The 72,089-nt window shown below is 34.3% G+C and overlaps 4 protein-coding genes across 9 annotated transcripts in view; 2 read left to right on the plus strand and 2 right to left on the minus strand.

Moving 5' to 3' along the window:
- Positions 1-1,194: 1,194 nt before the first annotated feature.
- On the minus strand, positions 1,195-13,265 carry LOC106077160 (cysteine-rich motor neuron 1 protein-like). Its single transcript, XM_013237947.2, has 8 exons — positions 13,108-13,265; positions 11,839-12,006; positions 11,428-11,515; positions 10,449-10,559; positions 9,011-9,120; positions 8,063-8,150; positions 2,669-2,845; positions 1,195-1,532 (listed from the first exon to the last, which is right to left on the minus strand). Exons 1-8 carry the CDS (start codon positions 13,162-13,164, stop codon positions 1,270-1,272), a joined length of 1,062 nt encoding a protein of 353 aa, XP_013093401.2. The 5' UTR covers positions 13,165-13,265; the 3' UTR covers positions 1,195-1,269.
- Positions 13,266-23,095: 9,830 nt separating this feature from the next.
- LOC106077155 (ribosomal biogenesis protein LAS1L-like) lies at positions 23,096-57,835 on the minus strand. Its single transcript, XM_013237933.2, has 13 exons — positions 57,708-57,835; positions 51,948-52,040; positions 47,820-47,963; positions 47,559-47,631; positions 46,809-47,042; positions 46,434-46,519; positions 45,696-45,781; positions 42,076-42,270; positions 41,347-41,491; positions 37,645-37,775; positions 37,233-37,340; positions 36,871-37,099; positions 23,096-23,218 (listed from the first exon to the last, which is right to left on the minus strand). Exons 1-13 carry the CDS (start codon positions 57,773-57,775, stop codon positions 23,167-23,169), a joined length of 1,644 nt encoding a protein of 547 aa, XP_013093387.2. The 5' UTR covers positions 57,776-57,835; the 3' UTR covers positions 23,096-23,166.
- Positions 24,252-56,901, plus strand: LOC129926778 (piggyBac transposable element-derived protein 3-like). 2 transcript variants are annotated; one of them, XM_056032629.1, is made up of 2 exons: positions 24,252-24,504; positions 55,075-56,901. In XM_056032629.1, exons 1-2 carry the CDS (start codon positions 24,500-24,502, stop codon positions 56,633-56,635), a joined length of 1,566 nt encoding a protein of 521 aa, XP_055888604.1. In that variant the 5' UTR covers positions 24,252-24,499; the 3' UTR covers positions 56,636-56,901. The 2 variants fall into 2 exon arrangements, with proteins under 2 accessions (XP_055888604.1, XP_055888603.1); XM_056032628.1 differs by lacking the exon at positions 24,252-24,504 and adding an exon at positions 54,235-54,635.
- Positions 57,836-60,987: 3,152 nt separating the features above from the next.
- The window catches only part of LOC106077134 (E3 ubiquitin-protein ligase Mdm2-like), a 21,406-nt gene continuing 10,304 nt past the window's right edge, over positions 60,988-72,089 (plus strand). The window contains exons 1-2 of one of the 5 annotated variants that reach the window (XM_056033532.1): positions 61,213-61,360; positions 69,240-69,335. In XM_056033532.1, the coding sequence (XP_055889507.1) occupies positions 69,317-69,335 (19 nt within the window). In that variant the 5' untranslated portion in view covers positions 61,213-61,360; positions 69,240-69,316. Of the gene's footprint in view, positions 61,024-61,212; positions 61,361-68,400; positions 68,556-69,239; positions 69,336-70,876; positions 70,905-72,089 lie in introns of those variants that run through there. The other 4 variants (XM_013237919.2, XM_013237913.2, XM_056033534.1 and 1 more) reach the window with 4 other exon arrangements.

A 72,089-nucleotide genomic window follows, 5' to 3' on the forward strand; every position in this document is an offset into this window, starting at 1 on the left:
TGTGGTGGCTAATTCAACTTTGTCTTTACCAAAAGGATAACACGTTCGACAAAGGAACAGAAGACACTTCCACAACGGACAAATTTATTTAAAATGAAATCGTTGAAGATATTACTTTCAAGTGATTGATACGTCTTCAAATTTTGAAATTCAGAAAAGAAAAAAAAACGTAATAATTTACTTAAGGTTGTTGCGAAATTGAACTATAGATATACTGTAACAACTCAATTTTTTTATTTAATTGACACTCGTTTTATAGTTGTTTAACAATTGATAAATATAGTTAATAATAAAGTATACGTATTATGGCTCAACAAAAAGACAAGAAACACAAAATCTTTTTTGAGGGGAGGTGGGGGTTGACACCCTGAGTTGACCACACCGGGTGACACCCACCCTAGTGACGCCACTGGCTACGTTCTTTAGAAATGTTTCTTTTGTTACATTTGCTATCGCGTTTGTTTAAAAAATAATATACATATATTGCATTTTTATAAAATGTCATTATAAAATATGTCTTGCTAACAGACAAAAAGTGAATTCAGTGTACAGGTAGACTAGAACTTGAAACGTATTTGTTAAGTAGTTCAATTCAATCGTTTCAACCAATAATGTGTCCGCAAACTATGTTCAAAGTTAATCCTATTATAAAATGCTAATTGGTACACATATTGGACTTGCTACATTTTTATTTGGAGTTTACAAGAGGTATGATAAAAGGTGTTCTGCTATGTAAGATACACACGAGTTAATACATTTAAAAATCCATTCATTAATCAGCCCTTCACACAGAAATACCATCCCTCACATTAAGAGTTTTTTGGGGTTTTTTTTAAGGTAAGAAGGAATTTTTTTCATTGATATTTTTTCCATCTCTTTTTAAAAATTAATTAGTGAGTAGAAAAGTAAACTTAAAGGTATTATGCTGCTAAAGGTGATATGCTGCTAAAGCATAATGTTACTAAACAGTAGCCTAATATGTTGCCGAAAATATTAATTCTCTAACAGTATTATATTGTTAAAGGTACAATGTTGCTAAAAGTATTATGTTGCTAAAGGTACAATGTAGCAAACGCTAATCTTCCTCAGTACTGAGCTCAATATTGAAGTCCCCATACTATTGCTAACAGTATTATGTTGATGATTTGGTTTATGAAAATTACAAACTAAATAGCATGAAATAACTAGCTTCAATAACGATTTACTTTTATTATATTATGGTAGATCAAAAATAAGGTAATCACTTTTGGACCCGAACAATGAACTTGTTTAGCAAGCGCCAATCGTCCTGAGTACTGAGCTCAATATTGTAGTCCCCGTACAGATGGTTGTCTTGTTGGATAAAATGCTATGCACTGGGGTCATACAAGCTCCTGACGATCGCAACGCGGATTGGTTTTTCGTTCTGTAGCAACACTTTTGGTCACTTGGGCACTGACCATCGACCTCACAGGGCTGAAACTGGTCATCTGCAGAAATCATGTACTCCTGCGGGCACTGCCCTGGTTTTAAAATCGTCCAGATTTGTTCTTCTGAGGAGAAATAATAAAATAATGGTAAATATTGAAATGTGAATTATATGTAGGCCTACTTATCGAAATTCTACTTAGTACAAGAGAAGATAGTGAGTAAGATAAGATCAGATCATTTCCTTAGTCCAAACAAATGGAAATTCAATTGAACTACTATTGCTCACTTCAGGATTACTGCTATAACAATAAAACTTCCTAGTTTTGCAAATTTTAAATAATATTTTCACATGAGTTTATTATGGCACAAAGGCAACTACAATCTATTTAATGGAACCCAATTAATAATGTGAACCAATTCTATGAGAACCGTGTGATTGTCAAAAGAGTTGAGCCGAAGGCTCTTCGAACTCTAGGCATGTAAGCCTGCTTGAACAAACCGTTCTGTCTGGAAGATGTCCAGTCAATGTTTATGTAAAACATTGATATTTCCTATATATCTGGCGTTCCGAGCGCATCGACTAGAAAGCATGGTCGAAGGCCGAGTACACCGTGAACCCCTGCCATTTTCCTATGTTGTACCAAGCTAACCGTGCAGGAATCGCCATTTGTGTAACGGTCCGTTGAGAAACGGCGCATGGATTATCGACAAGGACGTGGAAGCTCTCTTTTAACTCCGCACCGTGCAATGGGAAAGCTCTCGCATTCCCTTGGACACTCCCACAGGAGTTTTGTTTTGCCTAATCACTTCCTCAAGTAATCGTTTCCACCTGGGTGCCACGTTGATGCAGAACAGCATACCCGGGTAACCTGGCTCTTTACTAGTCCCATTGGATATTGCATTCGGTCATCGAACGAGAATGGCCTGTCTTGCAGCTTAGGTTCCACTTTATGAGTCTATTCTGGTGAGATGCTCATGTCTATAAAAGTCTCTTCCCTAAACTATATATCATGCAAATAAGATGAAGCTCCTTTTCAACACATTTTTTTCCGATGAAGTTTTAATAGATAAAGCGGTACATATGCTTCCGATTTAGTAAAGAAAATGACAAGAGCAGATAGTTGGTGAGGAGTTCCATATCTGTAAATGTATTACTGGCCTTAAAATAAACGTCTTCTATTTCTCTGGTATTAGTAGCTTCAACCTGAATCCCATAAGACGAAGGAATTTATCAGAGAAGATGAAGGACATTCCTTACGTGAAAATTGCAAACAGCATCTGTAGGTGACATTTCCAAACTTTGTACAAACTGTGCCGTCTAGGCATCTCTTTCGGTAGCAGTCTATTTCCTTAGCTCCGTCTTCTTCCAAAACGGGATAACCCAGAGTTGTCTTATCTTTAAGAGCACAAGAGTTGTCGAACATTGATCTTAATTCTGAAATGTAAAGTATCGCAGTGCATCAATTACATAGGTGTAATAGACACATTATAAAACAAGAGAAATTTTAAAAGAAAAAAAAAATACTTTAAAATAAAAACAAAGCTTTTATTAAGTATATCAATTAGTTTGGATTAGTCAGGTAATTAAATTTGTAAAAAGATCTAGACTAACAATAATAAATCTGTGCGATTAGAAATATTTTTACCAATAGTTTTGTTTAGCGCAATTTCATGCTTTTAGCTTTCTCAATGCGCTATGATCCTATCACTTGTCTGGACCAGTTGGAAAGTGGCGAGGGAAGAAAGAACGGGCTAGCTGGGTGATCGCTTTGTAAATGTATTTTTAAAAAACGAAGTTAACGAGTCGAATTCGATCTCGTGGGCTCAAGCCTTCTCAGGCTTCCCAAGCCAACATGGTAACCACTCTGCTAGCGAAGAGCCTATGAACATGGAAGATTATATAGTTATCTATTGTTTCTATTTCATGTTTGTGTTTGGTAAGCCTCAGACGACGACTTATAAATGAGACTAATTCAGCTTATACCACCACTTCATTTAAGTACACTTTCTTTCCCTTGTTTAAGATAATTAATTACCAATAGCTTATTAACTAATTGGTTAATTTTTTATTGATTCTTGTATTGTCAGGATAAAAGAATAATGTGCTAAATTTCAGCTTAACCCGAGGTTGAGTGTGGAATACATTATAATAATAATAATAATCATGATAATAACAATAATACTCTTTAATGTCCGTTAGGAAATTTGTCTAACAAATAGTGCACTACACCAAACAAAACACTATAACTATAAAAAAAAAAAAAAAAAAAAAAAAAAAAAAAAAAAAAAAAAAAAAAAAAATTGAACATTCACACCAGACTCACTCATAATTTACATGTGAAAAATTTATATCAATTGTTTCTATTTAATTATTTGATTGCCATGGGAACAAAAGAGATTTGTGTCTGTTTGTCTTTGCTATCGGTGTCTTGTATCTCTTTTGTGATGGTAAAATTACTAAATCCTGACCCAAAGGGTGATTTTTTATGACGTGTACAAATTATTTACCAAACAGACAGAAAATTACGATGAGTTGAGATAAGCTTTGTAAAACAAAATATTACATCTTCCATTTTTGTGACGATACGAAACTTGCATGCAAAAGTTCATTAGAGTTTTTCCCAGCAAACCGTGAGAAACTTTAATTTTTAACTTAAAACAATTATTTTCTTGTCCACCCATAACTAAATTCTTTTAGGATATATCTCCCCTCGCACTGTTTCTCACGGGACGAATCTCGACGTAAAACATTAACTAGCTTCTCTAGGGCTAACTTTTAATTATTGACCGCAGGACAGGTGACCAGCACACAATAAGTCGCTGCACCAGCGCTACACGCCGCGGCCTAATAACTTTTCGTACCTATTACCCCCCCCCCCCCCCCCGCAGGATAAACATCGCTCTAAGAATAGCATTGCACTCGGGCTGGACAGATACATATTCGCTTAAGACTTTACTCTCACGGTAGGCAACGAATATTGACCATAAATCTGACCTGACGCCTGACATCTCCGGTACATCGATACATGTGAGAAAATCAGCTAGCTTTCTTCCCCACCCGATAAACAAAATGCCCCAACTATATATAGAGAGAGACCAAAGCATTCTAAGTTAGGCCCGCTAGAATTCATACAGTCTCCCCTGTTAGGAAGTTTATTTGTGAGGTTTCATTAGGGACAAACGGGTAAGTGTAAACATTTTACTATACTTATTTTATCTTATAGGAATGTGTGAGTACACATTAGTACACAACCACGTTCCCCGTCATTACACTATGACTTTATTATGTATGTACATTGTGCTATTCTATGTCAATGCTATATCTTCATAAAGCATTATTAATGCCGCTATGGTTGTCTGCGTTTGAAGCCATATTTATTATATTTGATTTGTTATGTTTCATCCATTCCTGTATTTTAGTCATTGATGTAAACAATAACCCTTCGTGAATCTAAGTACTGTCTAAGAACTTAGATCACAGTGCTCTAAACTTACAGAGCCCATGGGAAATTAATCATTTCACATTTCTATTTTATCCCTCATACATATTATTATGTCTCACACGCTTGTGAACTTATAGTTCCTTAGAAGAGTTTCATTTTGATTAATAATATCAAACCCTTATTACTGTATCTTGATCCCTAGTATTTTATTTTCATCTTCTCCTTTAGTATATAATATGCTCATTCCCCATTGTACTATAACTGATTGCTTATCGTCGTAATCAAATTTAATGGATGAATCTTGACTAGTATCATCCTACATTGTATGATGACACATTTATTGTGGTTATCTTACTTGTATCTTTTTGTTATTGAGTTATATGCATGCTTTGAGATTTTATACTTAATTGTCTTAAATGCCTTATTGGGATTGATACCAATGCCTACATCTGATTGATTGCAAGGCATATTGGAGTCCCTATTCAATGCCTTTAGGAGGTTCCTATTTGTCTGTCTTATCCCCAGCCTGGTTGCTACCCCGATTGCTACACACGATTGCTACACACGATTGCTATAACTACCAGATCTCCACCCAAAGCTGTAACCGGAGCAGACCACACCAGATAACCACCACCCCCCCCCAATTATATACCTGTTAGCAAGAAGGCATTGCCTACTGTCCTTGGCCTTAACATATTGCCCAGTGTCCACAGTGCCCTATACTGCCCAGTATCATCTGCTCAGTACCCGGCCCAAACTGTCCACTGCCCAATAGCTATTGCCTAATGCTGACAGATTAGAGCAACCTTCGCAGCAGAAGATAAACTGGTGTTGAGTTAGCACGGCTCTCTACGAGCTAGAGATCACAGCTGAGAGATCGTCCCACTACAACTTAGTCTGCAGCACCAACCCTCTTTACTGCTAAACAGGAAGCGGCCTCACCCTAGAGCCAGCTTGCCTACAGCATAGAGAACATCCCGAGCCGACGTCCTAAGACAGAGACGGATGACTCATCCTTCTGAGTGCCAGTCCTACGACCGCCAGAAGACGACCCACGGGCTAGCAGCTAAGAAAATAAGTAGCAGACATAGGAACATTCTTCTCCTCCAATCACTCACCAATTAGCAATCCATGATGAACAGTTATGCTAGAGATTAGCACCTTCATTTCATTTCTTAATTATAATTATATTTGATCATTTATCTTTTGTAAACTTTCATTTATTAAATTATTTTATTTATAAACTTATAATATACTGGTCTGTTCTTACTGTTAGTTGCGGTGTGCCTGTACAAAATCTTATATGTGAGCGGGATAAACTAATACAATCTCCCCTAGACTAAAATAAACAAGCCCAATATTTACTAATTAAACATCTCGTCACAATTTTACAGCGCAAAATAGGTGGATTCATTTTCAATGGGATTTTCAAATTTAATGAAGTCTAAATGTGTATTTCACTAGATTATCACTTGATCATCAAATTGCAGAATTTTTTAATGTGGCTGCTGTTTTTGTGTCTGAAATGTGTTATGGGTTATTTGAAAGTAAAGTAAGCATCACACTTTGTATAATGTAGTGAGTCATGACTTATATTTGTGTGCTGTTCATGTTTGTTGTCGTGTTTTCTATTCGTATATACTACATACTGTGTGTAGAGACAAAAGATGAGCTGGTTTGGCCATAGTGTACGACACGACTCAATATCAAAAGTCTTTGTTCCAGGTACAGTGGAGGGAGCACGTCCAAAACAAAGCTGACTGGATAACGTCAAAGAAAGGGACGTCCAAAGCAAAGCTGACTGGATAACGTCAAAGAAAGGGACGTCCAAAGCAAAGCCGACTGGATAACGTCAAAGAAAGGGACGTCCAAAGCAAAGCCGACTGGATAACGTCAAAGAAAGGGACGTCCAAAGAAAAGCCGACTGGATAACGTCAAAGAAAGGGACGTCCAAAGAAAAGCTGGCTGGATAACGTCAAAGAAAGGACCGGCCTCTCTCTTGAGATCCTGATAAGAACAGCTGCTGATAGGGAAAAACTGGAGAAATATGGTTATGCAACCGAAAAATCCTGGAATGAGTCCGATACTGCCAGGGGAGTCTGGCAGCACACGCATCGCCCCAACCGAAACGACCCGTGGTGGGGGCTAAAACGGTCGGAACAGTCGATAATAGCGCAGTGGAGTGGGGGAAACTGCCCCATTAGTTGATACTTTGTCCGTTGCTAACACTGCGGGGAGTCAGAGGAAACGGTGGTGCAAGTTTTGCATGAGAGTCCGCAGCTACTCAGATGCGGGGAAACGTACAAAATGGTCCAATAGAATTGTATGGAAGCTATGAGGCCCTACGCCGCACAGCAGAGTTTCTTACCAGGGCTCTACGCCTCGCCACCAATCGGAGTTCATTTCGGGTTACTCAAACTGTCACAGCACCCCTATGACGAAAGTCAAGGGACAGATGAGAGAGATTCGTATATTGGACATCGATGTTGTCTTCTGGAGAGTCCTAGCCCTATACCACACTATGTGAAGAGGATGACAAAGAAATTTATTGACAATGAAAATGTATTGGCCTCAGCTCTGGAAGAAAAGTAAAAAGCTAAACAAAATAAATGCTAGTTTCTAGTTTCTCTACCACAAAAGCAAATGCAATCTTTACTGTGTATCTTTCCAAAGAAGTGCTCTACAGTCACATGACAAAGTACTGTACAGTCACGTGACTGTAGGACGTAATCATCTTCTTTTTTGAAGTAACGTCTGTATTATATAAGATAAGAAGATAAGACAAAGTACTTAACGAGATGAGCCGTAGTCGTTCTACAACTGAAAGATGTCAGCAATTGGTCTGGTGTCACACGTAGCAATGTGCTACCGTTTTATTTTTTTTCATTGAAATAAAGCGTCATCTGGCCAGGTTTTACTTCAATTCAATATATAAAAAGTTGCATCAAGGGTAAACTAATATTACATCATGCTAAAGAACACAAGTGAAGTGAAGAATGCGTTATCACACTAATCCAACCAACATTTTATGCATTGATTAGACTATAAGTAAAGATTCACGCTGATAAGAGAAGAGAGGATAAATCTTCAAATCAAATCCTCCACAATAGTGGTTCTCAGCCCAAAAGTGCTATACCGTTTGTCTAACAAAAATTCATAAATTTTAGATCAAATCTATTGTAATATAGGAAGTACATATGAAAACTTACTAGAGACACACTTTGCTTCTGGCTTACAAATTGCTGTATTGCAAGACTGGGGCGTCACTAGCCTGCACTCCTCGCCTACAGGACACACCTGTTAACATAGAATAAAGTAGCATTGCATTTTCTTGTAAACCTAGAAACTGCTTTTATAGCCACGACCGTCTGTTTACGTAACCAAAAATGAAGAGAGTAATTTAAGGTCCAATTGTATCATAAGTATTATACACAGTAGAGACTTGTGTGAACTAGATCTCTAGATCTAAAAGCAAAGTATAAGAAAAATACGTTTTTTTAAAAATAAAGCTAATGTTGACAGAAGGGAACGCATCGTTCACTTGCTACCATTTCTGTCTTAATATTGCTAGATTTATTACCAATAATTAATTAAATCATTGGTTAATATTTTTTATTGTTTCTTGTGATGTAATCGACAATGAATAATTGGGTGAAATTTCAACTTGATCCGAGAATGCGAAGTGGGAACAAAATTGCACAAATTGCCATACTGACAAATGGATATACGGTGATAAAAGCTTTGTAAGTAGATCTATTGTCTTCTGGGGAAAAATGTTTGTAGCACTTCTGCATGTCCTACATCCACTTGTGAATTGTCTCCAGCTTCCTGAACTGAAACATTTAAAGTTACCTTCAAAACGGAGCTCAAACAATTTGTGTTCTAGTTCAATTGTGTGTTTATGTCACCTTGGGGTCCAGTCCTCTACTGGCACCTTGCCAACATTTACACCGCACCAAACAAAATGTTACGTTTTAAGGCGCTTAAAACTAGTTTTAATACAAGAGTAGCTCAGAGCAGTAACACACACACACACACAAATTTGATCAAAATGAGAAGCAACTTAGCCGGAGCTCTAAAAACTATAATTAATTATGAACTGTAGGCTACATCGGACTAGTACTGAAAGAAATATATATATAGATATAAATATTTACTTTGTTTGTACAGGGATTCCCTGGTTCTGCTCGGCATTTGCACACTGGGCAGCCGTCTTCAGTAGTCAGTAGTCCGTAGGCACAGAATAATGAACACGATTGAGGACAGACTAAAAAAAAAAAAACATTTTAAAAATTCAAACTCGTGGTTCACGCCTCCGCGGGCCGACGTGCTAACCACTCTGCTAAACGGAAACCGTTGGCTAGAGAACATTGTATAGTTATATATTGCCTGTTTCAATTTAGAGCGGCGACCTATAAAGGGGATTAATTCAGCTTTTACACCACTTCAGTCAAGTACAATTTCTTTTCCTTCTTAAAGATACCAAACAAAATAATTAATTACAACTAGATAACAAGGTAATTGGTTAATTTTTGTTAATGTTTCATTTGTTGTCAGGTAAAAGAAATAATTGCGCAAAATTTTATCTTGATCCGAGATTGGGTGTGGGAGTAATAAGGCGTACAAATTTTTTACCAGAGTGAGCTAATATAAGCTTTGTGAGAATAAAAAAGGTAGAGAATGCAGGCTTAAATTAAAGGAAAAAAAAGTTAGAGCTAATGGCCTAAAGTAAGAGTTCTTTTGTCTTTAAAAAAAAAAGGGGGGGGGGGGATTTAGAGACTCGAGATAATTATTTCGTAATTCTTGATTCCAAAGTCTGAACTGATCAAAGAAATGTTTAAGAAATGATTTATATTTTTCTAATGAAATAAAGAGCATTTTAGGGAAAACAGCAATAGATTTCGTTCCTTCATTAAAATCAAATTACCTCCCCCTACAGTTATTTTAACTAAAGATGGATTCATTTGACTCCATAATTTACATAACCAAAATATAGAAAAAACTTTTTTAAAAAAATAGCTTAAATTGATTGAATATCTTTCAATATTGCAAGGTTTGTTTACCCTTTTTTTCTATATAAAAAATTTTATTACTTACCATTTATTGATAAACTAATTAGTTAATTTTATATTGAATTGTCAACGACAAATGATAATGGTACAAAACTTCAACTCTTGGAGTAATTAAAGAGATAAACAAAGTCTAAAATAATCTACCCAGACACATAACAAGTTAATAGAAACTCTGTAAGAAGAGGCCTATCCTGGGGAACTAATTTAGACCAAATAATAGTGACACTTAAATAGTTTGAATCCCATTAGTGCTGCGTCCTTGATGCCTTTTATTAATTTATTTATGATTAAGTTTAATCACTACAGGTATATTTCTTGTATAAGATCATGGGCAAACCATGAGATGGCGCAGCCAGTACAATGATCTATTAGAATTAGTTGTGAACTGAACGACTTCCAAGAATTCCAGTCCCATGTTAAGCCTCTCTCTCTCTCTATATATATATATATGATTAATGGAACTATGTTTCATCCCTTTGATCAAAACTTGCCTAACTTGGAATGATTTAGTTGTTGGACTCACCTTTCTTGCGTTTACACTCACACGTTGGACAGCCTGTAGGGTCAACAACTCTTTCTTGTCCAGCTGGGCAGAACTCTGTAGGGCACCGGAGGGCAGGACACCTAACTTGAGCTGATGAGGGAGAAATTTACGCAACACTATTTTTCTTTGTTCAGATTTATTTTCTTTGATTTTTATTTGCTTACAAAACCACAAGTCAAAACCACAAAACTACTAGTCAGAAAGTCAGAGTCAAAATTCAAAAACTCAAAACTACTAGTCAGAAAGTCAGAGCCGAAATACAAAAACTCAAAATAAATGTCACCAGTCAAAAATTCAAAACTACTCAGAAAGTCAGAGCCGAAATTCAAAAACTTAAAACCTAAAGTCACGAGACACAAAACCGTTAAGTCAGGAAATTTGAATCGCTGAATTGCACATTGTTGTGTAACTAGCTAAACTGTAAGAGCATCATTTGAATAACGTGGGTTCAATTCCCGTAGTGGCATATATTTTGTTTTCTTTATCTTTCCATGATTAATACAATCTGAATGTTTGTTTTGTTATACAGGCTTATGTTTCGGGTGTTCCTTCAGAGAGATCATCTACTTCCTAGTCCAAACCAGAGACATTTTGGTTCAATCATAAAATCTCAATGAGCTTTAGATCTATAAACTATGAATTATATCCAGTTATGTTTAAATATGTTTTCAAGAAGATAGGCCGAAAGAATATTTTGCAAATCGGTGTAATACTCTGAGAATGAATTTTATGCGTAATTTAATGTTCATGCCTTTGTTTAGAAACAATTTACAAAAAGTAGACAAATCACATTTCAGAGGATATCTAAGTCGAAATGGCATTTCGTTGTCGGATTAGAAAGGGGGACAATTTAGGGAATACTTAACTTTGTTAACGGGGTTTATAGTCTAGGAATAGTCTTCTTGGTGTATTTTTTCTTTAAAAAAAAAATACAAAAGTAAATTTTGACATAACTTACTTTCACTGACACAAGACGCTTCAAGTAGGCATGGTCTCTTTTCACAAGGTGTTTCCCTAGCTAGACAGGTGTATCCAGGCGTACATGTCTACAAGAAAGTTATCCTTATTTTTATAGGTGCTCTTATGGGTGTGGGTGTGTGAAAAAAAGTAAATATTGAAATTGCTTCAATTAAATGTTATATTGGCCAAGAGCTACTAGATAGATATATAGATAGATAGATAGATAGATAGATAGATAGATAGATAGATAGATAGATAGATAGATAGATAGATAGATAGATAGATAGATAGATAAATAGATGACTGGATGGATGAATGGTTGGATGGATGGATGAATGGTTGGATGGATGGATGGATGGATGGATGGATGGATACATATTGTTTTGAATGAGAACAACTACTGTCTCACCACTTTTTCACATGGATCAAACGCCTGACACGTACGGACACAGCCTATATAGCAGCACTTAACACCTGCAGGGCAGTCAGAATCCTGACCACATTCATGGTGTATCTCGGCCACATTGAGATGAACACATGGTAAAGGTGAAGTAACGCAAGAACCATTGCGGCTTACCTGAGACAAAAAGACATGTTTTTTTGTTGTTTTTTTTTCAAAAATAAATTAAAATAAAGTAAATAAAAGAGAGAGAAAAAGTTTAATAAAAAAATAATAATAATAATAAATCCTAAATTTAAAAAAAAGAAGCAGCGTATGATAAAGTGCAAATGTTTAAAAAATGACCCACTAATAGGACCTATAGATTTCGCCCCTGTTGGGTCTCACTTGGTGCTGACCGGTGAAGAAAATACGGCAAAACAAAGAGATGAGGTCAATGTCGTAAGGAACCTGAGTAGAATCTGGGAAGACTCGTAATCACGTGACCATGGTTAATGATGCGGTTTTTTAAATGGGTACCTGACCTGGATGGTCAAGTCAGGTGTTAAACTGTACCTGGTTTCTGCCAGGCGTGCTACGGATTCACTTAAGAGTTTATGCATATTTCTCCATAGTTTATTCATCTCCTACTCTCAATAGCCATTGTACAAAATGTTACGTGCAATGTTTTTGGGCGAGCTTTAACGAGGAAGGCGTAACAGAGGTGCCACCTGGAATAGGGCGCCAATTTGACTTCAATGGCAAAGAAAGTAGCTGGTAGTATATGGCTTTTGAAGTTGAAGAGCTCTCACGAGGGCCGTGTCCACACATTAAAGGAACAAAGTAGAACCCTTGTTGAAGACAGGCGCAGGAAACGAAATGAAAATTAAATGCACTCCGTGCAGACAAAGGCTTTGTCTGCATTAGATATGACAAAACATGTAGGTCACAAGTGGGTTGGGGTAGTTATGTGAAAAACTGCATTCGTCATTCCTCTTCGGAATCGAAGATATTGCCATTATTATTATTATTATGTTGCATGACATGTATATTCATAAATTTGTTTTAGCACTAAGAGCTGCATCACATATGTTTCATTGGTAAATATACTTTCTGTTTAGAAAAAAAATGGTAAAAAAAAATGTTTTATATTTAGCATTTCTGTGATGTGCATGTTATTTGAAAACATTTTTATAATTCATAGTATGAAAATTATCTTTTAAAAAATACCTAATTTTGTGATTTAGCGCAGTCGTCAAGAAACAGAAAAATAAAAAAAAAAAAAACAATAAATCATACCTCTTGTCCCGAGGATAGAAAGAATATATGTGTAAACAGAACAATTTTAAGTAACATTGTATCCCAATAGCCTACACACACAAAAACCACAGTGAGACAGACGTGATAGTAAGAAAGTTAAAACACATCTTTATTTGAATATTGGCTAGATTGATCTATTTACTTAGGCCCCATGTATACTTAAGGTTCGCAAGCCTAGTTTTGTTTGTATAAACGTCAGAGGGACACAATCAGTGCTTAATTATAGGAACTCAGGAAGTTGGTAGTATAAAACATCGTTACCTTGTTACAAGATTGTAAGTCGGTCGAATAAAAGATTGTTAACTTCTTAAAAGATTGGAAGTTGGTCGAATAATAGAAGAACTAGTTTAAAAAATTGGAACTCGGTCGAATAAAAGATTGCAAACTTGTTAGAAAAAAAGTGGAAGTCGGTCGAATAAAAGATTGTTAACTTCTTAAAAGATTGGAAGTTGGTCGAATAAAAGGTTACTAACTTCTTAAAAGATTGGTGAATAAAGAGATAACAAATCTAAGGCTCTCAAATCCTTGCACATGATGGGATTGGGAACTTTGGAATGTTTTGTGCTCCTCCGACTGAATCAAATGGGTACCTGCAATATATGGGGAAAGTAACGGAAGTAGGTCGTTGGGGCTAGCCTCATGACACTTTTACATTATCTGCCTCCATAGATCTCAAAGTCTAAAAAGGGTACCTTTTAATCTAAAAGTTACGGCAACACTTTTAATACGAGATTTTCACGACAAACTTGACAATGTCAAGGACGATAAATTGAATCTCAAGATTGCCAACTGAAGAGCAAACAAACTAAAATGAGCTAAAATCTTAAGTGTAATTTTGTTATTGAATACCTTATGACTAGCACAATTCTATCTGAATGTTGCCCAATTGTTGTGATAGAAACAAAAGATGTTAACATCTATGACAAAATTATTTTTTTCCTCAAAGATGCAAAAGCTTTTAGCCATGTCAGTTATGAAGACTGTAATTTTGAATTTCAGGATCTTTAGGGTGCGTCTGAGTCCACCCAGCACCTGACATTATTTGGAGAAAAGTAAAAGCGGTTGGTCGTTGTCCTTGCCACATGACTCCCAAGTTAGCCATCAGCAACAGAAACTAACTTCTTTTACAAAATTTGCCCTTATAATAGAAAGGTGTGAACAGGGAACTATTTTTTATAAGAAAAGATGATCTGCACTCTAAAACGCATGGTCTGAAAATGTTAGGCCTACTTTCATTTTAAGGCGGCCTGATAAAGAGCTTGGTTCTGTCGGTCGTAAAAACATGACCTTTTAAAGACTTTACAATCTTAAATGATCTATCCTATAGATCGAAATGTTTGAAAGGGGTAGTATACTTGTCTGTAGTGCTTTTATTAACTCGCTCTTTACTCTATTGACTGTTTAGAGTTTTGCTCATCTAATAGTTTTCAAATTTTGCATAGAAACTCAAGTTGTTGGGGTTTTTTTATATAGAATACATATTTTTATATGAGATTAAGAACAGTAGGTTCACCATTTCGTTGTAGACCTATTTCTTTTGCACCCAGGGAACAAATAGGCGGATGCTAGTGTATATGCCATGGGCGTAGCCAGAATTTTTTTTCTGGTGGGGTGGGGGGATTCCCCAGCCCCCCCCCCAGAAAAAAGTATATTTATATGTATGTATGTGTGTGTGTGTATATAATCTTTATTACATTCTGACCCATCATTTTTTTTGAAGACGCTTATTGTGCCCTAGAATATGTTCTTCCTGTAGTTAGTGGGAAAATTGTACACTTCCCGCGATTGCCAGCAAGGGGGTCTGGGGAAGCGCTAGGAGCTCCCCCAGCGCGGGCGGAGCCCCGCCGCCAAGCACTATTTCTGATATTGAAAGCCAACAAAATACATATTCTGAGGTATCTACAGTGCATTTTCCTGCTATTAAAAAGTTTTATTTCAAAAACCTAATGTGCTATTCTTACTGACTTTGACCCTCCCGCGCCGTTCGGAGCATTTGCCGTCAAGCTGTTTCCACAAAAATCTGTCACTGGTAATGTCTAAAGCCTCTTCCCACATGCTCTGAGGACCTCCATGAATGTGTGGCGCAAAGTTGTACTAGGATGTCATCGCAACTCTTCTTATGCCTAATTCGTTTTGTCGGAGAACATGTCCCGCAAACCTCATTCTCTTGAATACGCTCTTGGAATTAAGTGACCGTAGTTTGCTTTAGATTTTATATCCAGAAGTGAAGTTTTATCGTCAAAATCATCTGTTGGGGGTTTTAAACTAAAAAATCTCTGGATTATGGTTTTTGTTTTAAATTCAAAACACCATTTAGCTATGGTAATGGTAACTGTAGTTTGCTTTAGAATAATATTGAAGATAGAGGTTTTCCACGTCAAAACGCTCTGTAGAGGGATTTGTAAACTCAAAACCATCTGGAGGGGTTTTAAACTTTAAAAAAAGCCATCTGTAGGAGAGGGATTTAAACTCAAAACCCCCAATTGTCTTGGCTTGGCTCAAATACTTTTAGTGTGTGATTTGCTTTTTTTATATTGAAGAGGTATTTTTTTAGCATCAAACCACTTTAAAGGGGGGTTTAAACTCAAAACTCCTTTTGGCAACGCTCATAGCATTTTGAGTGCGTAATTTGCTTTTTTCTTACATTGAAGATGTTTTTTTTAGCTTAAAACCCCGCTTGCGGGGGGCTTAAACTCAAAACCCCTTTGGCTACGCTCATAGATTTCTGAGTTTGTAATTTTCTTTTTTTTTATATTGAAGAGGTATTTTTTAGCTTCAAACTCCACTGGAGGGGAGTTTAAACTCAAAACCCTTTGAATACACTTATAACATGTGAGTATATAATTTTCTTTGTTTTTAATATTAAAGAGGTATTTTTTACCTTCAAACCCCGCTGAAGGGGGGTTTAAATTCAAAACTGAGTCAGAACCCATTTAGCTACGCTCATAACATTTTGAGTGCGTAATTTGCGTTTTTTTATACCGGGTATTGAAGAGGTATATTTTAGCTTCAAACCCTACTGAAGAGGGGGTGGGGGCTAACTCAAAACCCCTTTGGCTACGCTCTTAGAATTTTGAGTGTATAATTTTCTTTTTTTATATTGAAGAGGGGGTTTATCGTAAATTTTGGAGGGGGTTAAAAAATCAAAATCTTCCTTAATTGTGAAATTTGGGGGATTGTCGTTTGCATTTTTTTTTTGTTTTGTGTTATAGAAGAGGGGAATTTAACTGCGAAAACCCCTGGTAGGGGGTTTTAAACTCGAACCCCCTGGTAGGTGGTTTTAAACTCATCCCCCCCCCTGGTAGGGGTTTTAAACTTAAAAACCCCTGGTAGGGGGTTTCAAACTCAAAACCTCCTTTGCTATGCTAGGGCAAGTGATAGTTTAGTATTAAAATGTCACCTAAAAAAAAACAAAATCAAATCAAGAAATTAGTCACTAAATTCGTGGGGAGGGGGGGATTTAATTTCGGGGGGGGGTGTTTGAACCCCCAACCCCCCCCCACCGGCTACTCCCATGGTATATGCCTATATATAGTAATCTTTATTGTTTGTATGGAAATTTGTCATACAATTTGTGCATTACACCAAACAAAAAAACAACATTATAACTATAAGAAACCAAAATGTACATTCACACCAGACTCACTCATAATTTACATGTGACAAAGTTTATATCAGATTGTTCCTATTTAATGATTTGATTGCCAGGGGAACAAAAGAGTGTTTGTGTCTGTTTGTCTTTGCTATCGGTGTCTTGTATCTCTTTTGTGATGGTAAAATCACAAAATCCCGAAACAAAGGGTTATTCTTTATTTCTAGGATCTTGTTAGCTTTTTATAGATGTTTGTCTCAAACAGATGCCCAAATGGGACTTGTTTTTTTGCCAATGATTTTACCAGCACCATTTAGGATTCTATAAAGTTTATTTTTATTTTTAATGCTCAGATTGCCATACCAGGCAGTGATATTGAAACTTAAAATATTGCAGATGTGAGCGTGATAAAACATAGCCAAGGCCTTTTCGCTAACATTAAACGAGGACAGTTTTCTTAGAAGTCGTAATGTTTGCTGCCCTTTTTTGCTGATATTATCAGTATTTGCAGTAAAATTTAGTTTATTGTCTAGGATAGTACCAAGGTATTTAAAAGTTTGCACTATTTCAATAGTCTCTCCAGAAACAATATCATTTTCCTTCTTTTCCCTACGAAAATCGATTATCATTTCTTTGGGTTTTGTTTACATTTATTAATAATAAAAAATTATCTTTACATTATTTTTCAATGTGTTCTATTTCTCTCAAATACTCATTTACCTCTGAGCTCTCTGAGAGCAGGGCAAGAAGAGCCGCATCATTAGCGAATTTGTGAAGGAGCAAAAAGAACTATCGGATTGAAAATCATGGGTGTACAAAATGAACCACAATGGCGATGTCACAGCCCCCTGGGGCGCCCCTGTGTTAACTATGCGTGCATTTGATATAACATTGTTTACCCTAACCCTCTGAGTTCTCTGGGTCAAATATTTATTAGCCCACAGTATTATGTATAGACTAATCTTCAACGCTTTCATCTTTCAATGAGTAAATGAGGTTGTATAGTGTTAAAAGCTGATGATAAATCAATAAAGAACAATCTTACATAAGTGTTTGGTAAGTCCAGATGTTTGTAGACGCAATTTAAAATATTTAGGATGGCATCGTCTACACCTTAACCCTTTTGGTAAGCAAATTGTAAAGGGTCTAACTTACTACAAAGATCATTCAGAAGAAACATTTTAACACAACGGAAGTAAGTGAAACAGGTCTATAGTCATTCATTTCCTTCGGTTTGGAAACCTTTGGCACAGGTACAATTATAGATGACTTCCACTTTGGTGGTATCTCATGGTTTATTAATGAAGTGGAAAAAATATCTTGGAAAGGTTCAGCTAGTTGTTTAGCACATTCTTTTAAGATTCGCCCTTTTATTCCATCAGGCCCAGCAGCTTTCATTGGGTAATGAATAATGAAAGCACAAATTGCATGTCGCCACAGTGCAGCGCAATTTTAAAGATAAACATGGAATCCGTTGATGAAAAAAGGTTAACCGATATACGAAGCCACTTTATAAACATACATAATATTGACAGTATTTTAGTGCCCGTTTAACAAAAAGATTGCAGTTTAATGGACCTCATTTACCAATCGTAAACAAACAACATTAAGGCACGTGATTCTAATCAAATTACGTAACCTACACAGGTTATCACGTGATACTTTTTTTTTCATTGTTTTATCAATATATATATTCTCACGTTGCTAAATGTTGTTTGTTTACGATTGGTGAAAAAGTTCCATTATTGAAGTGTTAAGCTTGTAGCGGGTCATATCCGGCTATTAGATAAATGAAAGAAAGTTTACACCTAAAACAAAAGTAATTTTATAAGCTTTTTACAATATCATCCATGTTAACCATTTCCTTTAGACTGACCATAAATGTATATTATATTAAAACTCGTGACGATGATTAATCATGATAAGTAGGCCTATGATGCCTTATTATTATTAATGTAATTATATATTCTCCAAGAGTTAATAATGGGGTCTTTAATAAAAAAAAATAAAGCCTGCTATTTGATCATCCTTTAACCAACAACATTCCAGTATTAGACATATGATTTTTTATGTTCAGATAATATGTTAACTTTAGTCAATGATCATCACTAATAAATAGATCTATGACATTAAAATGCCTCTCTATGGGCATTTGTAGGACTAATTTGTACATGTGTTCTTTCTTCCCTAGTGTCATTAGAGCAAAGAATGGGTTGCCTGAATCAGCCAGAAAAACCAATGACGTGACAGAATTTAAGTCTATAATGAACATGTATATCTAGAACAATCGCATCCCGAAAGTCATTCTGTACGGGCAACTCGCGACTGGCTCAAGAAAAAGCGGTCGCCCCCACTTCAGTTACATGGATGTAATAAAATGGGACCTCAAATCAATGAACATTGATACTAAACATTGAGAAAACATAGCTCTAGAGTACGCTAGACCGTACTAGTTGGAAAGAGACCAGGGGCGGACTGGGTGTCAAAATCGGCCCGGGCATTACCATATAAACCGGCCCACAAATGGCATGTCATATATTTTCGGTGGGGGTGGGGTGGGGAATTTTCACCCCACCCCGCAATTTATATATATATATAGGTGTGTGTGTATATGTAATTAATCTTCATTACATTCTGATCTTTCATTCTTTCAAACGTTTTTTTCTACCCTAGAATAGTCTTTTCCTACAATTCAGGGGTTCTCAACCTGTGGGTCGCGACCCTCTTTGGGGTCGATTGACGATTTGCCAGGGGTCGCATAAGACCATCGAAAAAATAGAGATTGTTTTTGTCTATTCTTCTAGTGCTGTGTGTGTGTGTGGAGGGTTTGCAGCAGAGTGGGGGATTGTAAAAGGGGTCGCCGAGCTTAAAAGGTTGAGAACCGCTGCTATAATTAGTAGAAAGACAGTACACACCGCCAAAAGGTAGCTAGCTAGTCCGGGGAAGCTCTGTGAGCTCCCCCAAGTGGGGTCCGGGGCTAAGCCCCGGAACCAAGCATTATTTCCGTTATTTTAAGCTTTAAAAATGCATATTCTGAGGTATCTACAGTGCAATTAGCCTGCTACTCTTTCGCTAAAAAAATTCAAAAACCAAATCTGCTATTCAATGGAGTCCAGCGACTGATAGAAAATGGTAAAAATGCTTTAGCTTTTGTATTGAAGGGGGAAGGGAAACCACAAAACCCCTTTTGGCTACGCTCATGAAATTTGGAAACTGTAGTTTGCTTACGTTGGCTGCAATGGGGCAATAAGTAAAGTTTCGCCTGCAGACAATGAGGTCTGAGGCAAGTAATGTTTTGAAGACCCTCCCCTCCCGGCTACGCCCATGTTTTAAATTATAGTTGTAAGTCTAATTCTCTACAAAATATATAAAGTTTGATAACGCATCGAAAACTGAATGTATGCATTCGTAGGATTACATAATGTATTCTATTGTTACGTCTTACGCATTTCATGTGTCAATCTAGTCATGCATGTTGATCTGTGACTTAAAATATGCTAAATTATTGGTTTTCCTGGCTAACTCAGGCAACCCATTCCATTAAAAGATAAGAGAAAGAAGAACTGTTAGAGATGCACTTACTTAATGTGAAAAGCTCTTGCTTCCTCCTAGTACATTCTCAAAAACGCGAATATACCACGACCCATTATTTAAAATATAAATCTTCTTTCATTAAATATCGGATGTGACAGCGATATATAAATTATTGTAATAATTTTCATCATTAATGACTTTATACTAAGCATAAGTTTGCCATTAATTATAATAGTATAAAAATTGATTTAGATCTAGATTTATTTTTTAATTAATTTTTTTTTTTTTTGTAAGCCTTAGGTGTAGTATTTTTAGACCTACGTTATTAAAAATGAACAAAAAGAAACTTGCTTTTTTTTTTTTTCAAATCGCAGAAAGTAGAACTTTATACCCATATTGAGCTGTGGATAAGTTGGGTGGTTTGCAATTTCTCAGCTGTGTGTATGTGTTAAAGTTAATTTCTATTAAGTATTGTTAAAGAGCTAATTGTCGCGCCTATCTTTTTTTAAAAATTTTTTTTCTGCGTTATATCAATGTTTTCTAACTTAACCTCTCTCATCCCTCTTTTTGGTTAAATTTCATTGGAACCATTAAAAGACGGGGGAGGGAAGGAACAAAAAAAAAATGGGAGTGCCATCGAAGGCCCATGCCGACCAGCAAAATGATTAGGCCAAACACAACCTCGCAAACATCAAAGCAGTCCGTGCCACTCGTGCATGGCAGAAAGTACGGTCTAACGTTTTGCAAATGATAATACGTACAGTGTATAGTTGTTTTTTTTATATTCTTGTTGAATTTCAAACAAAATTAATTCTAATAAGAATTTAAAAAAACAACAAGAAAACGTGTTCGGACCTTTAAAATTGTGTCTTGCTGCTGTCACTTTTTTTTAAAGCTGTCTACATTGAAATTTTTTTTCTTCTTTGGTCTCGACCAGACCGGCCCATTTGGTACCGGCCCACCGGGCATTTGCCCGGTTGCCCATATAGCCAGTCCGCCCCTGAAAGAGACCAAGAAAGCTAGGGACAGCGAAAAATGGCCAGCTCCTCTACTACCAAAGCGAAAGCCACCTTAACTTTCGATATTTTTGGCGGGAGTGTCACTCCAAAATAGGGCTCCACAGCCACATGAAAATATATTCGAGATGAACCATAGTTGCTCTACGACTGAAGGAGGCCAACACAATATCTAGGTTAATACATGAATACGCATAGGACGCCATAAGTATCTTCTTTTTTTAGGACAGTCTCGTTGTGTAATGTGTGTGTGTTAGGTTTTTGAACAGGACAATGCACTGTGGATACCTCAGATTATGATTTTTTTTTTAGTTTAAATACCGCAAATAATGCCTGGCGGCGAGGCGGAGCAACTCACAGCGCTCCCCCAGACGCCCCTTGCTGACAAGGACGGGGTGTTTACAGTTTTCCACCCACTCCAGGAAAAACCTATTCTAGGTTACATTAAACATCTTCCGAAAGAATGAAGGGTCAGAATGTAATAATGATAAATTATGCAGACAAACACAGTAAGGCAATTCATCTAGGAGAAAGGTAGACTTCAAACCCCCGCTGCCTTGCGATACTGAGGCTTCAAGAGACAACATCGAGGAAAATTCAGGAGTGAAGCCCCTTAGGCGTTGGGAATAGAAACAGTGACATTCCCTTCGGCAGCTTCTGCAACTGAGATGGTGCCAAATGTAATGCGAAGCGTTCCTTTGGATCTCATCACCAAGGTCGAGAGAGGGACCATGACGCATGGGCTACCCATGACCCCTTTATTTAAGGCCCAGGAATGCTCCCCGGAGAGGAAACTGGTGCTGCTGCAAAGCGGCTAAAACAACACGGGAGACAACAGTTACGGGTTACAAGACCAACTTGATTGGCGTAATGTATGGACGCCACGGGTTGTCTCTGACAATGGGAGAGTTTTTCGCGCCTCACTGATGTATGTATGTATGTGCTTTGTTATACCTATGTCCAAAAGAGATGCCTCTTTAAATCTACCTTTCAGATCTCCATTATACATCTAAAATTCTTTGGCCATTGGTTGTAGCAGATAATAATATAACATCTTGTCTCGCTCACAATTTTCCCAGTCTGAGAACAAATGCTAACACATACTTCTTAGACCAATCCGTTATGGCTCGAAAGATGCCCACACTTTGTCATGAGTGTATCTATAATTATAATAAAGAAATGCCCTTGTACCTTAGCGAACTGATTACTCCATATGTTCCTCAGAGAGACCTGTGCTCAATGGACTCAACGGTGGTATCACGTTTCTCCCTCAAAAGCTACGGTCTGCTGACTTTTTTAGTGCACGGGCCAAAGGTTTGGAACTCACTCCTCATTGATCTCAGACAGACAGACATGCTACACTACATTCAACAGGAACATTAAGACCTATCTGTTTAAAACTTGTTTAGATTAGTTTGTCACTTTTCGCTCGTGTTTATGTTTGTATTGTTATCACAGCGCCTTGAGCCTAAATTTTGTTTGTCAACAGAGCTTTATAAATAAAATTATTATTATTGCTATTGAATGGTTTTGGAAAAAGTAAAAATCTATTTGCGTTTATTTTATAAAGAGTATTGTGTTTTTCAATTTTCAACAATTTTCATAGAAACACAACCATACAATATGTTGAACTAGTTTGTGTTCTTCTATTGAATCAATGATTATGTGAAAAGTTCTGAGTAAGAGAAAAGTGGGTAACAAATCTGATATTTAGACAGCAATTAAGTAAGAAAATTAAAGTTGGCCAAGTCAGGGGCTTTACATTTTCTACATTATAGTATTTTTGAAGTAAAACAATAAACAATTAAAACCTCAAAACATAAAATAGTTGAAAAACAAATGTATTGAACACATAATGGTGAAAACAATAATTAGGCCTATACATGATACAATGGACTAGATTAAAGTTTCTCCATCTAGAACAAGTCTTGATCTCTTGGGTGAATAACTGAAAAAGATGGTTAAAAAACAATGGAGTCAAACAACAGACCAACATAAAGTGTCTAAAGGTAGAAGCAAAACTATCAATGAAAATTCATATATTAGCTAAGTACTGTATGCTTCATTCATTGTTGGTGTACATTCAAATATAATAGCAAGTTTTAAAGTTATAAGATTTGAACAAAATAAGTGCTTCCATTTTGAGTAAGAATCATTCATTTCTAATCAACAAAGTGGTTGAAATTGACTTTCTTTTGAATCATTGTTTCTCACTATTTGATATAATTTCTTTTTAAATGTCTCGATTCTCAAAAATATAATATTTCATTATTTCTCAAACAAAATGTTTATGCATGTACAAGAAAATAAAACATTTTCTAGCAATATATTACAAAAAAACAAAACAAGTTAAAAAGATTTGATCTTGAGCTATTCAAAGCTATGGATTGTTTGCCTATAACACTTCTAAGCATGCTAGTAGCTTTAAATGTTGAGTGAAAAGTTTACCGTTAACAAGTGTGATTAGATTAGTAAAATACACAAAAGTACTTTCATTTTCAAGATGATGAAAAATCCTGTTGTGCTGGATTCACACATAATATACCATTTTATTGTTTATCCTGCAATTGATTAAATTAGCTCCTTTTGCAGTCGGTAACATTTTCTCAATTTAGTCCTACACCGTTGTAGGTCGTTTCTAAAATTCCTTTTCAACATGCTTGCTGTTAACTTTTAAAATAAAAAATTTCTTCTAGTCTCATTGCAAACATGATTACAAATCAGTGATGCCCAAAATACAGCCCGCGGGGACGACGGTCTATCCGGCCCACTCAAAAGTCTGCACAAAGTGTAGAATATCCCCCTCTCCCACCCACCCCCCAATAAGAAAAGGAATCTTTACCTATGTTAGGGCTCTCAATTTTTATCTGATGAATTGGCCTCAAAACCTTTAACATTTTGATGTAAAATCTACCATGAAAAGTGAAAGGATTTTTACTTTCTTTTATGGAGCATGGTTATTGTTACGGTCGTAGCGCAGCACGGTGTGCATGAATAATGGTGCAAATTTGTGTAATGAATGGAAGTGATGTTGAAAAGGGGAAGCCGGGAGAAATTGACAGGAAGAGAAATGAAATGTTCGTATTTACATAACTTGTTGTAATATTAAAGTATTTATAGAGTAATAACCTGAGAGTCTATTATTATTTCGAAGAGTCTTGTGTCGTAACAAGTGGCGCCCAACGGAAAAGGCAAGACCTGCGTTATATCGGTATCTAATTCCTGTCTAATGAGGTATTACTAGTACTACAAAGTGTAACAAAATCTCTAGATCTCTAGATCTATTAAGATTGGGAGAGTAGCGTCATCTAAATCTCTAAAGCTATGTACTAGACTCACTGGTAAACATAAACCTTTAGTTGAAACTTAACTAAAAACATTATTGCTGAATTAATCAATTGGATTAACATTTAAATTTAGATTTATATCATTATAATTATTATGAAGCCCATTCTCTACATTCACCAATGTGAAAACGTCAGGGATTACCCACTGTATTTGGATGGGCTATGAATTTATTGAAAAAAAAAAAAAAAAATTAAAAAAATCATGTCAGAGGCTGCTGAAGTATATGTTCATTATCCTGGCTGGTCATAGTTCTCAACAATAACCTTTAACATTCAATATTGATGGAAATTTGTACGATTATTAGCACTGCTGTGGGCAACACTAGAGAATTTTGACTACGGTGGAGAACAGTGCCTATTTAGGACCAACGGATGTACACTGACCACGGCATATAGACAAACAACGAAAGATTCATATCACCGGCGGAGAATATACACTAGCATTGGCAGTTATAACAGCAGGAAGAATTGTATTCCGGGAAGTAGATACATATTTGTATTCGAATAACATTAAACGTTTGGTTCATTACATTACATTTAGATATGAACATTGTTGGGTCCAAGCAGTAAGTATATGAGAATCAAATATATTTAATGGATATGGTCAGATAACTCGATAAAGAAAAAATACAAATGGCGGATAAAGCTGAGATAGTTGCTTTGAAAGAAGAAGGGAGACTATTGGAATTAGAAGGAGCAGAGCTGAGAAAATATGTACAAGAAAGATTAATAGAAAGAGAGAAACTAGTCAAGGAAAAGGAAATAGAGAAAGAGAAGTTAGCCATGGAAAAGGAAATAGAGAAAGAGAAGTTAGCCATGGAAAAAGAAAGAGAGAAAGAGAAGTTAGTCATGGAAAAGGAAATAGAGAAAGAGAAGTTAGTCATGGAAAAAGAAAGAGAGAAAGAGAAGTTAGTCATGGAAAAGGAAATAGAGAAAGAGAAGTTAGCCATCAGTAAAGAGAAATTAGTTACGGATAAAGAAATTGAGAAAGAGAAGCTAGCTATGGAGAAAGAAAGGTTAGCCATAGAGAAAGAAAAGTTGGAAATAAAAAAAGGAAAAGCTAAAGATGAAGGTACTGGGAAGAAAAATGACGTGTCTGGAAATAAATTGGCAAAATATAAAGGTACAATGTTTGATGAGAATAAAATAGACATAGATATTTTCTTAAAGAAGTTTGAAATTGAAATGAAAGAATTGGCTTTTCCTGAAGATAAATGGACATTTTTGTTATCGAAGTCATTTGCAGCGGAGGTACCGTCAAAGATTTGCATGAATCAGAATAATTACCAAATAGTGAAGGAGCAATTACTACGAACATTTGGAAAAACTGAGGCGTTTTATCGTCAACAATATGTTAATTGCACCATTGAAACCAACGAGGATCCCCAAACATTTTTAGACAAGATGAATAGCTACTTTGACAATTGGACAGAGTCATCAAAAATAGAGAAGACGTTTGATGGACTAAAGGTATTTCTTATGCTGGATAAAGTCATTTATGAGAGTCAGGACGAACTAAAAATATTCCTGCTGGAGAGAAAGCCAAAATCTGTAGATGAGATTGTAAAATTAATAAGGGCTTACAAAGTGGCACATCCTGAAAAAAAGTTAAACAGAGGTAGCGATATTGAAGAAATAGTAGCATTTAATAGAGCTAGAGAAACACAAGACAGTTATAGCAACAATAGAAGATTTAGATATGAAGGACAGAATAGGTTTAGAGGACAAGGAAGGAGCCAAATAGATAGTAGACAAGGCCAGTATAATAGCTACAGAGGGCGATATCAAGGAAACAGACAGGGAAGATATGACGGCAGAAGAAATGGAAGAGATCAAAGTTTGTCGTTATTGTCGAGTTCGGGAAGTCTAGATTGTTTTCAAACATTTGTAGGAAATAAGGCTGCAAGAACGATAAGGGATACTGGGAGCACTATTGTTGGAATAAACCGAAAATTGGTTGAAGATCATGAATATACTGGAAAAAAACAAAGCATGTTTGATGGTAAAACAGTTCGATTACCCGTGGCCCGAGTGAACATTAAAACACCGTATTATACCGGGATCGTAGAGGCATGTGTTATAGACCATGATCAAATTGATTTGATTATTGGCAATATACCAAACATAAAGAAGTGCACGGAAAATGAGATAGAAGTTTGGAAAAATTGTTGTGGAATGGCGACTACTCGATCCTGTAGTAAAGATGTAGAGGAAGGAGATTTGGCAAAATTGTTTGAGTTATCCACTAAGGAAAAAGAGCAAGATGAAGAACAACATGAAAACACAGAAACAATAGAAATCAAAGACATAGGATTTAACAAAGAAAAATTTATCACAAAACAAAAAAATGACCCAGAGTTACGTCAGCTGGCTCAGAAAGGAGGTAGAGGAGGAAGATTCTTTATAGAAAGAGGAGCTCTTGTTAGAGAGATTGAATGGCATGGGGAAACAATAATCCGGCACATTCCCCCCTTACCAAAATAAGCTATTAATATAACTTATTAATAGCGTAAAGAAAGAGTGAAATGGGAAAACAAATACACAGATCTACACTACCATTAATGGCCTTGGACTTAAAACCGAATTGGAAAAATGACAGAATCACAAAAAAATTTTACATGTTAACATCTCTATTTAGTTTACATTTCTACATTTACCAAATAAATACCTTTGTAACAATATCACCAAAATTCTCTACAACATTAACAAACAACTAATATAGGAGAAGAAGGAAAAAAATTAATTAACAATTCAAATTGTTAACTTAATCAAATCAAAATCTGGTCATCAAGTATTCTAGTATGATACAAATAGGAGGCTTGCTTCCCTGCCTTGTGAATTTATACAAGAGGAACTATATTTCAACTCCCAACAGACTAAATATCACAGGTACTACACATCTCATTTAAATCAACGGGGTTGTCGATAGGACTGGTGGCAATTTAAGAGAAAGAATTAGCACATTCATTTCTTTACATTTAACCTTAGAGTAGAATAATTATAAAACAGGGCATTTAGTCTATAGTTAGGTCGCCTCTAAGTACAATTCAACAACTTCAACATCATTCTGGATAGTTCTTTCTAAGGTCTCCCGCTATGAAGCTCGATAACGAAAGTCGTTGCGTAATGGTCTACAAGATGGGGTCACTTGTTCTGAGGGTGTTATGGTGGTAAGCTGCCTCACCAAAGGATTTGTACTGTCAGACGTCACCTTGTTTGATTATTTATGTATTCTCCGATGGTAATGTTGATGTTAACAGTGGCAAGTGTAGATAGCCTCTATCTATTGGTGTTGTAGGCGTTAGCTAGAAATACACAGTCTCATACGCCCAGGTCTCAAAACGTTCTTTCCCCAGACCAAGAAGATTACATGTAGTGGGGTAAATGTTGACAATGCTCTGCAGTATGGGGGGGGGGGGGGGCGGGGTAAGTGTTAACAATCTGCTCTGTTGCTGTTTTCAAACTTGCTGCACATCGTCTGAATCAAGAGTGACTCAAAGGTGATACGATAAAGTACTGCCAGTTGTCAGGGAAAACAATGTCTCTATACACAGCAAACTTGTGACTGGTACAGACAGATTCACATTGTCTCATACTAACACACAGTTGTTTCCTTCTGGTCGCTAGATCAAAGGTCACTTAGTAAAATATTCTGCCTAATACTTTGACACAGGTATGTTCACTTTGTTTTGTTTTTTCCCAGTCACAGGAGCTGAAGTAGCCTCCACACACACACAGTGTGGCTGTAACTCTCTATTTGACCTTGACCTTGAAGAATTTTAGTCTAAATTATACTAGTAGCTCTACATATGTGTAGCTTCAAAATACATGCACATTTTAGAAGCGAGTCAGCCTTGAATTTCGCCACCACTGTCAATCAAAAAAATTTCATCACTCTACTGGAGCGTGCACTGCCCTCAGAACATAATAGCAAAACGTTTCTCTCTGTGGTCTCCAGTACGGACAAGTTCCCATTCCGTCCTCTTTGCTGTTGACAGTGGTAGAAGCTTGAGGGTGTCATTGTTTACTTCAGTTCTTGGCGTCTGACGTCATCGTCGTTTCTTCCTTTTCTACGTCCATAACCAGCTCAATCAAATTCTCTTCGTCTCCATGGACCTCCCTATCTGTCTCGGTTACCATAATATCTGTTGACTGGTGGGCTGCCATAATATCTGTTGACTGGTGGGCTGCCATAGTATCTGTTGACTGGTAGGCTGCCGTAGTTGCGTCTGTAACAAGGTCTACGTCCTTGATAGCCTTGGTATCTTTGAGGCTGGAATTCTCCTTGGTCCTCTGGATACTGCCGCCTTCCTCCATTGCCTTTTTCTCTGTACCATAGATACCACCCACTCGTCCTAGAGCTACTTGGGTCAGCAGAATCTTTACTGCCCTGCACATTAGAACCACCTGGACCAGTTACGCTTGCTGTTTCTTTTCGTTTCTTCTCTTCGACGAGGTCAAATTCCGTTTTTCCGCCTTCTGTAACACTTGTAGGGTATTTTCTTGGGTTGCTTTTACCTATGGCCGTCTGGTGCACAAATAAATCTTTCTTATTTTCGTTACTGTCAACATCATCATAACTTTCTTGTTCTGGTTTTAGTTTTTGTTGTCTGCCTTCCACTTGTTGTATCGTTTCTAAAGGAATTGTTGGACTACGATGTTCTATGTCTTTAGGATCGTAGCCTTGTCTCATTTGTTGTTGCCCTTGAAATTCAGACGTTGCTGATTGGTCGATGTCCTCAGCTTCTTGTGTTGGCTCCCAGTTAAAAAATTGTTTCCATCTGTCGATCTGAGCCTCACTGGGGGTCTCTATATTTGGTACATTCCCTATCACCACTTCGAATGGACCATTCTCAACAACTATAGCTTCAACCTTTTTATTGAAATACGGAGAATTAATGTGTACTATAGCTGTTGGGTAGCTCTTTATTTGCCCTCCGAAACCTTGTACTTTGCATTGTCTCTTAGTGTACTGGTGAGGTTTCACAAGTTTAGCTAAGAGTACACATTTGGTGGCACCAGTATCGCGTAGGGCGTGGGTATGATAGCCATTTGCTATAGCTGGACATACGTACGGTGAAAGGCTATCCGCCAAGCCTCCAACATGGGCTACAACATCGTTCTTGTAGTAGTCTGTTCTCCGGGCATCTCGACAATACTTCGCTATGTGCCCCATTCTCCCACAGTTGTAGCATCTCACTTCACTTCTCTGGGCCGGTGACTGATTTAGTCTATAATCATTTCGTTCTCTTTGTATATCTCTGTTTTGTGGTGGACTATGTTGTTGTGCTGTTTCTTCCTTTGTAAATCGTGCTGTTGTAGAGACTGCTGCGGCGGCAAATTCGATTTCTTCACTATTTTCAACCTTTTGTAGTATTTCGCCCGGATGTGCCGCTACATAAGTTTGACACAGTTCCATAACGGTCTCCACACTTCTCGGTTTTCTTTCCTGTAGGAAAGCAAACAGATGCTTTCCAGCTGTTGATATGATTTTGTCCACGATGATAAACTGCTTCAGACTTTCGAAGGATTCTTCAATTCCAGACGCTTGAACCCATTTTTCGAACGTTATTTTTACATCAGAAACAAATTGCTTCATGTTGCCGTCTGATGGTGGTTTTAGCTCATGAAACTTCTGTCGGTAGTCGTCTTCGCTGTATTGATAGAAATCAAGTAATGTTTTCTTGAGGATGGCATAGTTTGCTACCTCGTCATCGCTTAGGACTTGTAGTGCATCGAGGGCCTTTCCTCCGACCAAACTGAGAAGTTGTATGGCCCATTCGTGTTGTGGTTCCTTTTCAAGTTTCATCTGCATTTCAAATCTGTTGATAAATGCTTCCATCTTATCCGTGCCTTCCACGAATTTTTGTCTCTTTGTTTGGGGCGTATTTCTTTTCCTCGTGTCTTTATTTTCCTGCTCCTCTACATCCTTTGCTTTACTCTCCTTTTCAATTGCGGCAATTATGGCCTTCGATTCCTCATCGTCTCTTTTTATTTTGGCCGCTACTTGGTCCTCCTCTAGTTTCCATTTAAATCTCATCTCTTCTTCCTGCATTGCCATCTTCCGTTCTTCTATTTTCGCCTTTTCTTTCCTTTCTTCTTCTTCTACTTTCGCCCTTTGTTTCCTTTCTTCTTCTCTTTCTTTCCTCTCTTCCATTCTAGCATCTCTCTCCTCATTCTGTTTTATGATTTTGGCAACCCACTCGTCCAATTCTTCTCTTTGGTAGCCAAGACTCTTCCCCGTTTCATATAGTTTTAGTAGGTCACCGTATACTTTCTCGGCCATTTTATGGACGTAGGTTTGTTCTTATACTTTAGGACAAGCCTTTTAGTCCCTGAGTTAATTGATTTCCCAGCTCTATATTTGAAGTCAGTAGAGCTTACTGCTGACCAGAAGATAATAGATAACAACTATAAGGATGAAATAGTTCACCTGTCAACTTGTTGACACACTTGCTGCTCCACCATTGTTGTGATTGTTGTGAACTCCTTACAGGGATTATACTTGACACAGAACGTACTAGTAGTACTTCTTTCAATAACTCAAGAGACGCCAGAGATTAATTAACAATAAAATATATAACTTTAATAAAAGTAAATCAGGGTATCAGTAGCTGAAGACAACTCATCAAACGTTAACTAACTGAATATGTACATAATTATAAACTGACTTCCATATAACTCATATCGTACGGCTAGGCTCCACAACTCTGGCTTCTAACAACAACAATAATAATGCTCAAGGCCGTCACCCCACTTCACCTAGCCAACCAATGAAATAATAATAAATAAAATAAATAAACATAGAAATCCTCACATCCTACAACCAAGGTTCTATAAAGTGTTGTCCACAATGGTCTATACAAACACAATCACCACAGGTACCTAGAGAATTCAGGCAGCTTGTTATGGAAAATGGGCACGATGTAGCACACGCAGGACATATGGGAATACATAAAACGAAACAAAGAATATTCAAGGATTTCTATTGGCCATCTATTAGTAAGGACATCAAAAACTATGTGACTTCGTGCAGACTATGCCAAATAAAAGGGGCAAGAAAAATAAAAGCACCATTACAAAGGGTGGATATAGCAGATAGACCATTTAGTAAAATAGCGATTGATTTGATTGGTCCAATGCCAGTAGTTTCGAATAGGGGTCACCGTTATATTTTAACTGTGATAGACGTGTGCTCAAGATGGCCAGAGGCTATTCCACTCAAAAGAATTGAAGCCAGAGACATAGTACAAGAATTATATACGTTATTTACAAGATTTGGATTTCCCAAAGAAATATTATCAGATAGGGGCACTCAATTCAACTGTCAGCTGACTACAACATTCTTGAACATGTTTGGGATTCAGCAAAGGTTTACAGCCCCTTACCACCCAAAGAGCAATGGTATTTGCGAACGCTTTAATGGTACGCTAAAGAAAGCATTATCTAAAGTAGTGGATGATAAACCCAAAGAGTGGGATATGGCTATTCCGTCAATACTATTTGCATACAGAGAGAGTCGTAATGAAACAACAGGGTTTTCACCATTTCAAATGATTTATGGAGGAAATCCGCGAGGTCCAATGACAATATTGAAAGATTTGATAATCTCTCATGAACATGTAGTAACTAATGACAGTTATGATATTGTAACAGAAACTAGAAATCAGGTTATAAAGGCATGCGAAGAAACGGGTAGACAGGTACTAGAGAAAAATGAATTAACGCGTTGCAGGGTGAATAAACATAGAAAAATGACGGAATTAGAGGTAGGACAAGATGTTTTGGTCTTACTCAAGGATAAGAATAATGTACTGTTCACAAAATGGCTGGGACCGTACAAAATAACAAGGAAAATTAGCGATGTGGATTATGAAATAGACATTGATTCGAAGCTCAAAATATTTCATGTAGATTTGTTAAAAGAGTTCAGACCAAGACAAAGAAGTGAAGAAAGGAGTAAAGATGAGTCAATGACAATGAGTGCCTGTGTGACGGAAGAAATGGAGACAGAGGAAAGGTTTAGACCAATAGAGACAGTGGCAACAGAAAGTAGGCAAACGTGGAAGGATGTCACGGTGGATGGAGTTTCTCTTGATAGAGCTAAAGAAATCAAGGCACTAATTGAGGAGTATAAGAATATTTTTACGGATTTACCTGGGAAAACAAGTATTATAGAACATGATATCAAGTTAACTGGCAAAGTACCGAATAAACTGCCACAATATACGATCCCATTACACCATAGAGAAACATTACAGAAGGAAATTGATGAGCTACTAACACTTGGAGTGATAGAACCATCTAGTTCACCATGGGCTGCACCAGTCGTGCTTGTTTAAAAAAAGTGTGGCAACTTAAGATTGTGTGTAGATTATCGACAGTTGAATAAAGTCACACAATTTGATCCATTTCCAATGCCACAAGCAGAAGAAATGTTTACTAAGCTAAAAAATGCAAAGATTTTTAGCACGTTGGATCTGTCAAGAGGATACTGGCAAGTACCTCTAAAACAAGAAGCTAAACCATTATCGGCATTTAAGACACCTTCGGGCATATATGAATGGAATGTGATGAGCTTTGGCTTGGTAAATGCTCCAGCCACGTTTAACAGAATGATGGCCAAATTATTCAGCCATAGAAGAGACACAATTTGTTATTTAGATGATATATGCATTTTTAGTGAGCAATGGGATGAGCATATACAATGCCTTGGAGAGGTTTTTAAAATTATCAAAGAAAACAATTTAACATTGAAACCAACAAAAATAAAAATTGGCCTAAGTGAAATTTCATTTTTGGGGTATAAGATTAAAAATGAGTACATTGCTACCATTGAAAAGGAAGGACTAGCCATTGTATGGGGTATAACAAAATTAGGGTTCTACCTAATGGGAGCTAAATTTGAACTATGGACGGATCACGCTCCCTTGGCCTTCATTAATACAAATAAACTAGGGAACAACAGAAAAGCCAGATGGGCATTGCAACTTATGGATTATAACTTTGAGGTCAGGACAATACCAGGGAAAGACAATGTGATAGCGGACACATTATCACGGTGTACCTAAGAAGGAAAAGAAATGAAAGTAAGGAAAGGAGCTTGGCCACGTCAATTTTGTTTCTGTTGGTTGGTCAAAAGAATAATGTCAGTAAAATCATTTTGGTGAGAACACAATGAATAGCAGTATAATGAATAGACATCTATAACAGATTGGAACATTTTGTAAATATACACATATTACATGTATATGTAATTGAAGACTGTATGGATTGACGAAGCTTTGTTACATGTGTGAGGTGTCGAGATATTAATATATGGTGTTGTATTGAGAATTTGATGAAACCATTGTTAGAAATGTAAAATATAGTATTACAGTTACATAGTTAATTATAGTTTATAATTGTGAATTATGAGATTTACTCTGTTGGGGAAGTCTGGACATTATACATTGGGATGGATGTAAGTAATTTTGAACCTAAAATAATAATGTAAAGAATGATGATGTTTAATTTTGCTGTTGGAGGGTTTTGTTGTTGTCGTTGGTTTTTACCTGGTTTAAAAGAATGAGAATTAATGAAGATAATATAATTATATTGAACAGTGATTTATAATTTTATTTGATATTTAAAAGACGTTCGATGTACATCGAACTTTGCAAACAAGGGGGGTGTTACAGTCGTAGCGCAGCACGGTGTGCATGAATAATGGTGCGAATTTGTGTAATGAATGGAAGTGATGTTGAAAAGGGGAAGCCGAGAGTAATTGACAGGAAGAGAAATGAAATGTTCGTATTTACATAACTTGTTGTAATATTAAAGTATTTATAGAGTAATAACCTGAGAGTCTATTATTATTTCGAAGAGTCTTGTGTCGTAACAGTAATAAGCCAACATATTTGTTTCGTAAAGAAAGTATGGCTTTAAAAAAAAAACAGCAATAAGTAGACATCATTATGAAAACAATATGGCAGTGGTCAAGCAAAATATAATGTTGCTCACCTTTAAAGTAAAGAATCGAAGCCATTTTTCGATGCGTTATAAAAAGAAAAGGAACTTAAAATATCACATTAAATAATGTAAGTACTAGATCCATGGGTTTCTCATGGATAAAGTTTGAGGTCGATTTCATTTCCTTTGGAACATTTCGGTAATGTGGCCCACGACACAAGTGTCGGAAATTAAAATGGCCCGCAGGACGAATTAGGTTGGGCATCACTGTTACAAATCATTGTGGAGATTACCATTTCTATTTTTAGTAAAATCTGGAAGATTTTTCATTGCTTATATAGTTTTTCATAGCCTCAGTGTGTTAGCCCCCAGCAGGGAAAATTTGAATTTTGGAAGCTTTTTTACACTCTAAAGCAGGGGTGGGCAACCTTTTTCTATCGAGGGCTGCATTAAAAAAATTGGCGAGTTGGGGGCCGCATATATATATCCTGTATGATATATGATATCCACAGAGAGAGAAAAAGAGATAGAGATAGATAGATAGATAGATAAATAGATAGATAGATAAACACACAAATATATATATATATATGATATTATTTATTATAAATACATATAAATTATATGTACTTACAATGTATAAATATACGTTAACTAACTGTCTTTTAATTCAAATTTATACTGTATTATATATCTACATTTTATTTGTGTACACTCCCATTTGAGGAATTACACACAAGAGTTGACTAATTTTATGAATATAGATTTTAATTTTGAAATTTTCCTTTTATATCACAACATTTCACCACAAATGTACAATGTCCTGGAACTGTGGAACTAGCTAACTAGTTTTTACACTTATTTTTTTTTAAATGCTTGATCACAGATGAATGTGGTTCCAAATAATGTAAAATTTTAGCAACAAAGTTTGTTTTTTTATTGTGGAAATACAACTTCTAGCATCCATAAAGCTCCTGCCGAAGAACTGATTTCATGTCATAATTTGATTAGAGTTTTGTCCTCTGGAGCTGAATCAGTTTCTGCAATATATGTTTATTTGAGGGTATTGAAAACTGGTTTCAAGTTTTTGACGTCAATTTGTTGTCAAATTCCACAATTTCATGTGCAAGCAACCCATTGCAATACTTCCATAAAACGTGAAGTCTATATTTCAATCTTCATTAGAAATATTAGTAAAACAGTCAAAGACAATGTCCTTCAAGGGACATGACAATATCTTCCTTGAGATTCCATATTCTTTATACATTGCCCATGCTAAGCCAACGGATACTACTGTTTTGGAATGTTTTGTTTCCAAATCTTCAAGTACTTTTTAGAACTGTCTGTGGATAACAACCCTAGTTCTGTTTAGTTTGATTACTGAGATAATTGGGTCAAGAATATGTTTGATATTCAATTAGCTTTGTACAAACTTTCCTGTTTAAAGTTTAGGCTTGGGATATTGTTCTTTAATTTATTAAAAACCTGTTTTTCTCAGTCAAAGCACGAGCTCCATCAGTTGTAATGCTTGACATCTTGTTCCAGCCCACCAACACTTTCAACACAGTTCTTCAAAGCTTGAATTAATACTGGCCTGAGTTTGTGTCTTTGACTGAATGTTTCGAAATATTGACAATAAGAATAATCTTTCTTTATTTTAAGCTCTTTAGAATGACTGGAAAAACTGGAAAGCTTTATTTGAAAAGATTTAATATAATACCCATACATTTCATGTGCAAGCAACAATAAGAATAATCTTTGTTTATTTTAAGCTCTTTAGAATGACATGCAGAGACAATATTTCTTTAGCCTGTGTTCATCATAAGTGTAAGAATCAAAAGTTTTATTAATTTATATAGATATTTTGAACTAATAATTTTTTATATATTTGCATTTTTTATATGTAAAATCTGTGGGCACACTTAATTTCTGTGGGAGTCCGCGGCTGCATAAAACACTCCGATGGGCTGCATGTGGCCTGCTTTCCATAATTTGCCCACCCCTACTATAAAGGAATTAAAAGTATATATTTTTTTTAATTAGACCTATTGTTCTATTTTTTTAAGTTGTTAGTTTATTTATTAGTATTGGGTCTTAAATTTGATTATTTTTTTCAAAATATTTATTTTTTAGGATTTTATTTTATTCAATGTTATACTCTTGCTTAGGGCGTGAGTAGGGTTTTTCCTTATCAGATATAGGAGCTATTTGGTTATGAAGAACAATATCTAGCTTAAAATTTTTTTACATTTCGCCATTCATATTTCTAAAAAAAAGATAGACCACTGGGGACATCTACTACCTGACATCACTACCATCTTTACTGTCAGAGCTACGTTTTTTGCTCTTTCTTCTTGACCCCACATAATCATCGTCCATATTGTCACTGCTGTGTGTGGAGCTTTGATCATCATCAACATTCGCTGGTTCATCTGGAGTGTCCTCATCGTTGGTGTCCTCATCATCATCAACATTGCATGTGGTAGGATCAGGGACAACCCCCAGAGGTATATTCAACCAATCAACAATATCTAGACAGAAACAAGAAATAATTTTATAAATAATTAAATCAGATTTAACTGTACAGCATGTAATAATAATTCATTCTACACTATACAAAACAGCTATCCTAGAGTAGTTAGTATTTGTTAATATAACACTAACCAGTACAAAGAGACCATGGGATATCATTTTGGTTCAAGCTGCTTTGAATGTCCAGAGCAGTTTTGGTTGAGATCTGGCAGCTTTGACTTACTTTAGCTTTCTTGATATCTGGGTCAATACAACATTTGGAAATGAAAAAAATGTCTAAGCAGTGCAAACAAATTAAATATAGAAATTTGAGAAAACAATTTTAAATAAACAGGACAAATCTTTTAATGAAAAAAGAAATAAAAAATTCCACAGTGTGATGAAGATGTCAGAAAAATGTATTTAAAATAATCAATTGAATTTGCTTGCTGTTTATTCACACCTACTCCCTTTACCAAAAATTGTTGTTTTTTTAACTACAAAATTAAACAAGAAGAATACACTTGTACTTTCTAGCAGTTCGTAAATTAAAATTAAGACTCACCTTCAACAGTGTACACTGTGTCAGAGTCTGACCCATCAGATGACGTAGCATCTCCTAAGTGTGTATGCATGTTTAGGAGCTTTATAAGTTTAGAATAGCCTTCAGCTCCAAGACTCTCTTTGTCTCCAACACTGGAAGAAGTTTCAATAATATGATCTAATGCAAAAATCCACCAATCGTAAATAATTGTTTTAACTCTTTAAAAAATAAGCTCTTACTTCATATCATCATTTCAATGATAAACCTATAAGTCTATTGAAAAAGATCGTACAGTGCTGGTGATAGGCCACACTCTCTCAACATCACAAGCCTGTCATACATTTTTCCAATTGCACACCACGGGGACATCAATAAAAGAAAAATTTGTATGCACTGTTTCTAAAGGCCACATTACTTCTGATGCCTTACCTTTGCTGACTCTGTATTTATTATAGCCTTTTTGTTGTTCCCCATTATTGGGTAAAAGTAAAATTATCTTTCTACTTTCATCTTTATGAAGTTGCTCCACATTGGTTTGTCATTAAAGTTATGTGGTGTAGTGATTAGAAAGAATTCATGGTAAAATAATTCAAGTGTTTAATTTTAAGGACTTTGGCTCTGGACTTGATCATTGTGTAGAGTTGCTCTGTATTCTGTCAATGGTTGTACTTGGTCATCACTTTGTAGACTGGGAAATACTTGGTCATGGGCAGTGTGAGCCCAGAATGTAATCTCTAACAGTGTGACCAAGGTGTGCCCTCATGTTACGATAGTAGATCTAATTTTTCACACTTATACACTTTAATAAATACTCAAGATATAATACTGATTTTCTTTTGTTAATTGCTATTAATGAAGCATTACTCACATCATATCAAATATTTTGTTAAGTAAGGCTAACCCTTCAATGCTGCGCATCAACTTATTTTTGTTACATACTGACTTTAGTGATAAACTGTCAGGGGTGCCCAGGCAGATGAGCCAAGGCTTATAAACCACACCCAACACTCACTCGGAAGGAAGAGGAAATGACCTAAAAATACATGGTACCAAAATTTGGGTGTAGAAGCTAAGCAGATGGGCAAGACATAGGGTGCAGTTGGAGAGATTCACCCAGAATCAAGACACCTTAACTCTTTGACTCCGGAATTACTTCGGAATTTTTTCCACTTTTGGACGGAATTAATTTTTCTGCCATTTCAGAGTGCGCTACTTTGCTTCGATATAACTTGTATAACTTTTTTATTTATTATTGGAAAATAATAAATTTGATACAGAATTAAAGAGAAATGGATGCACTTTCCATTTCTTATGTTTTCTAGTCTGCAAATAATGTTGTTTTTGTAATTTTGGGTTTTGAATATAAAAATTAAAAATTAAAAACTCACCAACTGACATTGAAAATATCCATCCAAGTGCATGTTACAAAAAATTTATTGTTTAAATTGAATCCAAATAGCTTTTTTTTCTTATTTTTATCCATTTGTTTACAGAACACCATAGAAGAAACAGCAATAAATGCAAAAAATAATAAACTGAACTAATAATCCAATGTCACTACTTTAATGAAAAAGCCCATAAAAAAAAGCAACACTCTTGGAACAAAAAACTTTTACCCTAAAACTAGTCCAACTGTACAGCATATATATATATATAGTATTTTCTTCTAAAGTTCTTCATGTACTTAGTGTATAAATATTCCTTCTAGTTGCGATATTCATGGAAGCAGTCAATATGAATGTGTGGGTTCGACTCCCATCAAGCGCAAACATAAACCGTTCTCCCTGACCTACAGTGTTTACACTACTCTGTCTTTCACTTTATAGTTATAGGTCTCCATTCTCTGAAAATGGTTCTTATTCTAGCAGGTGTGTTCAATTTAATCCTATGGTCAGCATAGCCTCTAGTTATTTATTTTGCTGATAAGACTATCAACAATGTGATTGTCAATGAAAAAAAAACAACATTCCAGCTCAATAGATGCAGTGCTGACTAAGTCTATGTTGACAACCCAAGTTCTTGGTGGAACAAATCTGAAATTGATCTGTTTCAGTGCCTAGATGATAGATCTAGAGATCTACCTCTATCTGATTAGATTTAGATCTAGATGATGATGAGACAGCTAAACTAGTTCTAGATCTACATTGAACATTAGCTGGGGGTGGAGCTGCTTCATCAGCTGATAAACTTCATCATTACTAGACCTAGCCCTAGGCAGGGGTGCCACCCATGAGACCAAGTAAACCCTGAAACCTGAATTTCCAAATTTTACAAACCCTGAAATCATAAACCCCAAACTTTACCAACCCTGAAACGTACCACATGTACAATTTAAGCACCAAAATTTTACGAAAGAAGAACAGTATTAAATTACTACCTAGATCTATATCATAATATGCCCCCCATGTTTTAAATATGTAATTAGTAAGCCTATCAGTATAATGAATAAGAGTTTGTGTGTATTTATTGATAAAGCTTGTAATACAAGTTAAGAGGATTTAGTACAATTCTATATTAACAATGTTTGTACACCCCCCCGCCCCCCAAACACACAGTTATTTTAAATGATGTTTCTCTCTTAACATTTTTTCCCTCATTATTCATTTGAAGCAGCCTACTTTAATCAACATTGATAAAACTGATTCCATCAATGTACATGCAAGGACCTGTAAATCTATTGCAACAAGATAAAATTGATTTGAGATTTAGTCCTGATCTACTCCAAAATGAACATCTAGATTTAGTTTCTAATATTTAAATGTAGACCTAGATGGCTAGAATGTGCTGGACTGCTTATACATAATTATAACTTATTAGTATAAATCTAGATCTATTGACCAATCGATCTATTTTTTCTAGCCTCTAAGTCTTCAGGCGAACGCAAACTTACTAATTTAATTCTTCAATCATTGATTCTAGATCTAGTAAATTTCTAGTAACATCTAGTTCTGATCTAAAAACGATGTAAATATCCTAAATCTAGATCCTACTTCTATAATACTCTAGACCAATATAGCTCTAGACTAGTCTAGACATAGGCTAAGGCTCTATGTCTATATGGAACCTATACAAATATTAAAATATAAAACACGAAAACAAAAAAAAAAAAATTTCTCACTCGTGATTTTTTTTTTCTTTCTATTTCTAGGACTAGCCACTAGGTATGCGAGTAGATCTAGACTATTCTAGACTATATCTATACTAAATACAAGACTTTACAGTCTAGATCAGATCTAGATTGATCATAGAAATAGATCTAGACTCTAAATCGAGCCGATTCGAGGCGCGTTCCGTAGATCTAGAAATTCTCTATAGATCTAGAATGTTTACACTTTTTTGTCACTTAAAAAAAAAAATACTGTACCGGTAAATAAAACTTAGTGCGCATGCAAAGTGAAAGTCTCACGAATCGCAAGATATGAGATGGGTCGATTTTGTTTAAAAATGGCGGCTCGCGCGATCGGAACTAACAAACTAAAATTAACGGGAGAAAATTACCAGAAATTTCGAACAAAATCTAAATCAACTAAAACCCTGGATTTTAACAAAATTGTAGACGGCAAATCCAGAGGGGGGAAAATCGGACCCCTCAAAACCCTGATTTCCGGGTTATTTCGGAAAAGTGGCACCCCTGGAACTCAGTTAAATATTTATAAGCTGTTGCATTAATGAAGGTAGATTTGTAGAAACTAGCCATAAGTGCTATTACATTGCAAGACTTACTATTTCAAAAGATGAGCAGTGAGTTTGTTGATGTTCTGTAGGCAGCCATTCAGCAAAGTTTTTGTAGGCAATATTACTGGGCTTTTAAAAATACTTTCTTTCTTCTGTTTTTTTGTTCTACGTCTTTTAAGTCTCTTTGATGGACCTAAAGTCAATGAAAAAGACAATATGTCCCACTATAAATGATTTCTCTGCAGATTATGGTTTGGATGTTGTAGTCAAAATATTTTCCAGAAAACAAACTTTGGCCAACAATAAAGAGTAGAAATACAATATTATAACAAAGTTATAATACAATGCAAATAGTAAAAAGCTTTTCAGTACTATGAAGCAAATGAAACTGGGTTGCTTATAAACAGTCCAGACCCATGATTCATTGCTAAGACTTTATGGATATATGAAGGAAACAGGCAGATTGTGTTGCTAGCTCAACATAGTTTTTACTAGTCAGTAAACTTTTTGATAGAGCAGATTGATTCACAGCCAATTGTCAAGTTAGCCAAACCAGAAACTTTTAAATTTCATTCAAATGGAATAGTTTTAGGCCACCCTGGTTGACCTGACTGCCTTAATAATATGCCTAAAAAAGGCTTTAATCAATGAATTAGTAAAATATAACATATTGCAATTATTAAAATAAAGAATATAAAACTTTATATAATTTTAACAACAACAAAAAATTAAATTTACTTCTCCAAGAGAAAGTTGTAAAAAAAAATAATTTCCAACCTAAACACTGAGACAAAATGTAAGCAATCCATGCCACCAGTTGGTAGTTCCGCAGTCCTTCCCCTGATGTCACAGAAAAGATGCCTATGTTGAGCAAGAAGTGGAGGGCACCAGCACTGTTCAGCTTTTTTAATAGAGGACGCCAAAACACAGCCATTTCTAAAGGTACAGTTGGTGGAGAACGTGTTAAAAGATCTGCAACAAAAAATACAAAATACTATCAATACTCTTATATTATAATGTAGAGATATTTCTTCAAAAAAAAAATAAATACAAAGATACGATTATTACACCCAAAGCATTCATACCTATTTTTACTTTTGCACTTATTTTCTGGTCAGTATATATATATACTTGTATTTGTTTAAAATAATATTCCAAAAATTTTTTAAGGGCAATTTATATTATAAACAACAAAAAAATTATCAAGCCCGCTGGCCACACAAGGAAAACTCAGGATTCAATTTTATAGTTTCATAATGCAACAAAATTAAAATTTGCTATGGCTTAAGAACACACACAACATTTTCTTTGACACAGGGTTAGTAGCACTTTTCCATGACAAAATTTTAGGAGATTTTAGGAGGTTTTTTAAGAATGAAATGTATGATGTGTGTGTGTGTATTTCCTATCCGTTTGTGTGATACATAGTAAAACATACACAAAACTAAGCATTTATCAAATCAATTATTGTTATTTGATTTTAAAAATAATAAATATCTTGCCAATATGCCACAGAAACAATGTTATCAGCTGTGATGTGTCCACAGAAAATGTAATGAAAGTTATCTTTTAATCAAGTAACAACTTGACTGTCATCCCTAAACCTCAAACAACCATTTTTTTTTAAATAAGACACATTCTTAGAGATGCCTTCATAATGTGTATTCTCTGTGATGGACATGTACATTGTTAGTTCCTATGTGTATCTTATAGATACTAGAGTCATGGTGTGCATTTGAGGTAATGTTTTATTCTTTTATTAGCTAACTTAAATCCTTCTCATAAACAGAGCCAGTAATATATAGGGCAATATAGGTCTATTTGAATGTTTAGTTGACATTTGCTTACTAAAAAATGGCTTTTGGATGGGGGGGGGGGGGGGGATTAGATCTATTCGAATTTTTTTTTCCTAGCAGAATCTTTTTCAACCATATAGTTTCCATGGCTTTTACGAGTGAAATAATTTTTACGTCACAGCTGCATGCGAAATATTTTCGTTAAATCTACAGTGGATCTAGACTATTGATCTAAGTCACTAAAATGCGCAGATTTTCTCAAGGCTGTGAGAGAATTATCTTCACTGAATTTACAGTAGATCTAGACTCTAGATCTAAGTCACTAAAATTCGCGGACCTTTCAGGGCTGTGAGAGAAATATCTTCACTATATATATTCTAGTGATTTAGCATAAATCTAGAGTCTAGATCAAAGTCGAGAAAAGTCGCGGACTTTTCACTGCTGTGTGAATATTATCTTCACTAAATTTACAGAAGATCTAGACTCTAAAGCTAATTCGCTAAAATTCGCGGACTTTAACTCTAAGTCACTAAATTTTGCGGACTTTTCACGGCTGTGTGAGAATTATCTTCACTAAATTTTGCGGACTTTTCACGGCTGTGTGAGAATTATCTTCACTAAATTCTAGTGATTTCGAGTAAATCTAGAGTCTAGATCTAAGTTACTAAAATTTGCGGACTTTTCACGGCAGTATGCGAATTATCTTCACTGGATATACCGTAGATCTAGAGTCTAGATCTAAGTCACTAAATTTGCGGGCTTTTCACTTCTTTGTGCTAATTATCCTCGCTAGACTCTAAGTGATTTAGCGTAAATCTAGAATCTAGCGTATTTCTAGAGTAATCTAGACATTAGATGTATCGAGATCAATAAATTGACTAAAATTCACTGATTTTTCATGTTAGGTGCGAATTATCTTCACTAGATCTAACTTAAATCTAAATCTAGATAGGCTACTATTACTAGATACTAGCTAGATCTAGAAGATTTACCGACTTTCCACGCGAAGTCACTCTTACACTTACAAGAAGAAGATTTTAGGTGAGGGAGGGCCCGGAGGGGTGAAGCCTACAAATTAGTCTGGTAATTGCTCTAATAATAGACAATAGTCACTACAGACTAGATCTAGCGGGTCTTTAGTGGTAACAATAAATGGAAACAAACATTTCTACGCCGACTTCAGAAAAATACTGCCAGGTGAAATGCTTGCTTAAGCCAAGGCCATCTTCAATCACGAGGTCGCGCTTCACAAGTGGGTGAAAGGCGGTGTAGAAGCGTCAGCTCATTAACACAGCCAGCCCGTAAGGTCATGCGATCAGAATGCCTAGTTACGCTGTTGTTTTTTTCCCCCCGCATTTTTAGCAAGAAATAAGCAAAATTATTTTTTTTTTTAAATATTGGGTAAAAATTTTAGGAGAGTGGACAAAATTTTAGGAGACTTTCGGCAATTTTTAGGAGAATTTTAGGATTTTAGGAGACTTTTCATTTTTTAGGAGATTTTAGGAGTTTTTAGGAGCGCTACGAACCCTGTTGACAGATTTTGGAAGAGCTTAATAATTCTTTTTAATTGTTAAAATGGGATAAACCTTTCAGCAGAAATTACGCAAAGCATTATAACATCATGTCAGAAAATGTCTTATTTTTCAACCAGTTTTCAATTTGTCATTCCAACTACTGAATGTACATTTATAAAGACTCCATTCAGAAATGCAGTCCACATGCATCAAATTTAAACTTTGATTCTTATTTGTGTAAAATGTATAGAAGCATGATTTCTAATAGAATATTTGAGTTGAAAAATGTATACTAGTAGCTTGGGTTTTGTAATTTGAGACAGTTTTACTTAACTTTTATTCTATAATACATTTTGGAAAGAAAAAAAAACTGAAAATTCAATTGTTTCAGATAACATCTTCAAAATTTTTTTTTGTACCATTTACATTTCAAAATCTATTTTAAAAACATTTTTCAACTGCATTGATAATTAGTCAACTTGGTACTTTGAACTATTTATAGCAGAGGAGGAGGGATGGCTGAGTAGTAAAGCAGTTGGCTTCTGAACCAAGGCATCTCTAATCTCAATATTTTCAGGACAGTCCACTGCCAACTCTAATAAGTACTTAACATTAGTAGGGAAAAGTAAAGGTAGTTGGTTGTTGTGCAGGCAACAAGACACTTTCAATAGCCATCAGCCATAGAAAAAAGATGACCTTTACATGATCTGCCCCACAGATTTCACATTCACATTAGATTAGAAAATGTTAATTATCAATACCTTAAAAATATTGCAAAGGATGAAAGAGCTAGATGTCAATCTGAATAGACTTTTTTAAAACACAGAGTTACTGGGGAATTACATAAGGTTTTGAAGACATTTTCTTTGATTTTTTACCTTTTTTGCTGAAAATAATTTCATTGTGTATTTGAGAAGAAAACTTGTGTCATTACAAATAACTATAATATAAAATCAATAGAATTAATGTGATCCACAATGAAAGGAAAAAAAAGTAATGTGATCTCAGTTAAACTGACATTTACAAGAGACATTTAGAATACAACAAAGGAAAGGCATATAGTCAGGTGAACATCTCATATACATACCTTCACTAGAAACACCTAGTGCTGTGAGCTGTTCCTCTGTAGAGATCAGAATACCATCTTCCAGTAAACACTTGACAAATCTTAACCTAAAACATATAGAAATCCTCAATGCTGTCAACATATCAAGCTAAGATGATGCTGTCAACATATCAAGCTAAGATGATGCTGTCAACATATCAAGCTAAGATGATGCTGTCAACATATCAAGCTAAGATGATGCTGTCAACATATCAAGCTAAGATGATGCTGTCAACATATCAAGCTAAGATGATGCTGTCAACATATCAAGCTAAGATGATGCTGTCAGCATATCAAGCTAAGATGCTCAAAAAAAGTGAAGAGAAGGGTATAATAAGGGGTGATAAGATGAATTCCTACCATTTCATGACATACTTTGATAGCATTTTACTAATCTTCCTCCTATAGAGAGGTTTGAAGATTCACTGATATATTTAAACAAAAAGGTTTTAAATCTTCTGAAGAAACAAACATATACTGTTTGGATCACAACATTTTTTTAAAAAAGAATTTCTATTGAAATTATAAAAAGTACAAATTCAAAATCAAGATTACATAACTTCTAAAGTGGGATCAAATAATATCAACATTTAGTTTAAAAACACTCTTTACAACAATTTTTTGCACACTATAATGTATTTCTCAATAATTATGTTTAGTTACAATGTTTAGTTTGTGGAGTTTAAAGAGGAAAATTACTAAAAGAATGGTTATAAATACCTATTCTGGTTCAAATATTTGTGAAGAACTTTTAAAGAATCTGATTGGTCTCCTGTCTCTTTATCCTTGTTTCCAGATTTCACTTCCTTAGCACATTGGTAAACAAACAAGAAAAATTGCAGTATAAAGGGTTGGGATTAATGTCATGTAATGTGCATGTCAAGGTCTCATAAAATGTGTAAATAAATGATTAAATACATATAAAATTTCAAGAAGCAACAATAAATTTCCCATAGTATTAAAATGACCATCAACCTCAAAAGCATTGATATCATTTGGCACTTAAACATATCGTCACAATATACAAGGTGAGATTATAATCACAGTCAGTCAAAATTATAATAAATTATAAAATTACAAGTCCTAAGGCAGTACCTCAAAACGACATTTTTGAAAGTCATAAAATGCTCTCCTAATGTCAGACATTCTTGGCATTTTGGAAGTGTGCTCTTTATCATCAGGCGTATCTTCCTTAGTCTGGAGCTTCCAAAAATTTTCTTTCAAGTAATTTAATGCCCACTGTGCACCAGTGGATAAGGCATCCAGACAAGGAATAGACGCATGTGTAGCATCATGACGCAGTCGCACGATCCATTCAGGAATGCCAAACTGAAAAAAAAAGAATTGTTATAAAATGTTTCACACTAAAACCTAATGGGAGAGAGTGGAATAGCTCATTTCTTTCAGTTGACTAGTGGGTCTCAAAAGTATGTTATGATCAGCACCATGATCAAGTGCCTTGAATAGCCCATTTAGCAGTTTCTACTTTGGAGCTGGATTAATTTTTTTCTGGTGACATGCTTTACTATCAAATTCTAAGGCCTGAAAGCTTTTTCATTTACATTCTAAAGGTTTGAAAGTCACTCCCCATCGAATTCAAAAAAGATCACATCTTTTTTGACATCTACATTTAGTTTGTTAATATGTAAGGCTTGTTTTAGAGATTAATGAGAAGTGCAGTATTTCACAAGGCTATGCAGCCTCAACTACTTTCATTTATAAGAAAGACTTGTAATTTTCTAAATTAATAGAATTTTTAAAAGATAAATAAATAAATAAAAGCATAATTGCATTAATTTTATTTTAAAGTTTATGGAGCTATAAAAAATAAAACAGCAGCTTTACTTCTCTAGCAATTAAATGTACTGGCTGTGCAGTAGCTTTTGTTTGACCTTTCTCTGTCACATGATTTACAAATCTGTTGGGAAAAATAGAAAGTCAACTTAAGAAGAGTTTTATGAATAAATTGTCACATGGCTTAATAAGTTTACAGTATATTAAAAAATTGAACATCTATTGGAACTTTAGAAAGGTTCTTGAAAATTATACAAAATATATACAAATATTACAAGACACCATAAATAATATTTATCTATAGAAATTGACCTAATTAATGCTAAACTGTAAATATATCTGAGATGAGATTCTTGAAGGTGAACTGTCCCTTCCTTTTCTGCTTTACTGTGTTCCAAACAAGCCTGCATAAGCATTCCACTACTTTCAATGGCCACAGATAACTTGCTGCTGGCTCTATACGTTTACAAAGGAAAATTTAAAAAAACCTGTGTCAATATGTTGGATAAATAGTTATCTTATCTTATCTTATATAATACAGACGTTACTTCAAAAAAGAAGATGATTACGTCCTACGCGTCATGCATTTAGTCATGCATATTAACCAATGACTTAAATTCTGCCAAGTCACTGGTTTTCCTGGCTAGCTCAGGCAACCCATTCCATGCTCTAATAGCACTAGGGAAGAAGGAGTATTTGTACAAATTTGTCCTAGCATATGGGATGAGGAATGTGCCTTTATCTTTGTGTCTTTCAGAGTATTTTATTAAATTTTGTTTTTGTATTTGAAGATTATGGTTCAGTGTTTTATGTATTATTGCTACTTTACTTTTGAGCCTTCTGTCCTGAAGGCTTTCTAAATTTAGTGATTTTACTAAAGGTGTTACTCTAGTCAAATGTGAATATTCGTTTGTTATGAATCGCACTGCTCTATTTTGTGTCTGTTCTAGTTTCTTAATGTTTTCTTGAGTTGAGGGGTCCCAAACAGAGGATGCATATTCTATTATTGGCCTAACCAAGGTTAAATAACATTTTAGTTTTATGTTCTTATTTGATTTATAGAAATTTCTTTTAATAAATCCTAATGCTTTGTTTGATTTTTTTGTAGTTTCATCAATATGTGGATTCCATGACAGTTTTTCATTTATTATAACACCTAGGTATTTTGCATTTTTAGTCTGTGTTACTGGTTTGCCATGAATAAGATAAGTGGAATTAATTTGTTTTAGTTTTTTTGTTACTCTTAACAACTGACATTTTTCTGGGTGGAAAGACATGCTCCAATTTGATTCCCATTTCTGTAATTCATCTAATTCTCTTTGTAAAATATCTGTGTCTTGTGTTGTTTTTATTGTTCTATATATTATGCAATCGTCTGCAAATAATCTAACTTTTGTTCCTGAAGTAATGCAATTTGGTAAATCATTTATGTAAATTAAAAATAGTAGTGGACCCAAGACTGTTCCTTGAGGTACACCTGAGTTTACTGTTATCGGTGTTGATTTAGAGCCATTTATTATTACAGTTTGTTCTCTCCCTATCAGAAAGTCTTTAATCCACTGATGCAGTGGACCATTAATGCCGAAATATTTTAATTTTTTAAGCAAACTATGGTGGTGAACTTTGTCAAAAGCCTTAGAAAAATCTAGTAAGATAGCATCTATTTGTTCACTATTATCTAAACCTTTTGAAAAATCATCAATTAGTCCTATTAGTTGTGTTTCACATGATCTATATTTCCTAAAGCCATGTTGGTATGGTGTGAGGACATTATGTTTGTCTAAGTGGTTTATGATGTTGCTACATATTATGTGTTCTAGGATTTTACATGTGATGCTGGTAAGTGATACTGGTCTGTAGTTTCCTGGGTCAGATTTTTCTCCTTTTTTAAATAGGGGGGTGACATTAGCTTCTTTCCAGTCCTTTGGTACTCTGCCCTGTTTAAGTGAAGCCTCAAAGAGTATTTTGAACACTGGGGCTAGCTCATTACTTAGTTCTTTGAGTAATCTAGCTGGAATACCATCAGGTCCAGAAGCTTTATTTGGTTTGGTGTTGGCTAATAGTTTTTGGATTCCATTTTCTTGTACTACTATATCTTCTATGTTGTCTACTTGGTTCAAATTCAGTAATATGTCTTTGTCTCCTGGGGCTGAGAATGCTGATGCAAAGTATTTGTTTAGAATGTTTGCTTTAGTTTCATTATCATTATGTATTATGTTATGTTCATCTTTTAATGGCGCTACGCCTGTTGTTTCCATTTTCTTAGACTTAATGTATGACCATAGGTTTTTGTTGTTGTCTTTAGATATTACATTGTTTATGTATTCACTCTGCAGCTGTCTGCTTACTTTTTGGGTTAAGTGTTTAATTTTTATATACTTTTTGTAAACTCTTTCTGCATTAGTTTCTTTAAATTTTCTATATAGGTTTTCCTTCTGTTTACAAAGCTTCTTTAGTCTATTATTAAACCAGCATTTATTTATTTTGTTTGATGTGTATTTAGTTGGTATTTGATTTTCTATAATGCTTTTAAGATGGTTTTTAATGAAATTCCAGAGGTCATCAACTGGATGGTTAATGTCTTTTTCTAATAAGAATGTTTGTTGAAAGTTTAATGCAGCTTGGTGTAGTTGTGTTAGGTTACATTTATTCCAGAGTAAGATTTTTCTTTTGGGTTTTATATTGGCTACTGCTTTTATCTGACTGTGTATTTTTATGATCTCATGGTCTGATAGACCAGGGATAATATCATAATCAACTACTAATCCAGGTCTGTTGGTTAAGAAGAGATCTAATGTGTTGTTTAATCTAGTTGGCTTTTTAATGATTTGATCTAAACTTAGGTTGTGTAAAGTTTCTATGAAAAGCTCATAGAGTCATATGATGGGTGAATAAAGTATAGTTCATTTTTGAGTATAGTGACATAACAATAAAATGGTTGTCAAAATTATTTTTTTTTCAATAAAATATTTTAGAGAACTTCTTTTCTGTTAAAACAGCACATACAACTTGCACAGCAGAATCTTACCCTAGCAGTCCAACAGCAAACTACTGGGAATTTTCATGCTAAAAATTAATCCCAGTATCTTATCTAATCTTTTCTTCTTATCTTATAAATTACAAATGTTACTTCAAACAAAATGATAATAACGAGCACTTGATCAATGGTTCTATCACATATATATATATGGAATAAGAAATGTGCCTTTACCATAAGAGTTTTTCTACTTTATAATTAGGTTTTCTTTTTGTATTTGTAAATTATGGTTAAGTGTTTTATGTATTATTGCTACTTTACTTTTTATTCTTCTGTCCTGAAGTGTTTCTAATTCAGTGCTTTTACTAAAGTTGTTGCTCTAATAAAGTGTTAATATTCTTTTGTTTAAATCTAATGGCTCTATTTTGCATCTGTTCTAGTTTCTGTATGGTTTTGGAGTCCATGCATAAAAACCTTCAATTTACAAGAAAAATAAATTAATATTTGTAAAAAAATAATAATAATAAACTAAAAGTTACATTAGTAAGTATTGAAAAAAAAATTATTTAATATTATTAAAATATATCTAAGATAGATATGCAATGAAGAAAGAGAAAATGTGTCTGTGTATGTTTGTGGGGTTAGAACTCTGAATATTACGTTTAAAGAAAGCAGCATAACTTTACAGCAAATATAAAAGATTGTTTGATGCCATAAGCCTTCTTAGAAAAAATGAGTGTGATTGTATGGATAGTCTGGCTCTACAGGAGACAGGTCATAGCCTGCCACTAGCATAAATGCATTACAAAATATTACTAGTGATGAACTCCACTGCAAAATTTAACCTTAAAATGATTTCCAACATTTAAACTGTATAGATAGTAAAGTATCATTGAGAAAACATTTGCCAGCTGGATATTTTTTTTTTGTTCTCTAAAACAAAATATTTAAACTAAAAAGAAGTCAAAGTTGAGAAATTATGAAAATATACCACAGTCACTGTGACAGCCTTATTTAGACAAATAGTGATATTTGATCACCCAATGGTATCGCACAAGAAACGTCTGAGCTATAGAGACAGGAAATTAGATGTATTGGCTGTCGTTACATGAGCTGGTTAGAGAGTGTATGTGTGTATTATACATGATTCAATGGGTAACTTAGTGCAATTTTGTAATTGAAGATTATATTTTGTCGTAACTGTCTGTATGGCCAATGGCATATGGCTGGATATCATTATATTTAATTCTTATATATATTTTAAAAATTTGGTCTGCTGAAATACGCCTCAACTCTTTGTGTATCTTAGTCACTAATGTGATGTTCTAAATAAGTAATCTGAACGTCAAGTGAGAACCCAATCATGTAGCTACACGCCAGAACAATATATTCTAGAACCCACATGATCACATCTCAAAATATGATGTGACAGTAACAAATATTTATATACCTAGTGAACTAACCTTGATTTCCAGACTGCTATTCTATTTATGGCCCGTTCTTGAAGAATTAAATCGTCACTATATAAATCATTGTAAAGGTTTACAAATTCACTCCTAAAAGAAAATTTAGAAAAAACATTGCAATTAAAAAAGTGTTTATGAAATGCCACTAGACTAGATTCTGATCAATACAACACTAAGTATTTCAGTTGTTCTTAAATTTGTCTTTTTACCAATTCACTTCCATTACAAATAAAACAGGCTTTACAGCAGGAGTTCTCAATCTATGTGTTGCGAGCTCCTATGGGGATCTAACAGTAATTTGCCAGAAGTTCTCTAGAAAACCATCAAAAATATGTTGTTTTTTTGTCTATAGATATATTCTTATGTGTGTAAAACTTGGCATTATACTTATTTTTGACTACTGACAATTACTATAATATAGGTTTTATACACTATATGCTACTTTGCTAAAACTTCCTGTGCCGCTAATAGCCCCGGGAATTAGTAGCCTTCACCAGTGTTTCCCAAACCTTTTTCTTAACAGAACACTTCGCACATTCTGAGTATTTAGAGGAACACTTTGCTTATTTTTTTAGAAAGATTCATTCACTAGTTAATTATTCCAGTAGTTTGAAGAAACACCTATTCAGGCCTCTTGGAACACTAGGGTTCTGCAGAACACAGTTTGGGAAACACTGGCCAACACAATAAGGCCAAGCACCTGCCATACAGAATCAAGCCAATAATAGGGCCAAGCTCAGATGCTGCAGCAAATGTTTCTCTACCATTATCATATTATAACTAGATCTAGGTCAATGACTTTCTGTCAAAACAACATACTATAAATATAAATATATGCTGTGTGGTGCACTCTATGTATCGCTTGTTGGAACAATAATTGGAGCACAATTGTATCTTGATGGACAGATGTCTGATGATCAACAACTTAATGTACTGGGTAGTTTACAGCAAGTCATGCGTTGCACATGTGGGGTATATTAATATATAATGGTGTGGGTTGTACAATTTTGTTTTTTACTTATTTTTTAAATTTGTGCGGGGTATATGTGAGTGCGGAGTATATGCGTATGCAGGGTAAATATGGTGCTGGGCTTCACTTAAATAACTAAATAAGTCAAAAACTTAATATATATATATATTAAAACTTTTTGGTTTGTGATATCTATTTTGGAAGTCATCATAGCCACTACTACTGACACTACTGTGACTAGTTAGCTATGCGAAAAAACATAGATAATTTAGAGATTGCGTTTTTGATGTTTTCGTTTCCTATGCTGCACTTGGAAATTCATTACACTTTTGAATGAAATGTGAGAAGTTTTAAAATTGTGTTATCAATTACTTTACAATAGCCTAATTAATGCTTTAAAAACGAGTTTTTTTTTATTAATTAATTTTTTTTACTTATAATGAAAATATCACTTTTTTGTTTTCACCAATACATAAGTAGGATAGAGAACAAAGGTAATTTTTTTTTCATATTAGATATCCTGCCTGGCCATAATTCTACCAAGTTTTATCGCTGTAAGTCTTATGTGGCGCTTACAAAGTGGAAAATGCCAATTAACAAAGAAAATAATGGCCTTATATAAACAGTTTTGGTGATAGTCTATATATAGAAAAATTTTGTGAACAAAAATATAAACATATCAGGCTTTGTAAAGCCTAATATTCTACATATATTGCAATATTTTATGTGTACTAAACACATTCGCACAAATTGTGACAAATTTTAAAGCACATTTGAAAAAAAATATTTTTCAGACGATTTTGTTCCCACTTTTAAAATATTTTGTTATTTTCTGCCATCACAATACCACCATTTTGTCCACACTTCTCTGACATTTCTTGAAGCTCAAGACCCGATAATTTGTTTATTTCCTTCAATATTTACATTCTGTCATTCTAAACTTACACGTAAAGATCATAATATAAAATGAAATCAGCTTTGTGAGCTACAAATTTACTACTAATAACTAATACTTGATATCTACTATTTAATTTCTTATTTAATAAGTAGATTAGTAGATCTATAATAATCTATATCGTCTACAAAACTAAATTCCAACTTTTTAACTTTTAGCTGGGGGGGTGTCATGTCGGCTTAGCCAGCGACAAGCTCTTCTCTCTGAGTCTCTCTTGTTCCTTGTCAACCAATGTAACCAATGTTAGGTCAAAATGCCATAAAAGAAAATCATAACTTTCTAACTATTAAACATACAGTAATACAGTCATAATTTATACACCGTTGGAAAGTTCTGTTTTAACTCTTTACAGTTCTCTCCCTTGAAAATCGATCTTAAAAGATCGACGCTTTTAGGGCTTATTTTTCAATTGAATTTCCATTTTTTTACATTTTTTTTTTGGTTTAATATTTTTAATAATTATTTTTTTATTATAAAAACTCATAAAAATGCGATATGTTTCTATTTTTACATTTAAAAAATGCGAATGAACATGCGTCTATTTAAAAGTCACATTCGCCGCCATCTTGCTTTTTGAGAAAGTACTGTATCTGTACCATACCAGTAAAAATCAAATAAAAATGTCTAGCGATGAAAATGACGCAAGTTTTAGTGATGAATCTTCAGATGAAGATATCTGGGAGCCAGACAGCAGCGATTCTGACTCAGATATTGAAAATTTGAGTGATTTTACTTCACCCAGAGACAGAGGCAATGCTGTGTAAGTATTAGACCTATTGTTTACAATAGAAAATCATTCGTTTCTTCTCAAAAATAAAAAAACAATGTTATTATAACTAGAAATTACTATTAGAATTATACAATAAACTTATCTAGAATAGGTTTATAGCCTTTGTACGCTAATATTTCTTCATAATTGTTCAGTATGATAAACATAAAATAGTCACTCAATCATTGTTTTTTACACCAATTTGGTTGCTAAGGGTTTGTTTATATTGGATGCACACATAGACATTACAACCTCAGTTTAGAAAGTTATTGTTACCATATTTTTATAGAATGTAGATTAGATCTAAATTTATATATATATATATATATATATCAAGCAAACATAATAAATTAGCATTATACTGATTTATAATCTAAGTAACTTGTTAGAGCATAATAATTAATTTTTTTTTTTACGTTTATTCTTTCAGTCCCAAGGGATACAATGATGTGGATGAAGGACCACCAGCCCCAACACCAAAATTTAGACCAGCCAGAGAACCAGGAGTTCATTTGAATGATGAGATTCTGACAAAGGCTGGAGTTAGAAAGTTTTTACATCCATCAGATTTCTTCAAGCTGTACTTCACTGTCGACCTTGTCAATATGCTTGTGTTGTACACAAACAAATATGCTGCCCACTTCGGACCAACCAAACCAACAGTCTACAAAGGATGGTATGATGTAACTGTAGATGAATTTTATACTTTTTTGGGTTTGCTCATGTATATGTCTATTGTTCGAGCACCCTCTGTTTCCAAGTATTGGAGTAGGTCATCACTTTACAATGGTTTATGGGCAAGAAGCTTTATGACTAAAAAAAGATTTCTTCAGATCATGTCCTTTTTAAAAGTATCTAATTTTGAAACAGAGGATCGTCAAGATAAACTTAGTAAAATTCGTTTTTTGTATGAATACATTCATAAAAAATGTCAAAAACTATACCAACCTCATCAAAATCTTTCCATTGATGAGAGAATGGTACAAAATAAAGGGAGATATGGTTTTCGGCAGTACATACGTGACAAACCAACTAAATGGGGGATGAAAATATGGGTCCTAGCTGACTCTCTTACAGGTTATACTTATGACTTTGAGATCTATGTTGGCAAAGACAACAGTCCATCTTCTCGTTTTGGTTTGGCTTATGATGTTGTTATGCGTTTGTCTAAAAGTATTATAAACCAGGGATATGTCATATTTTTTGATAATTTTTACACTAGTTATCAACTTTTAAAAGATTTATTGTTAAAAGGTATATGTGCTTGTGGAACAATATTAAAAAATAGGAAAGGATTCCCTAATGCTCTAAAAGATGTAAAAACATTTGAGAAGAATTCTAATAGAGGAGATATGCGATGGGTTAGGGATGATGAGATTTTGACAACTCAATGGCGGGATAACAAAACTGTATCTGTTATGTCAAATTTTATGACAGCTAATGGTTATTCATTTGTCAAAAGGAGAACTAAAATCAATGGAGAATATAGGGAATTACTAGTGAAACAGCCTTCAATTATCAAGGAGTATAATGTGTATATGGGTGGGGTGGATAAAAGTGACCAACTAATAAATAAATACAATGTTTTAAGAAAAACTAAGAAGTATTGGAAAACTCTATTCTTTCATTTTATAGATATTGCTAGAGTAAACAGTTACATTCTTTTTCAAGAATGGAGAAAAACCCATTCTGACATACCAGAGCTCAAAAGACCTAACCGTTATTTACAGCTTGATTTTACAGAAGAACTAACTCGTGAATTAGGAAAAATAGAAAAGTACCAAAGTGTTCCTACTGCATCAAATGTCAAACAGTCTAAAAAAACTACCCATTCTATAATCCCAGAATTTTCACAAACCAGACGTAACTGTAAATTGTGCTACCAAACTTTGGGGGTGGAAAGAAAAGTTAGCACTAAATGTGGGGAATGTGATACATATCTCTGTTTCCATGGGAAAAGTAACTGCTTACTAAAGTATCACCAATCATAGTTTTTTACTTATCATTTTGTATATGTGTCTAACTTAAATATGTTTGTTCTATGAAACTGGTTTTGTAACATTTTCTATGAATTTTACCTTTGGAAATTTTTTTTTTTGAAATTTTCATTTTTTTTCTAATTATGTCCCCTTAAAATGTCATTTTACATTTCGTTGCATAACTTTTTTGTTTTCTTTACAAATTACTTTAAATTTGTTTTCCTTTGTAGAGAAATGAATTCTCTTCAAAATAAATATGTTTGATTTAAATTTACTTTCATACTGAGTTTTTTTTCTTTATGGTGTCTTTCATGTTTTTGATTTTTTTTTCAGAAAAAAAATTGTCATTACATAATTAATTTAATACCAAACCAAAGTAAGCAGTTATATCAAATTTTCAATGGCATAAAATTAAACTGCATTCAATTACCTTTTTATTGACATATAATAATCACTATTTCACTAAAAAATAAAAAAATAAATTCAATGTTTTCGAAGTCTTGTAAGCAGAAATGAAATTTCAGGATTTTTTGAAGAATTGTAAAGAGTTAAAGTATTTTAATTATGTAAATTCTACTAACGAAAAATTGTTTTTTCAAAGATAATTATTTTATTTCACATCCCTATACAAAAGTATACTTGCCCATGGCCTATGGATCTACTACTCTACTTCTAGTGACAGTACTAAGTCACGACTCAGTTCGAGTAGACAGTAGTCCAGTAGTGAAGTCTAGTCTGAGTCTCTAACTCTGACTCTATTATAGTCTATAGACTATACTAGATTATCTAAGTCTAGTTATTATACTTATAATCTTATTCAATAGACACTAACTGTGACTAACTAAGACTTTAGACAGTCTTTGAAGTCTTTCAGGAATCAGTGACAATCAGTCTAAGTGTCTAGTGAAGTGACTCACTGACTGAACTTTTCTGAAGTCTAGCCTCACTCTAGGCAGGCAGTCTAGGGCTGGGGCAGTGACAACTTAAACTACTTCATTGTTCAATTGGTAGTGACTGGATCAATATAGAATCTAGATCTCTAAAGTCATTTAAAAAATAAATTGACTCAATCATTGACATTTACCTTGTTCTCCAAGGGACTACGTGTTTAATAGTCCCAGGAGACAACAGAGACATCAATGGAGCAGCCATATTGTCATTACTTTTTTTTTTTTTTTAATGACCTTTGAACTTTCATTCACTGACCTGCATAAAGTTAAACTGGATATAGATCTAAATATAGATCATTGGACATGTCAGGACTTGTCGAGACCGCCAGTTGTTCATCACTATTTTTGAAGCAACAAGATGAAACCCGCGCGCTTAAATTCTGGATAAAAACGAGACGAGGGTCAAATGGAAGGGGAGGGGGCATCAACTACAATCCAGATTGGGTTCTCGAAAATCAATAAAAGCTGTCCTCTTTTAAATCGCCTAGACAGCATAGGCCTAAATTAGGCTAAATCTTTATATTTTTTTGTCGGTTAGGATTTTTATTCGTTTATTTATTTTTCCAATAACACTAGATCAAATAAGAAAGAAATCCTACATTTTATCCTATATTTTTTAATTATTCATAATTTTCTTTTTTTTTTTTTAGACCTAAATCTAGATCTAAATTAATAATGTATTTATCGGAAGTCGTCGTTACTGTTGTCTACTGTGCGAGACAGAAGAGAGATGTATACGACTCGATGCAAGTTAACTAGGGTAGAGTTAACTGGAGTGTACTACAGTCATTAAAGTCTATACAGCGAACTACAGTGGACTTGAGCCGTTACAGTCGATGTAAGACGTGTACGGCTCTGATTTGGTAGACTTGAGTACGACTCGGAACAGTTGAGTAGTGCGGAATACGGCTCGATGTAAGTTGAGAAGAGATGAATTGCAACGAAGTGAAGAGATGAATTGCAACGAAGTATAGCTAACTGTAAACTGATAGATATTGTACAGTCTTCTACGCTACATGTCACAGTGACGAATTGTTAGAGTTATAGTCAATAAAGTTATATGCAGCTGAAAGTTGAGTCAAGTTCTTTGCAGTTTTTTTTTTATTTGTGTGCCTACTAGTAGGCCTACATTTAGCCAGAAGATCAGAAATAGGTAACAGTATTGGAAAGGAAAATAAGCGTTAAAGTTGCCTGTCGAACTGTGCATATTTTTTAAAATCTTTTTTGAGGAGGACCCTACTCTTGAGGAGGTCTTGGGACATTAGCTCCGCCTGTCTTACCCAAATCCGACCCGGAATCTATACATAAGTAGGGTTACAAGATGTTCGGCAAAAGAAAGCCTTGTCCTCCTTTTTGGGGTCGTGTCCCTAATCCAGCCGGCTTTTTGCACGTGAAAATCACATGGCAAGAAAGAGTACGCTAACACCAAGATACTCGTAAGAACAGCATCTTTACAATCCTCAAACAACGCCGTCTGTTATGGGTTGGTTAGGCCTATATTCGCCGGTTGGAGGACGAAAGTATCCAGAAAGTCATCCTTTATGGACAACTCGCCATGGGCTCTACAAAAAGTGCATGTTCCCCTCTCCCGGCTCTCAAAACGTCCACGATGACTACTGAGAAGATATAGCCCTAGATCGCACTATATTTATGGTTAGAGATGGTGACGAGATAGACACGCAAAAAGACACATAAGCGATTAAATTTGCTCTGAAAAAAAAAAAAAAAAAAAAAAAAAAGGAAATGACTGCATGGTCCCTCTGCCACCAAAACGAATGCTATGCCACTTTTACCTGCATTAAATGTAGACAGAATGTCTCTCCAGATTCCAGATTAACATGGTCCAGGGTTCAAACCCTGCCCGCTCCCATCCCCCGTCGTCCTGCGGGAGGTTTGGACTAGGAAGTAATTATCTTCAACTTTGAAGGAACATCCGAAACATGTAAAACATTTTACAAAATTTTACAAAAATACTCTACGAGATGAGCCAACTAACACGAGCCATGATACATAGCATCAATAAATCAACTTAGCGTGATCGCTGTTATGTTTATGTATAATAATTAGAGTTTGTATTCAAGATTTCCGCTAACGTTATAGTGCTAATAATAAAATAAAGAGGAGATGTGATCTAATGAAGAATTCTGAAAAACTGTGCGAAGATGGCTATGAAAACGAACACTTTTTTTAACATACCAAAAGGACACTGAATATTTGGACAAATAGATGGCACCGGTGGATATTTCTAAATACATGACCTAAAGGAAAGAAGCATTGATGTCAACAAGTTCCATTGTTTGACCAGTACTGCAATTAGACTACATCATTTGCAGGACTAAGAGATAATACATTTTTTAGAAGCGTCGATCATAAAAAGTTCTGTGCGTAGGCCTTTATATAAAGCAATTCTAATGAAACTAGTTACTTAAAATAAAAGCTCAAATTTTTTAGAATTTCTCTTATTTATTCCCATGACTAAGATGAAAGAGTGTTTTCGCTGATAAATGCACAATGGACAAAAGAACAAATTTAACCATGCCTTATAATATTATGACTTAGTGAGAGGTGCTCTTCTAAAAAAGTAGGCTACTTTGAAGAAAATGTCCTGCATGGATTGCGAATGATGAACTACTATATATGATGTCCTTTCTTTCGAGAAATATTATATTATATGTTATAGTCGCATTCAAGCTATTTATGTAATATATTTTTAATCAAATAAATTAAGTGCATTTTCAAAAGTTTTCTTTGTCTTTTTTCTCGTCTCCTTATAGGGCTTTGTCCTCCTTTTTCTCCTCCTTTGGGTATATAGTACGTGTCTTGTAACCCTAACGTATATATTATAACAAGTATGTAAAGTAAAAGTAGGCCTACATAAGAAATTTAAGAACGCAACTACAATACGATGTTTTCTTCAGTTTATATTCTAAATATAATGTTTACACAATCACTCAGATGCTTTTATAATAGGCCTATTCATTAGGCCAATCTGCATACATAGAATATACTATACCTAGATCTATATCTTTTGATTTACATCTACAACTCGTATTCGCTGTCAAATGCGGGCCGGTAAATATATATGTATAGAGAGAGAGAGAGAGAGATCTATATCTCGCATAATGTAGGCCTACTTAAAAACTCCAACGCGAATTCACGATATTTTTTTTAAACGTATGACTCTACGAAGTTTTATCTTGAGATTATATAAAAGTTTATAGATCTATCTGGATTCTAGGTCTACATTCTAGATCTAGTTGGAAATTTTATTTCAGTTTAGCACAAGAGTCAAGATCTGCCCTTATTGTCGCCTTAATTGGTAGGGCCTACGCCTATTGGTTGGGAGGTTGGGACTAAAAAAAAAAGGATTACGGATTTTTATACAATCTATATTTGTTCAATTTGTCTTGTTATAATATAGATCCAGTATATATTTATTATAGAAGAAAGGTATAGATAACTATATAGATCTAGATATACATCTAGAATCTATATGTAGCCTATTTATAAGTATAATGTCTATAGATAAAATCTAGATCGATCTATTTGGTTGAATGTTAGGTAATTTTTTACTGCTTTAACTGTGTACTGATCTGTACTGACCTATAAAACTATATAGACATAGAATTTATACGCGAGTTCAACATCTTGACGGATGAGTACTGAGTTAGTCAGTTACTGAGTAGATTATTAAGATATCTATCTAATTTCTAAATCTATATATATAGATCTATCTAGATTCTAAATCTAAGAAGTAAGAGTAATAGATCTAGATCTACTAGACCTAGTAAGTAATATTAATTATTATTATAATTATTACCTATAAACTATAACTACTACTAGATTCTAGTACTACTAGATCATGACTAGTAGTAGAATCTAGATCTTCTAGACTAGTATTAGCTGAGTAGTAACTAGATCTAGTATCTAGATTCTATATAGATCTAGCTCTAAACTCTAAGACTAAGTCTAAGAGTAAGACTAATAAGACGTAAGAGTAAGACTAAGACTATCATAATCATCACAATGATAATGACTAAAAAGAATTATAATTAAATTATTTATTAGATTATAATTAATAAATTAAATTATTAATATTTAAATATTAGATCTAAAAATTCTAAATCATAGTACGATTCATACTAGATTGTAACTAAACTAAATAGTAAAATGTTTTATTGTTTACTGTTTAGGACTACATTGTCACTACATCTAGACTCTGTATCTAACTGAGTAACTCTAAGTCTAGTCTAGAATAATCTAGACTAGTCCTCAAATCTCATCTACTAGTACTAGGACTAGGACTAGACTCTATGAGAGTAGTATGAGTCTATGACTCTATGACTAGTGACTATGCTATGAGTATGATCTACTACTACAAGTACTACTTACTACTACTAGCAGAGTCATTTACCGTAATTTATGTCTATCGAACAAGTTAAGCTCAGTCGCCAACATTTTTTATGTTTGAATTTGTGTATCTCCGTAAGAATTAGACCTAGAAAAAAAATGGATTGTACAACTATATCTATGAACTCCTCATCCATTTTTCTTAAAAAGTAGACATGTTTTATTCTATTACTAGAGTCTAGTATTACTATTCATAGTTAAAATTATATAAATTTGATGTTCAAGTGGGTCAGGTCGATGCTTTCAAAAGCTTAAAGTTTCGAACAGCGTTTTACCGCTACCTTCAAGAATCTTATCTTATCGAACATGGCGGAAAACAGATTCTCTATTGAAAATGCATTTTTCGAGTTCAATATTCATTATCTCTGAATATAGACCATCTGTGGTATATTTGCTTTTACTGATGGATAGATCTATGTTTCTGGAAGCTTCATTAGCAAAATTTTTTTGAAATTCGTTTTTATATGGAATTTGTGCATTTGTGAATATCATGAAGTATTGCCAAAAAGACAGACAACATTTACTTCTGGATTTATGTGATCCCATTTCAAAAGGTAAGAAACATATTTTAGAAATATAACTCATGTATAAAATACATACTTAGTATTTAAAAATGATTGTTACACACCATAAAGAAAAAAAAAAGTAAATAAAATGCTTCTTTTGTCTTAAATTTGAAAAAAAATAGCCTCGATGCAATTTTTGAAGTTGTGATGTCGCCAAACAATGTGTACATTTTTTTTTTAATATAATTTACATTTTGCCGATTTTCGTTGCAAAACACTTATTTTTGTATTTCTATCATCATAATTAATTTTTTTTTTTATTTTTTGGTTATTTAAAATAAAAAAATATTTATAAAATCTCGTTTTTTTAAACACCAATCAGAATGGAGGTCGCCGGAATTGACTTCATGACCTCCCGTTCAAAGTGCTTTTTTTTTGTGTCATTCGCTCAGAAATATTCGAAGCGATAATTCTAGCAAAGGTAATTATAGACAGAATCTATTACAGATAAATTCAGTTCATAATATCAACTGCTTAGTTAATTATTCTGCTTTAATAATAGGATGTCGTTTTCTTCAATAATTAACTTCAAGGACGGGAACACGGGTATCTATCTTTAGCCAGGCGCGCGCGATAAAAAAAAACAAACACACGTTTTGACTTAGTCAACCTGAAGGCGCACCTCTGAATTGAGATCTTAGTCTGTAAAAGCTAAAAACCTATAATTTTTAAATTAATATCGACTATTACGGCAATTATTTTACTTTAATACTGGTGCATTGCATGCGTCATAAAATCGGCCCGGCAATGCGATGTTTCAGCGCGAGGGGGGAGGGGGGGGCACATTTTGAACTTAGATTTTAGATCTAAATTAATCTATCTCTAGATCTATAATAGTTTCTACAGATCTATATCTATAAAGACTAGATCTTAACCATATTTTAAAATCAATATAGCGAAATGCTTTTAGATTAGTTAGACATAGATCGATCTCTAGGTCTAGGACTAGATCTAGGTCACTGGACTTAGACTCTAAGATTAGATTAGTCTAGATCTAGTCATTAGAGTTAATAAGCGTGAAATTATTTAAATATTTACTGATCTAGATCTAAATTCTCTTATCAAGATAGATTAGATCTAGAACTAGATGATTTAGATCTATCTATATTATAAAGTAGAATGTGAGGTGTATGTATGTATGTTACTTATAGACATCAAAACCGCTTGACCAATCTTGATAAAACTAGGCAGGAATGTTCCTTGGCTACTAACTTAGACCGTAGTGTATGTATTGTAGCCCTAAAACAAACTTAAGATCCTCAAAAAAAAAAAAAAGTTGTCCGACTCTATTAAAGCTATAGTATTTATAGATCTAGGCCATGGTTAACAATGTTGACATGAGAAAAGATCGAAAGGATTTAGACCTAGATCTAATTTTAAGAAATACACTTTGCGCAGATAGTTTTTTACTTTGACACATGAAAATACAAAAGAAGATCCAATGATTTCATTATATAATGAAATTAACCTTCAATTTTGTGTTTCAAAAGCATTTTTTACATAAATTAGTTCCTGATATCTGTGACTACAGATTTCCTGGCGAACATTCTTTCATTAGACACACTAACACATCTCTCTACTGAGTCTATTCCTAGGTCTAGGTCTAAAACTCTTATTGAACTCTAAGATGATAAAACTTCTTTTCGCAAAGATAGTTTTGTGCTTTAACACATAAACATACTAATTATTGTCCATTCATTTGATATTTTAATCAATTTAACATTCAAATTTGTTTTTCTAAAGCATTTTTAATACATTCGTTCGCTGTTCGCTAAAGTTGCGTAGCCGTGTTGAGATAGGCCTATATTCATTCATGAAAAAAGGTCACGCATGCGCAACACAGAATGAACTCTATAAAAGCCAATTTTTAACTCTAGATTAGTGTAGATTTAGATCTATGTCTACCTCAATATCTACTTTATACTGTAACACATGAACATACAAAATTAAGTCTATTCATCTTAAATTTTAATCAAATATATGTAGGCCTACAAGCAATTGTTTTAATTTCAAAAAATGGATTTAAGCCTATTAGCTATTTTGATTTGAGAGCTTCATTCACACTATTTTTACATTGACACATTCGCTTTACTTATTACATTATTATTTCGTTTAAATGTGACTATATCGACAGTAATGCGCAAATAAAGACCCGCGGGTAGCGGGTAACATATGTCTAGTATTTATATATAGTAGGCCTATATAGTCATTTCTAGTAGATAGTCAAGTAGCGATGTACACACGTGGATCAAGAATCAAGACCCTAGTGACCTAGTCTAAGTCTAAATGTAGACTCTAGGTCTTAGATCTATATAATTTATATAGCCTTATATCTACGTCTAAATATAATTCATAGTAAGACTTAGGACAAGATTTTAACATGGAAAAAAATCTGAGATCTAAATCTACTATCTAGATCTAGTCATTTCTAGATCTAGTAACTAGTACTACTAGTAGATAGTCAATTAGCGATGTACACGTGTGGATCTAGGAATCTAAATGTAGATTAGATCTAAGATTTTATATATCTAAATCTAATTCATAGGATCTTATAAACTCAGTAGGGTTAAATTAGATCTGATCTCTAGATCTACATCTTAAATTACTTAAAGTTAAAGTGGAAAAAATCTAGATCTAGTCAATTATAAACAAGAGTAGAAGAGATTCAATAGACATAGTGACATAGTTAAAAATAACAACAAACACATATTAACCAAATTATAAAAGTTGTTTTTATTTCTTTTCTCAGCAACAGTTACTACAGAGATACAAAGATTGAGATTATTTGAGATAATAAACAGAATAGTCAATAGATATAGATCATGCACCATGCAGGTTAAGCTTTATTAGGTCTAAGTAGAGTACTCTAGACCTAGATTTAGATCTAAAAAGTGATCAAGAACTAGAATAGATCTAAATCTTGATAATATTTCATTTAATATTAGATCTTTTCTAGTCTAAAATTATACATATCTATAACCTTTATCTAAAATTGATATAAATAGTATCATGTTTAAACATGAAGATAAGAGGGAAAAAAAAAGACTTTTTATTGGTAGGGTGGGCCGAAGAGGGGGCTTATTTATTAATTATAAATACTTTTTAAGGTTTTTTTTTTTTTTTTTCAAATGTTATATAAATATACTTTACTTTGTGACATAGTTTTAAGCAAATAATATTGTGAATTTGTGAAATTCATGGATTATTGGACATATCTTCTGTGAATTATGGATTTTTCGTTATTAGGGGTAAGTGTGTTTGACCTCATTTTTTTATGTTAAATACTTGTCTGATGATAATGAATTTACTTTTTTTGGATTCCTCTCTTCTTGGGCATTAAAATTGATACATAATATGTCTAAACTAATTATGTTTTTGTTATTTAGGATAATGATAAAGTATAATTTGCAACCTAATTTTTTTTACGGAGGGGTGGGGTCTGGGGTGGCTCAATTAATTTGCATTAATGACTTAAAAAACTTGTTTTTATATTTTTTTCAAATGTTCTATAAATATACTTTACTTTGGGATATATTTTTCTATTAATAATATTGTGAATTTGTGAAATTCATGGATTATGGGACATATTTTCTGTGAGTGATGAATTTTTCATTATTAGGGGTAAGTGTGTTTGACCTCATTTTTTCAAGTTAAATAATTGTCTGTTGCTTCTGATTTTATTTTTTTTTGAATTCCTCTATTCTTGGGCAATAAATTTGATATATAATATGTCAATAAAAGTAATTTTGAAATTGGTCAAAAAAATGGTCCTTAAAGTAGAATGTTGAGAGCTCAATCTGTTTTCCGCCACATATTAATAAACTATCGAACACATGAGAAGTATGGTGTTTTTAAGTGTTTATAATCTTAAAATTTTGTGGAAAGTATTGTGTTTCAATTTCATTTTACGCCATGTCAAGACAGATTTTTAGTCATTTTTACATGCTCCACATCGAAGGAATCTATCAGCTCTGCTTAGAAACTGACGATACATGTAATTGTAAGGTGCTAAGTCCAGTAACGCATTACCGACACATTACCTTACCAGTACTTATTTTGGTCTTTAGAATATATATATATATATATTTATTTTTTTTTCCGTAAAGTATGATAAAGCTCATATTGCGCTACAAAGACACTACTTTGGAACATCACAAATGCACAAAATAATAACAATATCACATTTAACAACTCTATTATTCTGCCTACACCCCCTTACCCACACTTTTTTCTTACACAATTCCACTCTCCAACATTCACACTTTTTCAGTGCAAAGTAACAACGTAAATTTCAAGACTCAATCTAAATGCAGCCACCAGACTAACACACAACAACAAAACAAAATGGTCAGTGATAACGCAACACACAGGTGTAAACCAGGCCATCAACACAGCCCCAAAACATTGTTCTAGTTGTAGTAAGAACAATGTTGAGGGAAAAGGGGGAGGAGCCATCAGTCGAATACCTACGGTCAAGCTGCTAATTAGGTCACAAAAACTAGGCATGATAGATATGCATATTATACATATATAGATATGTTGTTTGTGTGTGTGTGACAAATACTAAACATGCTCTAAAATACGTTTTTTTTGGTCAACCAGGTGGTTTAGGGAGGGCGGATCTATCTACATCTATAGGTAACACAGCTCACAAGCTACCATAGCTTTACAGCCCTCCTCCCCCGCCTTGATTGAAAAATATCTAGCACTGACTTTTGGGCTGTTACATGCACTGAGCATGCTAGATCGGCGACTAGATACGTGGAGCTGCGTATGTTTTGTTTTTAGGTCAACCACGTAAACTGTTGTGTCCTGCAATGGCTTGGGGAGGGCAGGATTATCTATTGGCTACCAAAGCTTATTAGGCTCTCCCCCAAATAAATAATATCTGGATTTATTAAGGGCCTTATATCTCAAAATAGCTTAAATATGTAAATAGACCCGGCGCCACATGTCTAGATCGAGAAGCACAACTGACTGTCTGTATTTGAGGCTGATGTCACATTTTAATGGTCGATCAATTATTGATAATCTCTTGATACAGTGTCTTGACTGTTTCTCTTTCCCCCCCCCCCCTTTTTTTTTTAACCTGCCAAAGACATTTTTATTTCAAAATACCATATATCTACATTCTATACCTCCCCCTTTCGTTTTATTTTATCTCTTCACATCAAGCACATGTGCTAGGTATTGGTTCACATAATTCAGAAGTTTTAAATAGATTGGGGCATCTGAAAAAAAGAACACAACTGGATATATTCTACTTTCTTAGTCCTACTGCTATCTCAATAATGTTAATAGTATCAAACTAAATGTGTCATAAAATCAAGCTTTTAAAATGGGTACAATTAGTGCATATCGATGTAAATCTATTTACTTAAAAAAAATATAGCACATTTACGGTGAACCACAAATAGCTGATGTGATACAAATTGTAACACACGAGTAATTTATATCTGTAGTTTGCATTACATTATTTAAAAAAATAACAATTAAAAAAATATATAATTTAAATATTTTGTATTCTTTGGGTATATCCCTTTGATGTTTATTTTTAATATTAAAATGGTGTTCGATATTTTACGAAGCTGAGATTGCTTTTATAAAAAAACAACAACTATCGAACACCCCCTATTTAAACCTCAATTTTCATGTTTGGGTAGCAAGGGACACTTTAAACAAATAGATGAAAATATTTCTCAGCCTAATTAGAAGCATAATATATTGGTTTTGTTGAGCTGAAGCATCATTGGCATTAAAAAATACCCTTAACCCGAGACTCACTTCACTCTTCCCAATAGGTAAAAAAAAAGTGACGTTTTTATACCAATATCACCAATGCACTTTGAATATAAGTAAAAAAAATATCCTCTGGTGAAAATGAAACTAAATATAGAGAAATATAAAGAAATGGACTATGCACAATAGGAATGGACTATGCACAGTAGGAATGGACAAGTTTCGTCATAATCATCGAAATAAAGGAGAATTTTAAAAAATACAATGGTGTGTTCGATAAGTACCCTTAACACGAAGGTGTTCGATTGACGTTGTTTATAGTTTATAGATCTAGAGCAGAGTCTAGAGTCTTAGTACTACTACTACTAGTACTAGACCTAGTAGACTAGTAGTACACTAGATTGTCTAGATCATCTAGTACTAGACACTAGAGTTAGAGTCTTGTAGTAGATCTAGTAGTTGTATATAATTAGTAGTAAATAATCGTAATAATCTAGTAGATATCTAATTAGATTATAAGATCTAGCCTAGCTCCCTGGGTCACTAGTCACAACTAGTGCCTAGCCACAACTACTACTAGTGCCTAGCCCTAGTGTTAGTTTAGTCTTAGTTAGTAACTAAAATAATTATAAAATTATAATTAGAGAACTAATCTAGATCTAGACTAGTTCTGACTAGATAGATCTAGATCTAACTAATCTATTATTTTTATAGAACCAGGTCTAACCAGGTGACCGAGCCTTGCTCGGTTGAATAATGTCTTAAGGAAGGATATATAAATACATCTATACCCGAAATCAGTAGTGCTTTAGCCTACTTTAGGCTAGGCTTAGGATGCTTCAAGGAATGAGTTGGCAGAATAAATCGCTCTGCCTTTCTACAAAAATCAGTGTCTACCAAGCAACCCTTCTATCTAGATCTATATTGATCTGAGACATGGTTACTTTACAGAAAGCAACTAAGACTTCTTGAACACTTTCACCAAAGATGTTTTCACTCCATCAAGGACATATGGTGGCAAGACCGCGATGTTCCAGCGAAACACCGGTAAGGACAGTATAGATGGACTTTTTATGGAGAAAGCACTATCCCGTATGGGGATGAACGTTTGCAAAAAGGCAGTCTTTTTAATTTTGTGAGTTATGCATAAGAGAGATGTCTCACAGAAACGCTTTAAAGACCAGCTTAGGCACCAACTTGCTTTAAATAAATTTAATTGACATAGAAATGGGCATCTGACTGCAGGTGGCTTTAGAACGAGATTTTTTTACAAAGACCAAGGGATACACTTTTAGAGAACAAAAGAAAATCCACTGCTTAGGACAGATGTAGATGGTGAAAAGAAAATCTAAATCGACCAGAGCTTGTAATCCTTATGTTTGCATTGGATCTGGCAAACTATGTGGGTTGCAGCTGGGGCTGCATGGCCACATAAAATACTGCACTCCTCCTTAATCTTCAAGGAAACCTTCGTTCAGATACCCCTCCCCCCACTGTGAGGCTATAGAGATTGGACCTTAGCTCTCTGTGAATGCTATTTTATAAGCATGAAATTTCCTTGCACTATAAAAAAGGTATTCAATTATTACAATGCAATTCATAAATATTCATCGCTTTTTATTTTGTACTTTGATAATGCACAGACTCTAGCAGACACTTAATAGATTATTAGTATATGAATGAATAAAATGAAATAAAATTTGTAGAGGTATGTATGGTTTGATTAGGCCTATTGATTCATTTGTTTGCAAAGAGATATTTTAATTTACTGCTGTAAACCTAGTGACGTAAGCAGGTTTTTTCCCTTTGACGTCATGAAAAATTTTCATTCGTAAAACATTCAAGACAAAATTAATTTTTTGATAATGAAACATTTTCAAACTGATATAACAGTCGATCTCGAGTTTTCCCCTTGTGGCCAATGGGTTGAGAATTTTTTTCTGGTTTATATACATATACCTTCAAATTTTAAACAAAATCCTCAGAGCCATTTTTGAATTAAAATTTATATATATACATACATACATACATACATACAAGAATTGCTCGCTCTAGAGTAAAGGATAGAATCTAGGTCTAGTCTATATCTAGATTCTAGAATCTATAATAGACCTTATTATAAGGCTTATATACTCAGTACTAGTTCTATATCATATCATATATCTATATAGTTCTAGACTCTTAAAGGTTTAGTCTCAAAGTCAAGACGAGATCGATATCTATTTTTTAAAAATTAGTACATTACATTAGATTTTAGATTCTAGATAGCATTACTAAGTAATAATCTAGATCTAGAATCTAGATCTATATAAAAATAATTATTTAAATAATAATATTATAAACATAGATCTATATTATATATTATACATGTCACATGTACTTTTTTTTACCTAAAATAGGCCGGAAGTTTCAACACTACCCCAGAATATAACCACTCCTAAATATTCAATTTGCCAAATGCAATTCTATTTTTAGTCATTGTGAAATTGGCATTGCCCCCAATCAGTGGTAACTTGTTCCCCCTTCCCTTTTTTTCCTTTATTCAGTTCCTTTTTTTATTCCTGTTCCAGTGTTCTTTCTTTTTCATTCTTTTCCTATGAAACATGTGCATATCAGGTTTGTGTTGTTTTTTTTCCTTTGACTGTAAGTAGATCAATGATAAACACATTCTATATTAGACCCTCTTGAGCAACCTGTTAGGAACAAAATTCTTTCATCGTTGTTGGTTTCAAATTAAATGCTTCAATCCTAGATGTTGCTGCACTGTTGCGTGACGTGCCATGCAATTTGTGCCTTCAAAATAATGCACAAATTGTATGACTAATTTCCTCATGGTTAATAAAGATTATTATTATTAATATTTTATATTCTATATTTTATATTATATTTTTATATTATATAATATATTTTATATGTATATGTATGTATATATATATCATAGGCGTAGCCAGGATTTTTTTTTTTTGCTAGCAAGGGGGTCTGGGGGAGTTTGCACTTTATTAATGGAGCCCAAGCCACTGGTAGAAATTTGTAACCTTTCTTGACTACGCTCTTGGAATTACATGCCTGTATTTCGCTTTAGATTTTATATTGAAAAGGAAAGTTTTTTCGTCAAATCATCTGTTGAGGGGTTTTAAACTAAGAAATCTCTGGAGTTTTTTTGTTTTGTTTTTAATTCAAAACCCCATTTAGCTACGATCTTAGAATTTGGTGACTGTAGTTTGCTTTAAAATAATATTGAAGAGAGAGGTTTTCAACTCTAAACGCTCTGTAAAGGAAATTTTAAACTCAAAACCATCTGGAGGGGTTTTAAACTTTAAAGAAACAGCCATCTGGAGGAGGGGGATTTAAACTTAAAACCCCTTTGGCTACTCTCATAGATTTTATAGTGTGTAATTTGCTTTTTTTTTATATTGAAGAGGTACTTTTTAGCTTCAAACCCCAACTGGAGGGGGGGGGGTTAAACTCAAAACCCCTTTGGCTACGCTCATAGAATTTTGAGTGTGTAATTTGCTTTTTTTATATTGAAGATGGGGTTTATCGTAAATTTTAGAGGGGGTTTTAAAATCAAAATCTTCCTCAACTGTGCTGTTGGAATTTAGGGATTGTTGTTTGCATTTTTATTGTTTTGTTTTATAGAAGAGGGGGATTCAACTGCAAAAACCTCTGGTAGGGGGTTTAAAATTCAAAACCCCCTGTAGGGGGTTTTAAACTCAAAGCCCCCTGGTAGAGGGTTTTTAACTCAAAACTGCCTCGGCTGTGCTGTGGTAAGTGATGATTTAGTATTAAAATCTCACCTAA

Source organism: Biomphalaria glabrata, chromosome 6 (assembly GCF_947242115.1).
Source record: "Biomphalaria glabrata chromosome 6, xgBioGlab47.1, whole genome shotgun sequence".
Classification (NCBI taxonomy): domain Eukaryota; kingdom Metazoa; phylum Mollusca; class Gastropoda; family Planorbidae; genus Biomphalaria; species Biomphalaria glabrata.

Bases quoted from the DNA above. Each gene is read 5' to 3' on its own strand.
- LOC106077160 (XM_013237947.2), bottom strand. From the start codon at position 13,164: ATGTTACTTAAAATTGTTCTGTTTACACATATATTCTTTCTATCCTCG. The intron at 11,516-11,838 runs GTGAGACAGTAG...ACTTTCTTGTAG, and splicing joins TTGATCCATGTGAAAAAGTG to ACATGTACGCCTGGATACAC. The intron at 1,533-2,668 runs GTAAGGAATGTC...ATTTCTCCTCAG, and splicing joins ATGCTGTTTGCAATTTTCAC to AAGAACAAATCTGGACGATT.
- LOC129926778 (XM_056032628.1), top strand. From the start codon at position 54,496: ATGTCTAGCGATGAAAATGACGCAAGTTTTAGTGATGAATCTTCAGAT. The intron at 54,636-55,074 runs GTAAGTATTAGA...TTATTCTTTCAG, and splicing joins AGAGACAGAGGCAATGCTGT to TCCCAAGGGATACAATGATG.
- LOC106077155 (XM_013237933.2), bottom strand. From the start codon at position 57,775: ATGGCTGCTCCATTGATGTCTCTGTTGTCTCCTGGGACTATTAAACAC. The intron at 42,271-45,695 runs GTATGTATATGA...TTTTTGTTGCAG, and splicing joins ACTAGGTGTTTCTAGTGAAG to ATCTTTTAACACGTTCTCCA. The intron at 37,776-41,346 runs GTAAGTCTTGCA...AACTTCTTCCAG, and splicing joins ACTGCTCATCTTTTGAAATA to TGTTGGAGACAAAGAGAGTC.